The sequence below is a fragment of the Chiloscyllium plagiosum genome, unplaced genomic scaffold (assembly GCF_037043375.1).
Source record: "Chiloscyllium plagiosum isolate Xiang-an unplaced genomic scaffold, Cpla_swu_hap1 HiC_scaffold_19, whole genome shotgun sequence".
In the NCBI taxonomy this organism is placed as follows: domain Eukaryota; kingdom Metazoa; phylum Chordata; class Chondrichthyes; order Orectolobiformes; family Hemiscylliidae; genus Chiloscyllium; species Chiloscyllium plagiosum.
This window is the reverse complement of record NW_028270157.1, coordinates 73,282,398-73,354,486: the sequence shown is the minus strand read 5'-3', so window position 1 is coordinate 73,354,486 and position 72,089 is coordinate 73,282,398. Positions and strand designations below refer to the sequence as shown.

The following is a 72,089-nucleotide window of genomic DNA, read 5'->3' as shown; positions in this document are numbered from 1 at the left end:
GAAGATACCCCCACTGGTCGTAGGACACTACATTCTCTATCTGATTTATAAAGACTATCTAATAACGTAGTCTTCTTCTGTATATAATCTCGAATTTGGAAGTATTGATAGAGGTTTCCATTAGGTAATCTGAATTTCTGACGCAGCTGTTCAAAAGACATCAGGACCCCATCTTTAAATAGATCCCCTAGACATGAGATACCCCTGGATCTCCAGAGTTTAAAAGTGGCATCTGTTAACCCTGGTTGGAATCCCCATGCTCCCACTATCGGTGCATATGGGGATGTTTTATGTGAATTGCCCTCATTTTGCCGCATTATATTCCAAGCCTTGATTGTATTTAGTATTATAGGGTTTTTACAATGATCTGTAATGATTTTCCTCTTGTCTGAGAATAAAAGGTTAATAAGTGGGTATTTTACTTGAGAGGCCTCGATGTCCAACCAGATTGATTGTGGATCAGACAAGACCCAATCAGCTATGTAACTTAATAGGGAACTTAACTGATATTTCCTAAAGTCTGGAAAGTCCAATCCACCCCTTGCCTGTGGAGGCTGTAGCTTCTTCAACTTAATGAGGGGCCGCCTATGATTCCAGATAAAGGAACCCAGCCAGCCATATAATTTACGTAGAGCCGTCCTCGGCAGCATCACCGGAAGCATTCTCATAGGATATAGGAGACGGGGCAGGACATTCATTTTAATTAGTGCTATTCTACCCAACCAGGAAATTGGCAGGTCTCCCCATCGCTGGAGGTCCTGCCTTATCCTCTCCAGTAAATGCACAAAGTTAGCCTTGTATAACTGACCAAATACTGGGGTAATAAAAATGCCTAAATATAAGAAACCCTCCAGGGACCAACAAAAGGGAAAATGGGATCCGTCCGCTAAGCGGGGTATCATAGCAAGGCCACCCATGGCATAGCCTCCGATTTTGATAAATTAATTTTATAGCCTGAGAATGCACTAAATGTATTGATAACTTGGATTAGGCGAGGTATGGACATCAGAGGATTACTGAGGAATAGAAGGACATCATCTGCATAAAGGGTAATTTTATGTTTACCTGTACCAATCCTCGGGGCCGTTATATTAGGATCAGCACGTATAGCTTCTGCTAGTGGTTCAATTATTAGCGTAAATAATAATGGCGAGAGAGGACAGCCCTGACGGCAGCCCCTACCCACACTGAAGCTATCCGAGCCTAATCCATTGGTAACCACAACTGCTTTGGGATCACTATACAATGTTGAGACCCATTTGGTAAACACCTTTCCAACGCCAAACCTTTCCAATATGTAAAACAAATATGACTATTCAACCCTGTCGAATACCTTTTCCGGGGTCTAATGAAACCACTACTCCTGGTATCTTTCCCTGATGACAGGTTTGAATCATATTCAGAGCCCTTCTAATATTATTGGATGATCTACGGCCCTTAATAAACCCCGTCTGATCCTCCTTTATAATATGTAGCAGTACCCTTTCTAGTTTTAGCGCTAACGTTTTAGAAAGGATTTTAAAATCTACATTTACCAAGGATATTGGTCTGTATGATGTACAATCTTCTTGGTCCTTTCCTTTTTTAAGGATAGGAGAGATATTTGCCTCTTTCAGCGAAGGCGGGAGACAGCTCTGACTATATGCATAGTTATACATGTCCATAAGTGGACCAGCCAATATTTCTGTAAATTCTTTATAGAATTCAGCTTGAAAACCATGTGGGCCCGGCGCCTTACCATTCTGAAGTTGCCTAATTGCATCAAGTATTTCTTGGAGTGTAAGAGGAGCATTTAGGACCGATACTTGTTCCGAAGTTAGGCCTGGAAAAGTCAAATTTTCAAAAAATGACTGCATCCTCTTCGTCCTATCTTCACAATCCTGTGATTTATATAACTCCGAATAAAATTCTCTAAAGATCGCATTAATCTTTTTATGATCATGAGTCAAAATACCCGTACTTTCCTTGATAGATGCAATGGTCTGAGGGGCCTTTTTTTTCTTTCCAAGAAATGCTAAGTATCTACCCAGTTTGTCGCCATATTCATATAACCTTTGTTTTGCAAATAATATTTCCCTCTTAGCCGTTTGAGTAAGCGTAGTGTTTAGAGCTGTCCTAAGAGCTGTAATCCTTTGCAATTTAATAATAGAAAGTCTATCAGTATATGCTGTTTCAGCCGCTTTTAAGCGGGCTTCAAGCAGACGCTGTTGTTCTCCCTTTAATTTCTTCTGGGTCGCTGAGTAGGAGATGATCAAGCCTCGCGTGTAAGCTTTGATGGTCTCCCACATCATTGACGGGTTGCTAGCTGTACCTGAATTAATTTCTAAAAAAGTTTTAAATTCTTGAGAGAAGTACTTTACAAATTTACTATCTTTCATTAGGAAGGGGTCCGTACGCCAATGCCGAGGGGATGTCCCATTGTTCCTCGCCTTAGTTTCCATATATACAGCAGCGCGGTCGGAAATTGCTATACTACCTATTTTACAGGATGATATGGAATTTAAAAAAATCGAGGGGGCAAAAAACATATCAATTCTGGTATGACATTTATGTGGATTAGAGTAGAAAGAAAAATCTCTGCCCTGTGGATGAAGACATCTCCATACATCTACTAATCCTAATTCTTTGTTCAGATCCACCAATTGTCTAGATCTGGGAGATACTCCTGCAGTACTCTTGGGAATCCTATCTATTTCCAGATCCATAATACAATTAAAGTCTCCCCCTATAATTGTATGACGGGCACCAAGATCCATCAATTTTGAAAAGGCTTCCATTATAAATTTAAAGGGGTGTGCCGGGGAGCAGTACAAATTTAAAATCCCATATTCCTCTCCATTTATGAGGGCTTTAATCAAAATATATCGTCCAGATTCGTCTTTTATCTGCTTTAGGATTTTGAAAGGGAAATTCTTCCGAATAAGAATAACAACTCCCCTGCTTTTTGAGCTAAAAGAAGAAAAAGAGGCCTGATCAAATCCACCCTGTCATAATTTCAAGTGTTCTTTATCCAACAGGTGTGTCTCCTGTAGGAGAGCTATATCAACTCTTTCCTTCTTAAGATTTGATAATATTTTCTTCCTTTTGACTGGCGAATTACTCCCCTTGACATTCCAGGTGCACCACTTAACCGACTGATCAACCATAATCCTCTGGGCCAATCCGAGACCCCTCGGGAGGGGGAGCCCTATCCAGAACATCCCGAGCGTAGAGCATATAAAATTTACAAAAATAAAACCTCTCTAATTCACTCACAACAATACAATAAAAAACTATTTCTAAATAAAAAAATATAAAACGTATCTAAGTGGAGATTTTCCCCCTTGTTCCCAGGGGGTGTCACTTCCTTTCCAAAAGTCCATCCTATCCTCTCCCAACCAATGCCCCACCCTTGACCCAGGCGCTCCTCAATAAAATGAGGAGAATTCAAATATAATACAAAGCTAGAGTTAACAGTGAGCACCCTACCCCCACCCACACCAACGCCTGGATATATTTGGTAATGTTAATACCATATATAAACATATAACTATAAAATTACCACCTCAACAAATAATTAAATATAATAATACAAAATAACAAGGGGAAAACAACCCCACTCCTAGAGACAGAGGTAAAATTGAATAAGGTAACCATCTCCCCCCACCAACATTAACCAAATCTTATATATATATACACACACACACATACATCCCTCATATATACATAAAATAATAACAGAAAACAACCCCAAGGGGGGGAAAAAATCAAATCCCTCTCCCCACGATAATATTAAACAGTAAGGTAAGAGAAAACAAAAGGGGTGATATAAACCAAAGCGGGGGGGAAAGGCATCCATTGTCTTACAGTTTATCTAAGAGAGTCCAAGAATTCCTTAGCCTTTTCTGGTGATCCGAAGTTATATACGGATCCTTCATGGTTAAAGCGTAACGTCGCTGGGTAGCGTAAGGAGTACTGAATATTTAAGTCCCTTAAACGCTTCTTCGCCTCGTCGAATGCCTTCCAGTTTCGAACCAGAGCCGGGGAAAAGTCCTGAAATATCATGATCTTGGATCCTTTATAGATCATAGCTTGGGGGTCTTTTCCGAGATTTCTAGAGGCTTCTAGGAGTATCTGCCTCTCCTTGTAGCTCTGCAGCCGGAACAGGACCAGGCGGGGACGCTGGTTCAAGCTGGGCCCGCGTATTGCGACCCGGTTGGCCCATTCCACCCTTATCGAGGTCGTCAATATGATTTTCCAAGGTCCGGACTTGCTGCTCGAGAGTCCGGACCTGATCCACGGCCGATTGAGCGGTATTTTCGGAGGTCGCGGCCTTTAACTCCGCCCCTCCGACTCGGCGCTCAATTTCTTGGATTTCTCGGTCGTGCTTCTGCAGCGCGGCCGAGAGCGAGTCCCATCGATTTCTGGATTCTGCAATAAAGGCATCGATCTTCGTGTCCAGCTTGGAAATCATTTCCACAAGGCTTGTTACTGTAGGTAAGTCCCCCGGGGCGGCTGTAGACGCCTCTGCTGCAGCTGGAGAGGGTGGGGGAGGGTGGGGGAGTCATTTTTACTAAAGATTAGATTGTTTAAATGTAATATTATACAACTAATTAAATTACACAACTATTATAAATGATTTGGTGAGCGTGGTAGGGGGTGGGTGACCCACTGTACCCAAGTCTTGGGAGGAGCACTATAGACTCAGTCTTGCTGGGTCGCCGACATCTTGGATTCCCCCCCCATTGGGTATATTTAATTCAACCAAGGTTTTACAAAGTAAACAGTTAAAAAAAAAATCTTAGATTTATATGTTGCTGACGACACCACCATTGTGGGTTGGATCTCAAACAACAATAAGATAGAGCATAGGAAAGAGATTGAGTGGTGGATGGCATGGTACAAAGACAACAATTTCTCCATCAATGTCAGCTGGTCACTGACTTCAGGAAGCAGAGTGGAGGGCACACCCCTGTCAATGGCACGGAGGTGGAGATGCTCCTAGGAGTGATGATTAGATTAGATTAGATTACATTACATTACAGTGTGGAAACAGGCCCTTCGGCCCAACAAGTCCACACCGACCCGCCGAAGCGCAACCCACCCATACCCCTACATTTACCCCTTACCAACACTACGGGCAATTTAGCATGGCCAATTCACCTGACCTGCACATCTTTGGAATGTGGGAGGAAACCGGAGCACCCGGAGGAAACCCACGCAGACACGGGGAGAACGTGCAAACTCCACACAGTCAGTCGCCTGAGGCGGGAATTGAACCCGGGTCTCATGCGCTGTGAGGCAGCAGTGCTAACCACTGTGCCACCGTGTCGCCCAGATTATTGATGATCACCAATAATCTGTCCTGGTCCCACCACCACGACATGATGATCAAGAAAGCGTAACAACATCTCTACTTCCTCAGGAGGATAAGGAAATTCGCATGTCCACAAGGATAGATGCCCCATAGAAAACATCCTATCTGGATACATCACAGTGTGGTACAGCATAACCAGCTCTTCCCAAAACCATGGGAAACTGCAAAGAGTCGTGAACACAGCCCAGCCCATCACGCAAACCAGCCTTCCATCCTCTAAGTCTATCTCTATTTCCTGCTGCCTTGTGAAAGCAACCAAAATAATCAAAGACTGCTCCCACCCCAGTTATACTCTCTTTCACCCAATTCTGCCAGACAGAAGATATAAAAGTTTGAATACATATATGAATAGATTCAAGAACAGCGTCTTCCCTGCTGTTATCAGACTTTTGAACGGACCTGTAAAATGTTAATTCTGATCCCTCATCTCTTCACCGTCTCTGTTGCTATTCTGCACTCTGTTCCACTCCCCTGATACACTTTCTTTGTTACAATCTGCCTGTGTAGCATGTAAAATTTTTCACTGTATCTCGGTACATGTGACAACAACAAATAAAACAATCAATCAATTAATATTGCCTTTCATAATGTCAGTGTATCTCAAAATAAAACTCAGGAGTCAGTCTGCACACAATGAGATCCTATAAACAGTAATAAAAAAAATGACCAGGCCATATATTTTCCTTTAGTAGGTTAAAGGCTAAATATTAGCAAGGACATCAATGAAAACTCCCCATCTATGAAAGAATTTACAGGTGTCAGTACACATGGATTTACTAGATTAATTGTCTAGTTGAATGTTCTGGGCCTGTGCTGGTTATCGGGCCCAATAATGGACTCCAGTCTGACTCAATGTGGTGAAATCATTTTTTTTGCACAGTGCCCGGGAGCTGGAGTTGGAGGATCGGCAGAGCCGGTTACAGCAGGAACTCCGTGAACGTATGGCCATAGATGGTATGTACTCAATCCCCAGCTTATTCTATTCACTAGCTGACAGTCAGATTGGACGGATGAGCTTCAGAGTGTTTCAGTGTGGAGCTTCAGACAAGGCAGACTGAAGCTGGAAGGGGGGAGGATATTGTTCCTGGGTGCAGCCTCCAATTTCTATAAAGAAGCCAACAGCTTCTTGGGAAATGGTTACTCCTAGAGTAGCCAAGACAACGCTTCCAGCAGCCAACTGGAATCAATCTAGCCCCTATCCAAGAGAGTATGTCCAGAAAGTATTCCAGGCTGAGGAATTCCAATGTGATGTCCAATTCCATGAGCACACTTTGTGTACAGGTGTGACACCAGAGCGCTGGAGGATAGCAAACATTTGTTTGAAAAGACACATTTGATATCGTCTTTAAGGATTTTATCAAGTCTCCTGTACAATAAATTAAAGTCCAAATTAAATTAAATCCAAATTAAATTAATTCCAAATTTAAAGCATAGGGCAAAGTGACAAATCCAATCTAAATGGATCAGAGGGGAATGATTAACTGGAAGCTGTTTCCTGTGGGGTTGCACAGGGCTCAGAACTGGCTACCTTTCTGTTTGTGGTATATCAGTGATTTATAACTTTGAGGACAATGCAAGAATTTGGCAGTGTGGTTGATAGGAAGAAAGCCGTAAAGTGCAGGAAGACAGCAATGCAGTACTGCAGGGGGATGTGAGGAAGAACACCTGTATGCAGTGATGGAGAAAGAGCTGGAGCCCAATGCTCACAAGGATTTCAAAAAGAAATTGAATGAAGGAAATAAATTCACTAAAATGCAGTGTGCAAACAGATGGATTAGATGGTGACAATGAACTCACAGTGGAATGTGGCTGATTGGATTGCTCTCCGAAGAGCAGGCATACTCTCAGCTTGAATGACCTTCTCTGTGCCTCCATTCGTAAGGTGGACAGAACAGTGGTCAACGGATTTCAGTCTGCAGAAGTGTGAGAAAACATTTGCGATTGTCTAACATGGCAAAGGAATGCACAATAAATTGAGGGGTACGAGAGATACAGAGGCACACTGGAGCACAGATACACAGATTCACAAAAGAAGCAGGACAGAGAGATGAGATGGTGAGCAAAGTATACAGGCTGCAAAGTATTCCATTATTAGTTATAATATAACAGAGCTGGAGAATTTATGCCGGAGCTGTATGAAACATGATTAGAGAACTCCACAGAGTTCCCACCACCACATTGCAGGAAAGATGTGACTACACCAGACAGCGTGCAAAGAAATTTTACAAGCGTGTTGCCAGGAATGGAGAATTCCTAGCTGAGATAGAAGGGGATGGGTTTTTTAGTTTGGGACAGAGGGTATTTAAAATTCTGAGGAGTGAACAGGAACACACAATTCCCTTTCTAAGAGAGATCAATAACCATTGATTAATGTCGTTGGAGGTGAGTAAGCGTTTTCACCCCAAGGGAAGTGGAGGTGTGGGACTCACTGCTTGAAAGAGTAATCAAGGTAGAAATCTATGCTGCATTTAAAACAACTCAGAGACACACTTGAGGTGCTTGAACCTACAGATTATGGATCACAAGCTGAAGGGGGCGATAGAACGCAAAGCTCTTATAGCAACCACCTAGGGTGAAAGATCTTAAACCTTTTGGGCATCTCTGTTTCTGCTGAGAGAAACATGCAAGATGTATGCTCAAACTGTCAGACCACATACACAAAAACATACACAAACAAAAATGCAAAAACACACAACATGTGCAAATACAAGTATGCATGTGCGAGCACACACCACAAACACACACACTATGCACAGCACACCACATACACTTGTATGCCATACACTTGCACACAAGAACACATGCACACACCACATACACACATGCGCAGACACAAGCATGCTCACACATGTAGGCAGAAACACACACACGTAGGCAGAAACACACACACATGTAGGCAGAAACACATACAAATGCACACCATACACACATTATGTACACATTTTACTCCAACTCTCTCTGTGACAGCCTTAGTTCCTTTCCTCTTAGCCTTAGTGTGGTTTCCAGGGTACCTGTCTTCCCCATAGACCACATACCCTGATATCTCTCCTCACTAGGATATTTGCCCTCTGTTCCCAGGTGAGCATTTGCTCTCGTTTCCTGGGGTATTTGCTCTGTTTTTCTGGGGGATAATTTCTCTCTGTTCTTGGGCAGTTTGAGCCACGATGTTTTTGAGACGAGGAGATTTGTTTTGTGTGTCTGATGTACAGACAATCTGAAGAGCAGTGAGGAGCTGTCAGAGGAGAAGCGGATTCTGAATGAGATGCTGGAGGTGGTCGAGCAGCGAGATTCCCTTGTGGCCCTGCTGGAGGAGCAGAGACTCCGGGAGAAGGAGGAAGACAAGGACCTGGAGGCTGTGATGCTGAGCAAGAGCTACAACCTGAACTGGTCCTAATGCAGCCTGCCCAAGGGGAGTGAAGGGGTGGGTGCAGGGAACGGGGCGGGGGAGAATACTTTGACAGAAACAACGGAGAATGGCAGATGAGAGACTATCCAAACAAAGCCTGAGGAAAGTCCTCATGTAGCACCCAACTGCCTATGGAGTGGCCCTGGCCAATGAGCTGCCAGACGAAAATGGCCTCATTCAAATAGCTGGTGTTGGTAACGACTACTGAGGACAGGCAGGAGGGGAATTCCAGCCAGATGGGTCATGTGAGTAGCCTCAGCCAGACTCCAACAGTGATCAATGGGAGACCAGCTACTCCTTTCAAACATTCAAACCAATTGGGTCACATTTTCTCATTCAGCCAGGGAGTACAAAAAGGAATGTAGGACATGAGGCTGTCCAGTACAGAGATGTTAATGAATTCTTCCAACAGGTAACCTGTTTGAAGTCATGGTGGAAGTGAAAAAAAAAGAGATTACTGCACTCTGCAAGTTAGGCAGAATCCATGGAGGGGAGAACAAACGGAATCTTTGAAATGTATTTTAGAGATCTAGCAGGCAATGTATTTGCTCTGGTGTTTGCGTTGGGCTTTGTTCCTCCTCTTCACTCTTGTTTTCTGCACTCTGGGCAGAGGGTCTTCAGCACACACTGGAACACAGCCAGTGACTCCCAATATCACAGCACCGAGTGTCACAAACCTGCTGGCGCTGCTGTGGAGGCGCTGGGGCGGACAAAGTCAAAAATAACACAACACTGAATCTATTTGAAACGGCAAGCTTTCTTCCTCAGGCAGCTAGTAAAAGACAATACATCAAACACAGAATTTGTAAATAAAAGATCAAAGGGTCGTACAACATATGCAAATGTTTCGATTGACTAATATGTAAATGCCAGAATTTCTTTCAAGTCACTGCTCCAAGATAACTTCAGGTTTTATCAGAATAAGCGTGACACCTCAGGTCAGACAATGCATTTTAGGTGTGAGGCCTTGTTTCAAGTCTGTTTGTATCTCAGCCTGGAGTCAGACTGGTTTTATTTCCAAAGGATGAAATTATAAACTGTTACAAGGCTGACTATCTACAGGATGTGTGGTTTTAGAACAAAATAGAACGTATCTGCAAGTGCAAATTCACGCCGAAGCACGCGAAGGAGTGTGTGCGTGTGTGTGCATGCACACTCTTGAGTGAGTGTGGGTGTGTATATGCCTATTCTTGAGAGGGAGTATAAGTGTGTGAGAGCATGCGTGTGAACGCGTGTGTGCTTGAGAGAGAGTGCACAAGTGTGAGGGAGTATATGCCTGTGAGAGTGTGTGAATGAGAGAGGGTGTGTGTGTGGTGACTTCACCTGTAGTGTGACATGAACCCAAGATCCTGGTTAAGGCCATCCTCATGGCTACCAAACAAGGTTGTCAGTCTCTGTTTGGCAACTCTGGTTTGTTGCATGTCCTGAAGTCTGCTGATATATAGTCAGCCATGTGGCATTTTATAAATTCCTTCTTTGGAATTAATACTTGTCTGACTCCAGGCTGCGACACATGGCCTCACACCTAAAATATGCTCTGATCCAACGTATCACTTTTATTCCAATAAAATGTGAAGATATCTTGGGGCGGTAACTTGAAAGAAATCCAGCTCCTTACATATTAACCAATCAAAATCTGCATCTCCATTCTAACTGATAAAAGATTTAATAGCCATCTAGGTTTGTTCAAGACATTCACATAAATTGTATGACCCTTTGATCTTTTACTAATAAGTTCTGTGTCCAATGTATTCTGTCTCACTAGCTGCCTGAGGAAGGAACGGAGGCTCCAAAAGCTTGAGGTTTCACATAAACCTATTGGGCTCTAACCCAGTGTGTGATTTTTGATTCTGGGACGTGGGTAGTATTGGCCTAACAGGAACTGATACAGAAAGCTGCTAAGCTGTACAAGTTGCAAAATGCGGGACTACAGTATGGAAGGGAAGTACTACAATCAAAATAATTTGGAAAGTTGCAGCAACTTTCCACTTTCTCTCTCACTCACCCATACACACACACACACACACACACACACAGAGTACCCATCCAAACCCCCACTCTCACACAGTGTACTTTATTCCAACTCTTACTCTCACTCTCACACACTACCCCATCCAACTCCCCACTCTCTCACGCGCGCGCGCGCACACACACACACACACACACACACACACACACACACAGAGTATCCCATCCAATTCCCCCCCTCTCACACAAGCGCACACACTGTACCCCATCCAACTCCCCACTCTCTCGCACACGCGCGTGCACGCACACACACAGAGGACCCCATCCAAACCCCCACCCTCTCTCACACATTGTACCATATTCCAACTCCCTACCCTTACTCTCACACACCACCCCATCCAACTCCCCACTCTCTCACGAGCGCGCGCGCGCGCGCACACACACACACACACACACACACACACACACACACACACACACAGAGTATCCCATCCAATTCCCCCCCTCTCACACAAGCGCACACACAGTACCCCATCCAACTCCCCACTCTCTCGCGCACGCGCGCACACATGCACACACACACACACAGTACCCCATCCAACTCCCCACTCTCTCACACACACAACCCCATCCAACTTCCCGCCCCCTCACACAATGTAATTCATCCACCTCAGCTTAGGACCTTGGTTCACACACCAACAAAAAAGCAGAATTCCAGAGGTGAGGTAAAAAAGGAAATCCTTGGGATAAAGGCTGGATTTGTCTGAATGTAGCATCAAGGAACCCTAGAAAAACTGAAATCAATGGTTATCGAGTGGGGAAACTCTCCACTGGTGGAGTCATGCCTGGTACATAGGGAGATAGTTATAACTGTTGGAGGTCAGTCATCTCAGCTCCAGAATATCTCGGCAGGACTTCCTCAGGGTCGTGTCCTTGGCCCAACCATCTTCAGCTGCTTTATCAACAACCTTCCCTCTATTTATAAGGTCAGAAGTGGGGAATGTTCCCGGATGACTGCACAATGTTCATTCACAACGCCTCAGATACTGGTGCAGTTCCTGCTCAAGTGCAGCACATCCCAGCTTGTGTTGACAAGTAGCAACTAACATTTGTGTGGCACAAATGTCAGACAATGACCATCAAGAGAGAATCTAGCCATCACTGAATCCCCCCATATCAAAATCCTGGGAGTTACCATTATCAGAAACTGAACTAGACTCGCCATATAAATACAGTGGCAACAAGAGATCAGAGGCTCGGAATACTGCTGTAAGTAACTCCACTTCCTGACTCCCCAAAGCCATCTACAAGACACTGGTCAGGAGTGTGATGGAGTACTCCTCACTTGCCTGGATGGATGTAGCTCCAACAACACTCAAGAAACCTGACACCATCCAGGACATAGCAGCCCACTTGATTGGCACAACATCCATAAACATCCACAACCTCCCCCACCAATGCTCAGTACCAGCAGTGTGTACTATCTACAAGATGCACATCAGAAATTCACCAAAGATCCTCAGACAGTACCTTCCAAACCCACAGCCACTTCCATCCAGAAGATCAAAGGCAGCAGATACATGGTTCCTCTCTGAGCCACTCGCTATCATGACTTGGAAAAATATCACCATTCCTTCACTGCCACCGGGTCAAAATCCTGAAATTCTCTCTCTAACAATATTGTGGGTCTACCCACAACACATGGACTGCAGCGGTTCAAGAAGGCAGCTCCCCATCACCTTCTCAGGCAATAAATGCTGACCATCCAGCAATGCCCACATCCCATAAATGTCTGTCCCAACTCTCATCCTTTCATACTGCACCTCACACTTCTAAGTGGTAAATTTCTCCACTTCCCTTTGACCCCCCCGCCCCACAAGACTTCCCCAATTTCCCTCCATTCATGCCTCTCTGTTACTCCCTCTTGTCTTCCTCTGAATGTTAATATGTACCACTCAGACTTTGCTGATCAGTCCTGTCTACACCAGAGCTGTTCCTGTGTGTGTTTGCATGTTCAAGTATGTCCTTTTGGTGTAGTGTGAGCAGGTTTCTCTGTCTTGCTGTGACACCTGGATACAGTAGTATTGGATACTGATAATCTGACACAGTGTTATGTATGAGTTTATGTGCGTGTGAGTTAGAGTTAGAAACTATGCGTGTGGGTGAGTTGGGGGGTGCATTAGAATCTGTACCGTGGAGTGCAGAGGTATTTAAGAATGAAATCCTGTGGGTTGGTGAAACCAGTGATGATTCAGGTGAGGATTGGGGATGGAAGTTTGCGTTTGGGTGCATTTACACTCAAACTGGAGTCTAATTCAGATGAAAACTGGGATGTGTCCACAGACTGGGGCAAAGAACCCTTCTAATAGCCAGCTCTCCAGGAGTGGATTTGCAGACTTGGTCTGTGAACCAGATTTGTTCCCAGTGGGAACATTATTTAAATGTGATTGTATAACATGTTTTAAATTAAATTGATGCTCTTTTCACTGCTGTCAACTTGCACAGTGGCTATTGTGTATTAAGATTACCACAGGGAAAGACAGAGTGTCTTCAGTACAGACTCTCGACATAAGGGCTGGTACAGAGCTCACTGGCCTGGAACCATCTTAGACAAACAAACATCTTATAGAGTCAGCTTTACCCCAACAATGCTCAGGAGCAGCCTACACAAAGTCAGCAGCAGAAACACTCACTCACTACTGGAGCAGTTCCTGTGAAAGCAGGAGGCAGCTTTCAGCTCATAGCTCATAGGCACTCCCTCCCTCTCATTCCCTCCAACACACTCCCCGTCCCTCACTTACACACTCCCTGTGTAATACTCTCTCTCCCTTACACTCTCACCCTCTCATTCTCTCTCCATCACACTCTTTCTTCCTCACACTCCCTCCGACGCCCTCTCCCTTTTACATTCTTCCTCGTATTTACTCACACACTCTTGCACTCCCCCATACATTCTCCTTCACACACTTCCTTCGTCTCATTCTCTCCTTCACATTCCCACACTCTCACTCCCGCTATGTCTTTCTTCTTCACTCTCTCACTCATACACTCTGACTCCCAGACTCTATCACTCCCATTCTCTCTCACCGCCACTCCTGCTCTCTAACTCACTCCATCGCTCTCACACTCTCCATCACTTTCACTCTCTCTCACACTCCCTCCTTAATGTTCCCTCATATACTTTCCCACAGAATTGCTATTACGCTGCATTAGGCCATTCAGCCCATCCTGCCTGCACCAGTTCTATTCCCTAGTGCCAATCTGCTGCCTTTCCCCCAGAGCCCCGCAGACTATTTCTGTCCAAAGCCGTTCTTGATTGCGTCCACTGAACCTACCTCTGCCACATTTCTAGGTTATAACAACTCCTTGTCTGAAAAAGGAATTTCGCACATCACTTGTTTTTTTGTAAATTGTTTTGAATCCCATTCTGTTTCTATTATGGTGAGAATAATACTGAGCTCAGCTCAGCTCAGCCCACTCTATCCTCACAACTGAAGTTTCTCATTCCTAGAACCGTTCTTATAAATCACTTCTGCACTCTCTCCAATACGTTCGCACCTTGCCTATAATGTAGCCCCACAACTACTCAAAATACATGTCATACATCACCTCCTTGCTCTTGTACTCTGTCAATATTAATGTATTAACTGCAGCAGTTCAAGGAGGCATCTCACCACCAACTTCTCAAGGGCAACTAGGGCATGCCAGGAATGTCCACATCCCACAATAAACAAAAGAAATGTATACCTGCTGCTGTCTTCACCTCCATTGGTCTGTACACACATACCCACCCAGGTTCCTCTGTTCCTGCCCTCCCTTTCTAATTGTACCCCCTATTTTGTCTTCCAATGATCTTAGAACAAAGTGAATCACTTCACACTTCTCTGTATCGATCCTCACCTGCCACCCATCTGCCCACTCCACCAACTTGTCAATGTCCTTTTAAAGTTTCACACTGTCCTCACAGTTTACAATTCTTCCAGGTTTCATGTCACCTGCAAATTTTGCAATTGTCCCTTGCCCACCAAGATCATTCAGGAAAGGCAGGACCCCAGTACTGACCCTTGGGGGAAGCTTACTCCAGCTCAAGAAATGTTCATTGACCATTTACTCTGTTTCCAATCACACAGTACATTTTGTATCTATGTTGCTACAACACTGAACAGTACAGTGCAGGAACAAGCCCTTTGGTCATCCAAGACTGCATCAATGCCTTTCTAAATTAAAAATCTTTTGCCTCCATGCAGTCCATAACCCTCTGTTTTCTGCCTTTTAAACATTGTGTTTGTATCCGCCTCCACCACCATCTCTGGCAGTGTATTCCAGGCTTACCATAAACAAAAACACCTGTCTCTCATATGTCCTTTAAACTTACCCACCTTTGCCTTTTCCTGAAGAAGGAGCTTATGCCCGAAACGTCGATTCTCCTGCTCCTTGGATGCTGCCTGACCTGCTGCACTTTTCCGGCACCACATTTTTCAGCTCTGATCTCCACCATCTGCAGTCCTCACTTTCTCCACCTTTACCTTAAACCTAGTACAGGTTTCTACTCTAGAAAAAGCATTCTGATTATCCATTCTATCTATGCCTCTCATACTTTTTTAAACTTCTATCAGGTTGTCCCTCATCCTTCGACATTCAAGTGAAAACAAACCAAATTTGTCCAATCCATAGCTAACACAATCCAAACCAGGCAATATCCTGGTACAACCATTTCCTGCATCTTCTCCAAAGCCTCCATATTCTCTGGTCTTGTGGTGACCCGAACTGGATACAATATTCCGAATGTGGCCTAACTAAAGTTTTATACAGCTCCAACATGACTTGCCATTTTTTATACTCTAGGCAAAAGTGAGGACTGCGGATGAAGGAAACCAGAGTCTAGGTTAAAGTGGTGCTGGAAAAGCACAGCAGGTCAGGCAGCATCCGAGGAGCAAGAAAATCGACATTTCGGGCAAAAGCCCTTCATTCACCATTCCTGATGAAGGGCTTTTGCCCGAAACATTGATTTTCGTGCTCCTCAGATTTTTATACTCTGCCCCACCAATAAAGGCAAGCATTCCATATGCCTTCTTGACCACCTTATCCACTTGTGTTGCCATTTTCAAGGAAGTGTGGACCTGTATGCCTGGATCCCTTTACATGTCAATGTTTCACAAAGTTCTGGCATTTACTGTTTGCTTCCTTCCAAAATGCATCACATTACACTTATCCTGATTATATTTCATCTGCCTTTTCAACACCCAAGTCTTCAATCTATATCTCCTGCAATATCTTCTAACAATTCACACTCTCTACAGCTCCGCCAATCTTTGTGTCATCTGCAAACTTACTAATCAGGCCAACCACGTTCTCCTTCAAATCATTTATGTATATTGCAGACAACAGGGGTGCCAGCACTGATCCTTGCAGAACACCACTGGTCTTCAGGCAGAAAAACACCCTTCCACCATTGTTGTCTATCTTCTATGCCAATTCTGTATCCATCTTAACAGCTCACTGCAGATCCCATGTGACTTCATTTTTGTATCAGCCTACCATGAGGGACCTTGTCGAAGGTCTTGCTAAAATCTATATAGACATTTTCCACACTGCTGTTATCAATCATCTTTATTATGAACTCAATCAAGTTTGTGCAACAGGATTCCTCAAAGTTTCCTCAAAAGTCTGTTGTGTGGCACTGTATCAAATGCCATCTGGAAGTCCATGTACACTACAAACAGCATGACTCTCATTGACCCTTTCTGTTATCTCTTCAAAAAAGTTGGAGCAGGTCAATAAAGCATGATTTCCCCTTGAGACATTTGTGCCAACTCTTCTGAATCAAGCCAAAATTTTCAATGTGATTGCTAAATAAATTCCAAATAAGTTGTTTTCCACCACCAAAGTGAACCTGACCAGTCTGTAATCACTGGGATTACCTTACAACCTTTCTTCTCACACTCTTTGTCACAATTCCTCTCTTATAAATATCCTTATCAACTCACTCCCTCTCTCACTCTCTCTCCATCTCACCCTTTTGCACTCTCACACTCCTTTCCTCATGCACTATCACTCTCACATACCCTCCCACTCTCATTCCCTTCACAAACACTGTCTTGGTGCTCTCCAGTGCTGAATTCACTCTGCCTCTGCCTCTGTCACAGGCAGTAACAGATGGGAGTGATTTATTCCTTATTTCTAGCTGTGTGCTGTACCTGAGCAGATTTGTTCTGAAAGACTCCAGTTTGCAATAGTAAAGGGATGACTGTGTAGTTCCTCATTCACAAACTGTAAATATGTCACTGATTATTCTGTATGTTGTGAGCTGTGCAATCACTTGCACTCACTCTGATAATAACTCCATGTCCTCAATATGTGATGGTGAAATTAAAGTTATTTATTAACACTTGTTATGAGACTTTATACATTAAAATAATCCAACTTTTCCTCTGGTCTTCTTATTGGCCTGTGTATTTTTTTAATCCTGCATACTGTGTGTTCTCAGTAGTGTGGGTAGCCGGTCAGTCAGCAGCACAAAGCGAGTGTTTCGCAGTCACTTACACTGTCCCACAACGCAAATCTCCAGCCTGCCTCTGGTGATCTCTAACTCAGTCTCACTCTGTCCCCTCGCTGAGCAGGGTTCTCTGTCTTTCTTCCCTCTCCCTGTTTCTCTTTGGAAAGAAAATTGGGTAAAACCTTAATTCAACTACAGTTGAGTGGGACCATTGAAGTCAACACAAATAGAAAGAGTCCTGTTCCATGTCCTTTAAATCATTGTGTGACTTCACCACAGGAGATCCCAATAATTCACAAACTAGATTTGGCATGGTCCAGAACTCAACTTTACTCATGCTTTTTGAATCCAATCTTTCACAGAGACAAGGTGACCATGGGTAATGATCAAGCAGAGTACAGTACAATGTATCCACCCACTGGCAAACCCTGCAGCACAATGATCTAACAGCTTGAAGCTAGGCATCCATGAGGCGCTTTGGGCCATCTGTTGCAGCAGCAAACTCCAACGCAATCTATAACCTCGGGGCCCAGCATATCCCTCACTCAACACTGATTCAATGGAGAGTGCAGAAGGGCATGCCAGGAGCAGCATCAGGCACATTTAAAAATGAGGTGTCAACCTGGTGAAGCTACCAATCAAGAATACTTATGTGCCAAACAGCATAAGCAGCAAGTAATAGACAAAGCTAAGTGAACCCACAACCAACAAATCAGATATACAGTCTTGCCACATACAGTCATGAATGGTGCTGGACAATTAACCAACTCACTGGAGGAGGCGGCTTCACAAATATCCCCATCCTTGATGATGGAAGAACTTCACAAATATCCCCATCCTCGATGATGGAAGAACTTCACACATAAGTGCAAAAGATAAGACTGAAGCATTTGCAATAATCTTCAGGCAGAAGTGTGAAGGATGATCCATCTTGGTGTCCTCCAGTGGTCCCTAGCATCACTAGCACCAGTCTTCAGCCCCACATGATACCAAGAACTGATCTCTGACAATAGTACTAAAGACTTGTGTTCCAGAATTTGCCATTTCCTTAGCCATGCTGTTCCAATACAATTATAATACTAGCATCTCCCCGACAATGTGGAAAATTACCCATCTACGTCCTGTACACAAAAAGCAGGACAAATCCAACCCAGCCAATTATTGCCCCATCAGTCTGCTCTCAATTATCAGGAAAGTGATGGACGGTGTCAGTAACAGTGCTATCATGCAGCACCTGCTCAGCAATAACCTGCTCAGTGACACCCAGTTTGGGTTTCTCCAAGGCCACTCAGCTCCTGATCTCATTACAGCCTTGGTCCAAACATGGACAAAAGAGCTGAATTCAAGACATTGGTGAGTTTGATAGACCTTGACATCATGAGCCCAAGCAAAAAATGGAATTAGTGGTTGTCAGGGGTCAAATTTGTCACTGTTTAGGGTCATATCCAGCACATAGGAAGATGGTGTAGTTGTTTGAGGTCAGTTGTCTCAGCTCAGGGATATCTCGGCAGGAATTCGTCAGAGTAGTGTCTGAGATCCACCTATCTTCAGCTGCTTCATCAATGACATTCCCTTCATCATAAGGTCAGAAGTGAGGATGTTTGCTGATGATTGCAGAATGTTCAGCACGATTCAAGACACCAGATATTGTATTTGAATATGGACTGCTGCAGTAAGTTCTGAACAATATCCAGGCTTGGGCTGACAAGTGGCAAGTAACATTCACGTCACTGAATACCATCATCGATAAAAAAAGAATCTAACCACAACTTATTGATATTCAATGGTGTTCCCATCACTGAATCCCGCACTATCAACATCCTGAGGGTTACCATTGTCCAGATACTGAACTGGATTCACTACATAAATACAGTGGCTACAAGAGCAGATCAGAAGCGAGCAATTAACTGCAGCAAGTAACTCACCTCCTGATTTCCCCAAAGCCTTCCCACCATCTACAAGGCACAAGTCAGGAATGTGATGGAATGTTCCCCATTTGCCTGAATGAGTTCAGCTTCAAAAACACTTGAGAAGATTGACACCATTCAGGACAAAGCAGCCAACTTGATTGGCGCTACATCCACTCCCTCCACCACCCATGCATGGTAGCAGCAGTGTGTACCATCTACAAGATGCACTTCAAGAATTCTCTAAAGATCCTTGGACAGCACCTTCCAAACCCATGGCCACTTCCATCTAGAAGGGCAAGGGCAGGAGATGCATGGCAACATCACCTGCAAAGTTCCCCTTCAAACCACTCAACATCCTGATTTCACTGTCACTGGGTCAAAATCCTGGAATTCCCTCCCTCCAAGAGCATTGTGGGCCAACCCACTAAAGGTGGACTGCAGCGGTTCAAAGCAACAGTTCACCACCACCTTCTCATGGGCAACTAGGGATGGGCAAGGACAATGACTTTAAAAAGGGCACATTCAGCACAGGTTCAGAGACAGAGTAAAGCTCTCTCTGCACTGACAACATTAGGTCTTGAATAACCGTTTTAATTACCAGCCAGACTGAATGGAATTTGATGTCTGTTAGAAATGTTTTCTTTTCTTTTCTAATCAGATGGAGTCTTGCTTCAGGAGCAATGTCATCAGTTCCATGAGATCAAATGTCGGAAAGTGCATTTATCTCCAACTAGCTGCGCATTCAGTCAAACAAAGAGTTAATTCTAGTACCACATGAAAGTGGGTGAAGTACTTGCACCTATTGAGAGTGAGAGCTGTATCTATGAGGCCCGATCTCAAGTCGGCTTTGCAGGTTAGACAACAACTCCCTGCATTATGCCCCCTGCACTGGGAGGTCTTAGCAAGAAGCCTGGCACCATCAGGTTTTGGGTCTGAGTCTGCCGAGCAAGAACTGGCCAATGAGAATTCTCAGTAAAGTATCTAAGAAAGAACAAAAACTCCTCCTCTGCTTTTGGTTGCACTTCAGTCTCACGGGCACCCAGTACGGAGGAGGGAGGGCAGGTCTGAAGACCTCCTCGTGGGTCTGCTCCTGGGCCTGGCCAAACTGGCCATTAACAGGTCCAGGCAGCGGGCCGTGGAGGGGGTCGTTAGGGCTGACTGCCTGCCCCTCTTCCGCGGTTACGTTAGAGCCCGGGTGTCCTTGGAGAAGGAGCACGCGGTGTCCACCAACACCCTGGAGTTGTTCAGGGAGAGGTGGGCACCGCAGGGAGTGGAGTGCATTATTTCTCCCTCCAACTCTATTTTGATTTAGTCCCTACCCTCCCCTTCACTGTTTTGATCACACAGCGTTGCCCTTTGATGTGAAGGGCAGTGTTTGTCACTGGCCACCCGGGTGTTTTCCTATCTTCCTGGTGGTGGAAATTGAATAAAGATTCGTACACCTTGTGTCTCTCACTGTGTCTCACACCTGCACACACACATGGGTGCTGGGGAAAAAATAAGCACTACTGCAGTTAGGCAGTAGTGGGGGGGTGGGGAAAGAAAGAACAAAGAAAATTTACAGCCCAGGAACAGGCCCTTTGGCCCTCCAAGCCTGAGCCAATTCAAATCCACTGTCTAAACCTATCGCCCAATTCCTAAGCATTTGTATCCCTCTGCTCCCACTACTCATACATGTGTCCAGATGCACCTGAAATGATTCTACTGTGCCTGCCTCTACTACCTCTGCTAGCAACGCGTTCCAGGCACCTACCACCCTCTGTGTAAAGTACTTGCCAAGTATCTCCCCCTTAAACTTTTTACTTCTCACCTTGAAAGTGTGACCTCTCGTTATTGAATCCCTCACCCTGGGAAAAAGCTTATCTCTATCCACCCTGTCTATACCCTTTATGATTTTGTAGACCTCAATCAGGTCCTCCCTCAATCTCCTTTTTTCTAATGAAAACAATCCTAATCTACTCAAATTCTCTTCATAACTAGCACCTTCCATACCAGGCAACATCCTCGTAAACCTTCTCTGCATCCTCTCCAAAGTGTCCACATCCTTTTTGTAATATGGCGACCTGAACTGTACACAGTATTCTAAATGCGGCTGAACCAACATCTTATACAATTTTAACATGACCTGCCAGCTCTTATACTCTAATACCCCGGCTGATGAAGGCAAGCATACTATATGCTTTCTTGACCACTCTATCCACCTGTGCAGCCACCTTCAGGGTACAATAGACCTGAACTCCCAGATGTCTCTGCTCAACTTTTCCCAAGGCTCTTCCATTTACATTATAGTTCGGTCTAGAAGTAGACTTCCCAAAATGCATCACCTCACATTTGCCTGGATTGAAATCCATCTGCCACTTCTCCGTCCAACTCTCCAGTCTATCTATATTCTCCTGTATTCTTTGACAGTCCCTTATGCTTTTTGCTACTCCACCAATCCTCGTGTCATCTGCAAACTTGCTGATCATACCAACAGTGCCTTCTTCCAGATCATTTATGTATATCACAAACAACAGTGGCCCCAGCACTGACTCCTGTGGATCACCACTGGTCACCTTTCTCCATTTCAGGAAACTCCCTTCAACTACTCCTCTCTGTCTCCTGTTGCTCAACCAGTTCTTTATCCACCTCGCTAGAACACCCTGCACACCATGTGACTTCACTTTCTCCATTAGTTTACCATGGGGAACTTTATCGAGTGCCTTACTAAAGTCCATGTATATGACATCTACAATCCTTCCTTCATCTGTCAACTTGGTCACTTCCTCAAAGAACTCTATTAAGTTGGTAAGGCACGATCTCCCCCGCACAAAACCATGTTGCCTGTCACTGATAAGCCCATTCTTTTCCAAATATAAGTAGATTTTATCCCTCAGTACCTTCTCCAGCAACTTTCCCACCACTGACGTCAGGCTCATTGCTCTGTAGTTACCTGGAATATCCCGACTACCCTTCTTGTACAGGGGGACAACATGAGCAACCCTCCAGTCCTCCTGCACTTCATCTGTGTTTAAGGATGCTACAAAGATATCTGTCAGGGCCCCAGCTATTTCCTCTCGCCTCCCTCAGCAACCTGGGATAGATCCCATCCAGTCCTGGGGATTTGTCCACCTCTAGCCTACCCAACACATCTTCCCTTCTTATATCAATGTGATCCAGAGTAAAAAACTTCTATCTCTAATCTCAGCATTCATCACCTCCCATTCCTTAGTGGGGTGGCACAGTGGTTAGCACTGCTGCCTCACAGCACCCTCCTGGGTTCGATTCCAGCCTTGGGTGTCTGACTGTGTGGAGATTGCACATTTTCCCCATTTTTGCGTGGGTTTCCTCCGGGTGCTCCGGTTTCCTCCCACATTCCAAAAATGTGCAGGTCAGGTGAGTTGGCCATGCTAAATTGCCCATAGCGTTAGGATCATTAGTTGGAGGGAAATGGGTCTGGGTGGGTTACTCTTCGGAGGGTCGGTGTGGACTGGTTGGGCAGAAGGGCCTGTTTCCACACCCAATGCAAAGTAATCATTGAGAATTTCACCAATTTTGTCCGGTTTGACACACAACCTTATCCTTTAATGGACCAACCCTTTCTCTGGTTACCTTCTTGCTTCTTATATAAAAGAATAAAAGGCCTTGGGATTCTCCCTAATTCTGCTTGCCAAAGCTATTTCATTACCTCTTTTAGCCCGCTTTATTCCTCATTACGACTTGTCCTACTCTCCCAATATTCCTCCAGGGCCCATGCTGTTCTTAGCTGCCAGGACCTTATATACACTTCCCTTTTCCTCTTGGCTGGTCTCACGATTTCTCTTGTCATCCACAGTTCACAAATCTTGTCTTTCCTATCCCTTGTTTCAAAGGGACGTGCCTATCCTGCACTATCTTTGAAAGCCTCCCACATATCAAATGTGGACTTCCCTTCAAATAGCTGGTCTCAATCCACATTTCCCAGCTCCTGCCTAATTTTGCTATTGATTTTGGCCCAGTTTAGTACTTGTCCCTTAGGACCATTCTCATCTTTATCTACAAGTATTCTAAAACTTACAGAATTGTGGTCACTATTCCCAAAGAAATCCCCCACTGCAACTTCTACCACCTGGCCTGGCTCATTCCCCAACACCAGGTCTAATATGACCCCTTCCCTAGTTGTACTATTGACACACTGCTCTAGAAAACAGCTCCTTACAAATTCTGCCCCATCTAGACCTCTGACACTAAGTGTATCCCAGTCAATGTTGGGAAAATTAAAATCTCCCATCATCACCACCCTGTTGCCTCTACATCTTTCCATAATCTGTTTACCTATTTGTTCTTCTACCTCATACTCACTGTTGGGAGGCCTGTAATACAGCACCAACAATGTAACTGCACCCTTTTTATTTCTCAGCTCCACCCATAATGCCTCACTATTCAAGCCCTCCATAGTGTCCTCCTTTAGCACAGCCGTGATATCATCCCTGACCAGCAATGCAACTCCTCCCCCCTTTTACTTCCCTCCCTGTCCTGTCTGAAGCATTTAGTTGCCAATCATGCCCTTCCTTCAACCAAGTCTCTGTGATTGCAATAACATCATACTCCAGGCACCAGTCCAAGCCCTAATTTCATCTGCCTTACCCACTATACTCCATGCATTAAAAGTATATGCACTTCAGGCCACCAGTTCTTTTGCATTCATCTGCTCTCTGCCTACTCTTCCCCTTATTAATGCTAACTTCATGATACTTACAGTCTTCAGTTTCCACCTCACTGTCTTCTCTTTTGGTTCCCAGCCCCCTGCCACATCAGTTTAAAACCTCTCCAACAGCAGTAGCAAAAACTCCCCCAAGGACATTAGTTCCAGTCTGGTTCACGTGTAGCCCATCCAATTTGTAATAATCCCACCTTCCCCAGAATCAGTCCCAATGTCTCACAAATCTGAACCCCTTCCTCCTCTCAAGCCACATGTTCATCCTGCCTATTTTTTCATTTCTACTCTGGCTAGCATGTGGCACTGGTAGCGATCCAGAGATCACTACCTTTGAGGTCCTCCTCTTTAACATCTCACCTAGCTCCATGAATTCTGCTTTCAGGACCTCATCTCATTTTTACTTCTGTCGTTGGTGCCTATATGCACCAAGAGAACTAGCTGTCTGCCCTCCCCTTTCAGAATGCTCTGCAGCCGATCGGTGACATCTCTGACCCGAATACCTGGGAAGCAATGTACCATCCAAGAAGTCTCAATTTCGGCCACAGAAACCCCCGAAGAGAATGCCCCATGACTATGCCCCTCCAAGTCTTTTTACCGCCCTTCTGAACAGCAGTGCCCACCACGGTGCCATGATCCTGGCAACTGCTGCCCTCCCCTGGTGAGCCATCACCCCCAACAGTATCCAAAACGGTATACCGGTTTTGGAGGGAGATGACCGCAAGGGACACCTGCACTGCCTTCCTACGCTTTCTCTGCCTTTTGGTCACTCATTCACTGTCTCCCTGAGCAATTCTAACCTACGGTGTGACCAGTTCACTAAATGTGCTATCCACAACCTCCTCAGCATCGCGGATGCTCCACAGTGAGTATATCCGCAGCTCCAGAGCTGTCATGTGGTCAAACAAGAGCTGCAGCTGGACACACTTCTTGGAAGTGTAAGAGTCAAAGACATCAGCCACGTCGCTGAGCTTCCACATCAGGCAAGGGGCAGATGCCATGGTCCCCTGCCATTGTAAGTCTTAGCTTTATATCAACTAACTAAAACCAAACAATGCACTTAAGTATATGAAAGAAAAGAAAACGACAAAATAAAAACCTTACCTTACAGAGTCCTTTTTCTTCTGGTTAGAGGAGGAGGGATGGGAGGGAGATATGACATGTGCAGTATCTCGGGTTTAGCCGCAGCCCAAATTTATCCGAAGTCCTTACCTTCTCAGCACCCTCCTTGCCCCCAAGTCACCTCTGTTCTGTCTCCTGCTGCTCCCACTCTCAAACATGTAGCGAAAAACTCAAAACTATTAGACAATCGTGACAATTCAGATATCATTTCACCACTGAATAATGTAACATAAGATGGTCCCCTTTCTGAATGCTCCTCCTTCATCAGTCTATGGTAATGTTGCATTTCGTCAGAGAGGATTTGAGAAGGTTTTTGACAGGTTTCCTCTGTCTTCCTAGTTACCACTTGCCATGATGGAGCTGGAAGTGGTGAGCTTGGTTTCTGCGCAAAAAGACAAGTTGTGAGTTAAGTTCATGTTTGCATATACTTTAAAACACTTCCTGCTTGTTCCGGATAGTTGCTCATGCAGGTCAGCAGGTAGTCATGGGAAATGGCCCCTTTCACCTACAGAGAATTCTGGGGAAACCTATTGAACTCAGTACGGCATGATGCTGTACAATCAGTGCACACTAATAGAAGACCTCGGTCTTCCAGATATTTGGTCTCAGGACCATTCCCGCTCACACTTCAGTGAACCTCATTACAAGCTGGACAGGTTCCACCAGGGCAGATGTCCCAGGCCTGTGTGGTTGGGGTGGGTTTGATCAAATTGGAAACAACAAATTCACAGAGTGCATTAGAGGTAGTTTCCCACAACATACGTCATAAAGCCACACTGGTTGTCAGAAGAATTTCTTTAGAGACTGGGCGAGGAATCAGGCAATGATTTTCCCAGGGCTGGAGAGTCAGGAGATTCCAACAATCTAAACTGATTTACTGGCCTTCAATATCAGGTACCAGTCCCTTTTATCTAAGTGAGTAAAAAAAGAACATTTTAATGCAGAGATCATACATTGAAAATATACCAAATGTTGGACAGCGTTTAGTTCTCAACCCTAAAACATACAAGAAAGGAAGGCTTTTTTTAAATTCTTCTGGCTGCCATTCAACCCCAGCTTCCTGATCAATGGTCCTGTGTGTGTGGAAATGGGAGTACACAGGTCAGGTGAATTGGCTATGCTAAATTGCCCGTAGTGTTAGGTAAGGGGTAAATGTAGGGGTATGGGTGGGTTGCGCTTCGGCGGGTCGGTGTGGACATGTTGGGCCGAAGGGCCTGTTTCCACACTGTAATGTAATCTAATCTAAAAAAGACCTCCTGGGCCCTGGCCAAGATGACCATCATCAGGTCAAAGCACTGGGCCTTGGATGGGATCACATCTTACCCTCTCCCTGTGGCTACATCTGCTCTCAGGTATCTACAGGAAGTCCACCAGCACAACAGGTCTTCATGATCAATGGGATTGAGGTACATCCTCAAACTCTGGTGATGTTTTAAGTTTGATAAGTCTGCATTGAGCTTTTGTTTTAAGTTTGATCGTTGGATCAGATGTGAGAGAGAAACTGGTGGCTAGCAGCTAACATTGACCATAGAGGAAAGCACATCAGAGTCTGTTGGAAACACATTAGGGTACTGATAATTACTGTAGGCATTATATACATGGGGCTTTCAGATTAGTGTGTGGAATGACAGGGTGGATATTAAACTAGATTGAGGATTGGCTAACAAGGAGTGTGTATGTCAAGGTGCATGGCAATGGCTCACGATATCCCACAACTTTGAGTTCAGTGGTCACCTCTGCTAACTGTGTACAATGGGTGCCTTAAAGATCAGGCTAGATTCAGTAATGTTCCCATTTACAGACACCACAACAAATGAAGACCACGTTTCTCAGAGCAAAGGAAGCTCAAAGGAAAATGTGCAAGACCAAGGCAATAAAACCGGATGTGATAAAACTTGCATTAAAAAAAAATCCTACTTTGAATTTGGATAAAGTTAAAAATCACACAACACCAGGTTATCGACCAACAGGTTTATTTGGAAGCACTAGCTTTTGGAGCGCTGCTCCGAAGAAGAGGTTGATAAGCATCAAAGAAAGATTATATAAAGAAGAATTCATGGAAAACTCATTTCCTAGTCAGTTATCCAGAGCATAAAGGTCATGTCTTGTCACAAATCTCTTGTGAGGTCACTGTTAGGAGTTCAGGCTCAGTCCAAGAGGGAGGATGTGAATACAGCAGAGCCTGGGATGGAGGCTCAGAAAACATGACAGATATTTTCTTTAAAGGATGTTGATGAAGCTGTTTAATTCACAAGGGGGCTGGGTAGGGAGTGTTCTCAGAAAAAGTGTCAACATAGGATCTACAGGAACAGTTCAAGCAGTCACAACCTAACAATGATGCTTCACGTGAACTCCCTGCCACTAGAGGATGGTGTGGTGACAGTGTCACTGGACTAGTTAACTAGGTATCCAGGCTGATGCCCTGGCAATAGGGCTCAGGGAACCAAAATCTGGAATTGTAAGCCAAACCTCAGTTTGATCAAATTATTGAATGTTGTAAAAAACCTATTCAGTTCTCTAATTTCCTTTAGGGAAGAATTTGACCATCCTTATCTGGTCTAGCTCACATGTAATTCTGGATGTACATCAGTGTGGTTACTGTGGAGTCTGGATGGGATGCTGTTCAGAGGGTTGCTGTGGACTTGGTAGCCTACCTCACACTAGACAGATTCGATGAAGTGCTACATGAAATGGCCAAGCATGGAACATAAAGTAGTACAGCACAGAAATGGACACAGTTCTGAGTTCCCTTCTCAGTTCAGGAAGACAAAGAGATGGACAATAAATGATGGCCTGGCCAGTGATACCCAAATCCCCAAAAATAACTCCTCTCAGCCCATTAATACGTGACAGGAAATCACAGATTTGTTATAGTGCTGGTGCACGCCATTCAGCCCATTGGCACTGGGAAATGCACAATTTGCTACTTTTCCCTAGGTCACAGGACAGATGAATCTTTATAAAACACTGACTCAACCTCAGCTTTAGGAACAATTGCTAAACATTGAAGAGCAGGCAGAAGACATTTGCCAGGGACTGTGTCAAAGGTGAGTGACATTAATTAAGTACAAAAACTGGGAGAAACAATGCCTGTCCTCCTCAGAGCAGGCAGAATGGGAGGGGGTAAAATTTTGAACAGTCTGATTAGATTACTTACAGTGTGGAAACAGGCCCTTCGGCCCAACAAGTCCACACCGACCCGCCGAAGCACAACCCACCCAGACCCATTCCCCTACACCTAACACTACGGGCAATTTAGCATGGCCAATTCACCTAACCTGCACATCTTTGGACTGTAGGAGAAAACCGGAGCACCTGGAGGAAACCCACGCAGACACGGGGAGAATGTGCAACCTGAGGCGGGAATTGAACCCGGGTCTCTGGCGCAGTGAGGCAGCAGTGCTAACCACTGTGCCACCGTGTCTGGATAGAGTAAATCAAAAAAAACTGCTTTCTCTCAGTAAACTGAGTTTACAGATACGAAACAGGAGAGAAAACCAGTGTGTGAAAACTGTGCAGGACATGATATCCCACAACTTTGAGTTCAGTGGTCACCTCTGCTAACTGTGTACAATGGGTGCCTTAAAGATCAGGCTAGATTCAGTAATGTTCCCATTTACAGACACCACAACAAATGAAGACCACGTTTCTCAGAGCAAAGGAAGCTCAAAGGAAAAGTGCAAGATCAAGGCAATAAAACCTGATGTGATAAACTTGCATATAAAAAAAAATCCTACTTTGAATTTGAATAAAGTTAAAAATCACACACCAGTCCTTCCTGGACTGGCTGCAGAAGTCAATTCAATCAATAACTTTCAAAACAGAGTTGCATCAATGCATAAACAGGTTATAATTATTGGGAGTGGGAGTCAAATTGCATGCACAATTATGAAGGGCCAAATGGCTTCCTCATGCTGTAAAATTCACAGATTCTTGTTATTGTAGTGCAACCTCAAAATAAACTTTCAGCTGAAGAGTTATTGAAGCAGGAGGAGTTGTAACATTAAAGAATTGGTCAGTTATTGAAGAAACAGATCTGGGAAACAGCTGCCCGAGAGATGAGCAGAAACACAAAGACAGGGCTGAGTCACCAAACTCTTTCGCAATTGTAATCCCTGTGCAAAACCACCAATACACCGAGATGGTGATGACTACTTGCTAGAGGATGAAACAGTTGTCTTTCATTAACAGAAAGCTACACAGTAATGTGATTTACCAAGCCAGCTGAGATAGATCACTCAGGGATATCCAATCATTCTCATTTTAATTCCAGATGTAGCATTGTTTAAAAAGAATCATTACAAAGTGTGTTTTCTAGTAAGAAATGTAGATCCTCAGTATGAGCTCAAAAGAGAGACAGAGACTCAACTTGTGCAGTTTTTTTTTTTTAAAAATCACTACAAATTCAAGTTTATGATCATGAAGGGTAAATAGTGCGATGGTCAGCAGGGCGCTGAGTAGAGTGACACAGAGTAATATAGGTCCAGCTCCACACTGGCAACCTGCCATAGTTCCTGTTTTGAGGAAGTTGATGTGGTTCACAAAGCCCGGCATTATTTAAAGGCCTGCAATGAGGTGGCAGCAACAGAGTAGGTTCCAGACTGATACTGCGCTTGCCCTCACTCTTTCCCAATTGTTTGTCCAGTAGAAGGCTGAGAGCGATCACATTGTGAAGCAGCAGATGGAGGGGAGATACAGCGATTCACTGGACAGCAGTTTGGGTCTCAGTCTGCAGCATCCTCTTACACACTGGCACTGCCAGCCTGACAGCTGCTATAGCCTGGCACATCCTCCACATCTGGTGATGTCCCATAGTCAGAGCACTCAGCATTCCTCGTCCTGGTACAGAGGCTCCTCCATTTCCTGGCACTCGAGGTGTTCAAGGCGATCAGACCGACTGTTCACAATCTCATCCGGAGTTTTCATGAACCTGACAAATGGCAACGGGGAAAGCAGCATGTTTCAGGCAGGATGTAGCAGCCTTATGTACCCCCAAGTCGGCCCCTCACTGCAACCCCCCCAGTCCCTATCTGCCCTCATTCCACAATCTCTCTGCCTCCTCCTGTCAGTCCCTCCCCTCTCCATATCTGCCTCCTCCCCAGGACCTCAATCTGCATCTGCCCTGTTCCCCATGACTCCCAACTATCTGCCCCCCAATGCCCCAATCCCAGCCTCCCCATGCTCTGTGTAACCCATCCCCAGAACCCCTAATCTGTATATGCCTCCTATTCCAAATCCCCGTTCACCCAAGCAGCAATACCCCACTGCACCTCTGAATACACCCACCCCAGGGACCCATCCCAGATTCCTGCTGCTACTCCACCCCTCATTACCTGAACAGGAGTCTCTGGCCAGGCTCCTTCTTAATGATGTTGAGTTTGTAGTAATGGCGGAGAGCTCGCGACATTTTCTCATACGTCATGTTTGTTCGGTTCTGTTGCAGACAGAGGCTCAGATCAGTAACTGACACCAGTACCGTGTAAACATGAAGCAGAAAACCCCACCGCAGTCCCTTGTTGCAGGGGAACCTTGAACACTCCATTTCCACTCAGGTGTTGGGTGTTCATTGCGGCCAATAGCTTAGGAACATCCCAGTGACCCTGTGACTCCGTCATCCTCACCATCCCCTTTAATGACAGTATCCTCACCATCCCCTTTAATGACACCATCCCCATTCTTATCACTGATTGGTGTGAAAATGTGATGTGGCCCACTTTGGTACAATGAATAGAAAATCAGTTCAGCCCTTAATAAGCCAAGTCCACAAACACAGAGACCCAGGTGTCCTTATCGACAAAATCACAATATCACAAAATATTAGCAGTCAGATACAGCAAGTATTTGGGAAGCAAATAGAATGTAAGAATATGGGCCTTTATTGCAAGATGGATGGAGTATTAAACAACAGGAGTTTTGCTACAGCTGAATGGAGCACTAGTGAGACCACATGCTGTGCATTTCTTTAGCCTCCTTACCTGGGGAGAGATATGTTTTAGTGGAACATGAGACAAAGGGACAAAGGCAGATATGTTCTGAAGAAACATTGAGGAAGTTTTAGCTATACTCACTGAAGTTCGTAAGAATGAGAGGCAATCTTATTGAAATATACAAGATCCTGAGAGAGCTTAATGGGGTGAATGGGAAATGATGTTTCCCCCTTGCAGAGGTCACATTTAAAAAATAAAGGGGCCAAAGAAGAAGAGAACTTGCTCTCTCAGTGGGATGTCAGTGTTTGAACTTCTCTTCCACAGTGACATAGGAGTTTGTTTTGTATTATCTCATCTACCTTCTCTGGCTTGAGAAGGAGACAGTGCCTTCAACATGGTTTCCCCCTCAAACCACCTCACCCGTGTTCTCACTCACTTGAACATTATCAGTGAGGCACCATGCACTGCATTCTTCTGGTCGAGTCAAGAAATTAAACTGCAATGGAGAATTTGAAGACCTGGCCAGTTATTTACTGCACAGAAAAGGGCCCACCGAGTCTGTGCCAGTTAAAAACAACCGCCTAACTAATCTAATCCCATTTTCCTGCACTTGGTCCATGGTCTTTTATGCTTTGGCATCACAAATGCATATCAAAGACAAAGAGGTTTCTGCCTTGACCACCCTCACGGACAGTAGGCTCCAGACTCCCACCACCCTCTGGGTGAAAGGTTTTTCCTTATAGCTCCCCAAAACCTTCTGCCCCTGACCTAAAAGCTATACCTCTGGTCATTACAAAGGGAAACATTTCTTCCAGTCTACAACCCTCAGTTGTATACATCTCAATCACATCCCATAACAATCTGCTATGCTCCAAGAAAAACAACCCCAGTTTGGCCATACGCTCTTCATAACTGAAACTCTCCAGCCCGAGCACTTCCTGGTAAATCTCCTCTGCACCTTCTCCAGTGCTGTCACATGCCTCTGAAAATGTGGATTCCAGAACTGCACACAGCTGTGGCTTAATCAACATTTTATACAGTTCCAGCATAACCTCCCTGTTCTTAATCTTTGAATCTCCAAGCCTTGATCTACCTTCTCCACCTGTCCTGATACTTTAAGGGACCAGTGTACATGCACACAAAGGTCCATCTGATCCTCAAGTGTTTCCCAGGATTCTAACATTCGTCATCTATTCCTTTGCCTTGTTGGTGCTAACCAAGTGCATCACCTCACATTTAACCCAATTGAATTCCATTCGCTACTGACTAGCCCGTTTATACCCTTTTGTAGTCTAAGGCTATCCTACTCACTGTTTGCCAGCCTTCCAGTTTTTGGATCATCTGTGAACTTGGGTTGTACTGCGAAAAGCAAATTTCAACATAGAAAGGTTGCTGAAGACTGATACAGTAAAAAACAGAATGAATAATGACCCAGAAGGTGAGTCAAAGGGCTTAAAAACAGAAAAGATTCTAAATATCTGTTCAGGAATGGGAGTGTTGCTGGCCAACCAGCATTTATTGCCCGTCCCATTTGCTCCGAAGGTGGTGGCGAGATGCCTTCTTGAAGCACTGTAGTCCGTGGGATGTAGCTAGACCCACAATGCTATCAAGAAGGGAGCACCAGAAAGTTTGAAGACCATTTTTCAAGCAGGGGAATTTGGAATGGACAATAAATGCTGGGCTAGCCAACTGAATGTTAAAGGGAGTGCAAAAACAAGACAAATGGGGACTCCTGTGTGCAAAGTCAACAGAAGGTTTGGATTTAGCTTTTCATGGTCACTCATTAGCAATGGGAGCCTCAAGGAACTGCCTGAGTCGAGGAGTCGAATGAGCTTCCTCATCAAGTCAACGCTTCAAACAATGTGACAAGGAACTGACTTCATTAGAACAGGCAAAGGACGCAATCCCAACCAGCAAAAAAATTCTGGGGATGCCAGAAATCTGAATCTAAACAGAAAATGCTGGAGAATCTCAACACGTCTGCCATCATCTGGACAGAGAGAAACAGAGTTAATGTTTCAAGTTGAGAGCCTCCCTCAGAACTGGAAAAAGTTGGGGATGTAAGAAAGCAAGTGAAAGAGGGAGCACGGAGAGCAATCAATAATGGGAAGTTGTGGGCTGTAAGACAGGAAAGGTTAAATGACAAAAGGACAGAGCAGCATGGTGGCTCAGTGGTTAGCACTGCTGCCTCACAGCGAAAGGAGCCCAGGTTCAATTCCACCCAGTGACTGTGTGTGGAGTTAGCACATTCTCTCTGCGTCTGCGTAGGTTTCCTCTGAGTGCTTCTATTTTCTTCCACAGTCCAAAGGATGTGCAGGTCAGGTGGATTGGCCATGCTAAATTGATCTGGGATGTGCAGGCTAGGTGGGTTAGCCATAAGAAATGCAGGGTTACAGGGATAGGATAGGGATTGGTGGGATGTTGATATGCCGAATGGTCTGCTTTCACGTTGTTGGGATTCTATGATCCTATGATCCATGGTGAGATTGAGTAAAGAAACAAAGAAAGAAGTCTCAATGATGTGTGAATGGCAGAATAGCAGCTGCCCAAATACAAAGTGAAAAAATCAAGAGAAGGGGAGAGAGTGAAAACAGATCGAATCAGCAAAAATAAACTCAGACAAAAAAAAAAAACCAGCAGAGATTACATTTGGAAATTATTGAATATTGAGTCCCAAAGGCCATAGAGGGCACAGTCAAAGATGAAATGTTATTCTTCCATTCGAAGGCTGGGGGGGTCAGACTAGAAACAAGGTGAAGGAAAATGACCAGACACTTAGGTTCATCCTGGTCACTGTCATAAAACATTACAGCGCAGTACAGGCCCTTCGGCCCTCGATGTTGCGCTGACCTGTCATACGAATCTGAAGCCCATCAAACCTACACTATTCCATGTACATCCATACATTTGTCCAATGACGACCTAAATGCACATAAAGTTGGCGAATCTACTACCATTGCAGGCAAAGCATTCCATGCCCCTATTACTCTGAGTAAAGAAACTACCTCTGGCATCTGTCCTATAGCTATCACCCCTCAATTTAAAGTTATGCCCCCTCATGCTCACCGTCACCATACTTGGAAAAAGGCTCACCTGCCCACCCTATCTAACCCTCTGATTATCTTATATCTTATATGTCTCTATTAAGTCACCTCTCAACCTTCTTCTCTCTAACGAAAACAGCCTCAGGTCCCTCAGCCTTTCTTCGTAAGACCTTCCCTCCAGACCAGGCAACATCCGAGTAAATCTCCTCTGCACACTTTCCAAAGCTTCCACATCCTTCTTATAATGTGGTGACCAGAACTGTACACAATACCCCAAGTGCGGCCACATCAGAGTTTTGTACAGCTGTAGCATAACCTCATGGTTCCGGAACTCGATCCGTCTATTAATAAAAGCTAAAACACTGTATGCCTTCTTAACAACCCTGGTTAAAACAATGACTGCAGATGCTGGAAACCAGATTCTGGATCAATGGTGCTGGAAGAGCATAGCAGTTCAGGCAGCATCCGAGGAGCTTCAGCAAAATCGACGTTTCGGGCAAAAGCCCTTCATCAGGAATAAAGGCAGAGAGCCTGAAGCGTGGAGAGATAAGCTAGAGGAGGGTGGGGGTGGGGAGAGAGTAGCATAGAGTACAATAGGTCAGTGGGGGAGGAGATGAAGGTGATAGGTCAGGGAGGAGAGGGTGGAGTGGAAAGGTGGAAAAGGAGCTAGGCAGGTCGGACAAGTCCGGACAAGACATGGGGACAGTGCTGTGCTGGAAGTTTGAAACTAGGATGAGGTGGGGGAAGGGGAAATGAGGAAGCATCCTGTCAACCTGGACACAGATCTCTCTGCTCATCTACACTACCAAGAATCTTACCATTAGCCCAGTACTTTGCATTCTGGTTACTCCAACCAAAGTGAATCACCTCACACTTGTCCGCATTAAACTCCCGTTTGCCACCTCTCAGCCCAGCTCTGCAGCTTATCGATGTCTCGCTGTAACCTACAACATCCTTCGTCACTACCCATAACTCCACCGACCTTAGTGTCATCTGCAAATTTACCAACACATCCTTCTACACCCTCATCCAGGTCATTTATAAAAATTATGAACAGTAGTGCACCCAACACCGACCCTTGCGGTACACCACTGGTAACTGGATTCTAGGATGAACATTACCCTCTGTCTTCTTTCAGCAAGCCAATTACTGATCCAAACTGCTATATCTCCCACAATCCCATTCCTCCGCATTTTGTACAATAGCCTATTGTGGGGAACCTTATCGAATACCTTGCTGAAATCCATATACATCGCATCAATCGGTTTACTCTCATCTACCTGTTGGTCACCTTCTCAAAGAACTCAATAAGGTTTGTGAGGCACGACCTACCCTTCACAAAACCATGCTGACGATCCCTAATCAAATTATTCTTTTCTAGATGATTATAAATCCTATCTCTTATAACCTTTTCCAGCACTTTACCAACAACTGAAGTAAGGCTCTATAATTACCAGAGTTGTCTCTACTCCCCTTCTTGAACAGGGGGACCACATTTGCTATCCTCCAGTCTTCTGGCACTATTCTTGTGGACAATGACGATTTAAAGATCAATGTCAAAGGCTCGGCAATCTCCTCCCTGGCTTCCCAGAGGATCCTAGGATAAATCCCATCTGGCCCAGGGGACTTATCTATTTTCACGCTCTGCAGGATTTCTAATACCTCCTCCTTGTGAACCTCAATCCCACCTAGTCTAGTAGGCTGTATCTCAGTATTCTCCTCGACAACATTGTCATTTTCTAGAGCGAATACTGTTGAAAAATATTCATTTAGCGCTTCCCCTATCTCCTCTGACTCCACACACAACTTCCCACTACTATCCTTGATTGGCCCTAATCTTATTCTCGTCATTCTTTTATTCCTTAAATAACTATAGAAAGCCTTAGGGTTTACCCTGATCCTATCTGCCAACAACTTCTCATATCTCCTCCTGGCTCTTCTGAGCTCTCTCTTTAGGTCTTTCCTGGCTACCTTGTAATCCTCAAGTGCCCTAACTGAGCCTTCACATCTCATCCTAACATAAGCCTTCTTCTTCCTCTTGAACAGAGATTCCACTTCCTTCATAAACCACGGCTCCCGCGGTCTACAGCTTCCTCCCTGCCTGACAGGTACATACTTATCTAGGACACTCAGGAGCTTTTCCTTGAATAAGCTCCACATTTCTAATGTGCCCATCCCCTGCAGTTTCCTTTGCTTCCTAAATCTTGCCTAATCGCATCGTAATTGCCTTTCCCCCAGCTGTAACTCTTGCCCAGTGGTATACACCTATCCCTTTCTATCACTAAAGTAAACATAACAGAATTGTGATCGCTATCACCAAAGTGCTCACCCACTTCCAAGTCTAACACCTGGCCGGGCTCATTACCTAGTACCAAGTCTAATGTGGCTTCATAGTCTCACAGCCTGTGTTAGATCTCCCCAGTGTACAGTAGATCACAGTCTCTCAGCCTGTGTTAGATCTCCCCAGTGTACAGTAGATCACAGTCTCTCAGCCTGTGTTAGATCTCCCCAGTTTAGAAATCACAATCGCTCAGCCTGTCTTAGATCTCCAAAGTAAAAAGTAGATCTCAGCACTATCTACTTTAGACTCCCAATGTTCAGCAGACCACAATCCCAGACTGTGTTAGATCTCCTTAGTGTAGAGTAGATCACAGTCTCAGCCTGTGGTAGGTCTGCCCAGTGTACAAGTGGATTGCAATCCCAGACCGTGGCAGACCTCCCTAATGTAGACTGAGTCAATATAGACATCTTGGACAATGAATGCAGTCAACCTGATCACTAATTGGCCTGGAAGGAGGGGTTGGGATTTGGGTAGGAATGAGGGGAGATGGAGGGACAAGTTCTACTTCCGTGCTGGTATGGGAAGGTGCCACAGACAATGAAGGGCCGGGGGGGTGGGGGGGGGAAAACCAGGCTGTTGCTGAAGGAATGACAAAGGCCTTAAGAAATGTGATGGGGCCAGCAATGACAGAGGCTCATGTACTGGATCCAGAGGCCGTTAGGCCAGAGGGGGAGAATGAGAGGAACATTCCGATAGCTCTGGGAGAAAAAGGAAGTGAACGAAAGGCAGCACACACAGTTAAGCTCCTTCTCAATCACGACAGGGCAGTCTTCATTTGAGGAGAAAGGAAAATTATCCGAATGGAGAATGGAATGGAGTCTTTACAGGAAGCAGAATGTGAGGAATGGTACTCCAGGGGCTCTGACAGTTTGGCATGGATACACTATCCCCAGAAATGGAAACAAAGATGTCAAGGAGGAGAAAGAATGAGCCCGAGATGAAGGCAAAGAAGAGAGAAGGATGGAAGTTGGAGGCAAAGCTAGTGACATTTGCCATTTCTGAAAAAGTACTGGAAAATGAGAGCAGGGAGGATCTGTGATTAGGGGATGTTCTACATAGCACCCATTCCCCCTCTGCACTACCTCCAAAAGAACAGCAATGGTTAACCCCTGGCAGAAACACCTGCAGTTTGAGAGAGAGAATTTACTCAGATTAGGAATGTGCAGGTAGTGATGGAGAAGGTAAAAGGGAGGAGGGGGCAACTCCACAGTGACTGCCTTGGAAGCAATCCTTGATGTTTTATGGTGGGAGATGTCACAGGCAGTGTTGGAAAGGCAGTCTGTCAGTTCCCAGTCACAGCCCTTCAAGATCAAACTCCCAGCTCGCTGTGCCTCCCCTTGCCTCCCTGTCTTCCCATCAGACGGTTTCAAACATTGTTCAGTTTTATCCTGAAGCCTCCCTGAAGAGCCCAGTTGGTTCGATTCATGAACTGTTGGGGTACATTCAGGCTCAGGTTGTCATCGGGGGAGGCGGGGTGGAGCTGATGACAGTAGGGCCCACTCCTCCCTGGATCTGTCCCAAAAGAGCACAAAGCAACGCCCTTACCTTGTGGTTACCCCACAACCGGGCCAGGCCATTCGGATCCACAATTCGGAAAACTTTGGACTCATGGTCCTCCCATCGGATGAAAGCTTCATACCTGCTGTCTGAAAGCAACTGGTAAACGTAGTCCCAGAGGAGCCGGCAGTCTAAGGGGACAGCCAGAGAAATATTACTGACCTGTAACATTTAACCAATCAGCTTCCAGAATCTCACAGGGCATCACCTCCTGACTGAGCTGGGGCAGAGTGGTTAGCATGCCCTGTTCAGAACTGGAACAGTATGTTCATACCCCCCAACTCAGACAGGATACCAAACTTAATCCCTAGGTCTGCTCCCCAGACAAGCATAGGGTCTCACGGACACCGTGGGGGGGGGGGCACCCCAGTGGACGTCACAGACACAGGGGCACCCCACTGTCCTGCCTGCCGATCACATCTGAGAGGGATAATCTTCACCCTGTGGGATTTTGCTATGTGAAAAGCAACATGGAGGAGCAGGAAGAGACAGAACACAGAGGGAACATCGCCACTCTCTGCAGGAGGATAGTCTGATGGGACTCAGCTCCTTCTGTGTCACTGGCAGCAGAATAGCCGAAGATTTCACAGCAAAATCTGCAGAGAGATCCTCAAAGTGCCAGGGAACATTGTTTCTGCTGCCAGTATTTTGGGGAGGAATGAGGTGTGAACTCACTGCCCACCCTCCCAGCCCCACGTTTGGGGGCTGAATTCTCAGACTTTGGTTCGCGGTAGGATGGCAGGGTGAAAACCCCCACTCTGTTGCCAGGGTTGAATTCTGGTGGGTAAAGCTCAGGAGTACAATCTCCCCCTCCTCCCTCCCTCTTTCCCTTCAGCGACTGTCCTCAGCTGGTTAGAGAGCAGCTGTGTGGCATCCTACCTGCAATTCTGCCTATGGGTGTGGTCACAGGCTCCTCTGGGGCTGATATGGGCACCATCACATGGTTACGGTATAACAGCTCTTCCCGGGATAAGTTCAGAGGCCGCTCCTTGAGAGAGTTCCGGTTGGCCATCCTCGAGGTGATATCTGTGGGCTGTCGGCTGGAGACCATTGCCGGGTTCATCATGGAGTTGGAGATTAACTGGATAACTCGGGAGGTGTCCATAGCAGGTGAATGATTTCTCCTGGGAGCTGGCAGCATGTTGTCATTGCCCGATGGGCAGTGGTTCTCATCCACAGGTGAGATGGACAGTCTTTGCTCAATGTCTGGCGAGGAGCTGTGCGTATTCTCTGCCTGCGAGTTGGGGCTCGGGTTCCTCTCACATGCTGGAGCAAGGCTCTGCGGGATTTCCAGCTCTGCTTCTGGGGAAGAGTGTCGCTGGGCACCAGCTGGAGACCGGACCAATCTCTGGAGTGGCGCCAGTGAAGGCAGATTCCGATGGCTCGCCAGCTCCGAGGGCCGGGCATTTCTGTGCAGTAAGTCTGTGGCAGGAAAGAGATGGTCAACATTGGCATGGGGCAAGAGGCACACCTGGTTATAGCCCAAGAACCCCAACCCAGCTCTGCCAACAATCCCTGGAGAGCATCATAACCCACAAGAGGAGAGAGGCTAGGCGAGGGTTTGGAGATACTCAGGGAAAAGGGTAGGTGCGAGAATGAGGGAGGGGGATGATGAATGGCTAGGGCTCAAGGGAGGGACCTAGAGGAGATGAGGGAAGAGTGGGATTTATGATTGATGGGTATGGACAATATTAGCCTAAGGACAAGAGGGTTGGTGGGTAAGGAGGGGCTGGCGAGGTGCAGATGGGAGGGGGCAGCAAGGGAATGGGGTGGTGAGGTGGTGGTGAAGGGAAGGAGGGCTAGCAAGAGAGTAAAGGGGAGGGGGCAGTGAGGGCACGGGGTGGGGGGGGGAGGGGGGGGGAGGTGGGGGGGAAAGAGAAGAGAGCCTGGGTGTAGATAGAGGTGTGTGTGTGCGCACGCGTGTGGGTGAGGTGAGTGAGGCGAGGGAGTGAGTGAGTGAGTGAGGCGAGGGAGTGAGTGAGTGAGTGAGGCGAGGGAGTGAGTGAGTGAGTGAGTGAGTGAGTGAGTGAGTGAGTGAGTGAGTGAGTGAGTGAGTGAGTGAGTGAGTGAGTGAGTGAGTGAGTGAGTGAGTGAGTGAGTGAGTGAGTGAGTGAGTGAGTGAGTGAGTGAGTGAGTGAGAGTGAGTGAGTGGGCGAGGGAGTGAGGCGAGTGAGTGAGTGAGTGAGTGTGAGTGTGAGTGTGAGTGTGAGTGAGTGTGAGTGAGTGTGAGTGAGTGTGAGTGAGTGTGAGTGAGTGAGAGTGAGAGTGAGTGTGAGTGAGAGTGAGTGAGAGTGAGAGTGAGAGTGAGTGAGTGAGAGTGAGAGTGAGTGAGTGAGAGTGAGTGAGAGTGAGTGAGAGTGAGTGAGAGTGAGTGAGAGTGAGTGAGAGTGAGTGAGAGTGAGTGAGAGTGAGTGAGAGTGAGTGAGAGTGAGTGAGAGTGAGTGAGAGTGAGTGAGAGTGAGTGAGAGTGAGTGAGAGTGAGTGAGAGTGAGAGTGATGATATATAAACGTTAATAGAGCAATGTTCCCTTGCTTCAGTACGAAACAAGCCCAAGACTGAACAAAACTGCAGAGAGTTAATTGGGTGCCTAGTTTGACCGGATTCCCTAAGCTACAGTGATGGACTCAGCTCACTGGAATTTGACTAGATAAAAGTGAGGACTGCAGATGCTGGAAATCAGAGTCCAGACTGAGCTAGTGTTCAGAGATGCACAAAGCAATTGACACAAAGGAAGCAGCTCAAGACCACGAGGGCCTTTTCAAAAAGGTGTTGTCTGAAGTAGGAAGCAGAGACAGGGAGGTATGACAGCTTCACCTCAAAGGCAGTGAGTTTCAGTTTGTTTCCCCTCCAGATTGTGGCAGCACTTGAACTGGAACTGGGGAGATATTAGCATTATATAAAATGTATCTAACAAACTATTTAACTCGCTCACAGAACTCCAGTATTATACATTTATTCATTCATTCGTGGGATGTGGCCGTCACTGGTAGGCCTGTATTCATTCCCCATCTCTAAATGGCCTTGAAGGTGCTGGTTAATTGCCTTATGCCAGGAGTATGCCATTCAGTCCATCGAGCCTATTCTTCCATTCATCTGGATCATAACTGATCAGTTCCTCAATGCCACTTTCCCATAATATCTCTAAATCCTTTTCACATCATTAATTTCCAGAAACCTGTCAATGTCTATCTGGAAGTTATTCAATGATTCGAGTTTCCACAACTTTAAGATAAAAAAATTGCATATTCCAAGGACTCCTCACCTTTTGAATGAAGAAAGTACTCTTCATCTTCATCTGAAATGGCCTATCCCTTATCCTCAGACTGCTCCCCCTAGTTTTCCCCCATTTGAACCACTGCAGCCCACCTGCTATAGGTAGATGTGCTTAGGACGGCAATTCCAGGATTTTGACCCAGCAACAGTGAAGGAATGGTGATATATTTCCAAATGTGGATGGTGAGTAGCTTGGAGGAAAATTTGAGGATGGTGGTGTTCCCATGCATCTGCTACTCTTGCCCTTCTTGATGGAAGTGGTCATCGATTTGTAAGGTGCTGTCAAAGGATCTTTGGTGAATCTCTGTAGTACATCTTGTGGATAGTATGGAGGGAGTTAATGCTTATGGGCAAAGTGCCAATCAAGTGAGCTGCTTCATCTTGGATGATATCACACTTCAGGAGAACTGTTGGAGTATTCCATCACATGCCTATGGTCAGGGTCAGGGATGTGACTGTAAGAGAGGTAAGCATCAGGGTTGAGAGAACAACAACAGAAAGCTGATGCAATATCCAGTAAGGTTCAACGATCTTGCAGGAGGGGTGGATAGGAGCAGGAGTGCAGGGGGAAGATGAGCAAACTGATCACAGCACCATCGTGCAGGGGCAACTCAAGCTAAGAGAGCTGAAAGAAGTCTAGTGGAAGGGAACAATAAAATTTGAGGTTCATTCCTGCAGAGTGCAGGCCCTGGAAGTTGTCTGATTAAAGACAGCTCCTCCACAGTGGAGGGGAATAGACAGGGTCCAAGTGGGGCACCAACACCATCGACAAGACCAGGAAAGAGGTTCTGTTGTGAGACTACTAGCAGTTTCAGGCTAAGTTAGAAAGTTGAACCATAGAGTAATAATCTCTGGATTACTACTAGAGGCACAAACAAACTAACATTGCATAAATAAGATCAGTAGTTTGGTATGGAGAAATGTGTTTTGATTAATAGGGAACTGGCACCAGTACTGGGGAAAGAGGAAGCTTTTCTCTCTGTCATACACTTACTCTTACCTTTACAAGTCACCTCATGCCAGAGTTTAATTTCTCTCTATAAATTCTACTCATTCAGCATTCCTTGTGGGAATGTGTCTAGTTTTTAATCGGAATCCTGTACTCTTTGAACCTTCCCCACTGTATGTCTTGTTCATTTTTCCCCGAGTTAGTCTGAGTTAGCTTTAATTTTATCTGATTGAAACAAGCCCTTTCTCATGGGTCTGCATGGGACTTGAACCTTTCCTCCTGCTTTACAATGAGAACAATTTTACAGAGCATGTTGGCCCCTGGATGTTCTGCTACCCCTCCATTTTCCAAATCTCCCTGATCATTTCCTGGAATTAGATTCTCCCCCCACCTCGGATTTAAATACATACCAAGCCAGAAAATCTGTCTTTAAAATTCCTATAGTGAATAATTATGCCTTTATTCCTGCTGTTCTCTCTCTCACCGACATATCCCTCCCTCCTTCCCATCATGTAATCTCAACATATAAACTCACCAGATTTCTTTTTTTTTGCCTCTTCTTTCTCATTCCTGCCTTCTTTGATCAGTCCTGTCTTTTTCCTTCCTCCATTTCGGATTACAAATGAGAGACATTCAGCTCCTGTGCTGATTTTTTTCTTTATTATACTTGCCCATTCCATCAGGAGAAATGGTGCCTCTATCACAACAAGCCTTCATCACAATCTCTTGCTCCTTTCTACTCTTTCATTAAACTGGAAGTAAACAGAATGTAAAGTTCTCTCGACCCCGTTCCCATCAAACGCTCCCAGGACACGGACAGCATGGGGTGTCTACACTGCTTGGTTCAAACCTGCCTGTTTGCCATCTCACTCAATGCAATTCCTTATCTCTGTATCCCTGACATTTTACCTCAGGGACAGGGAGATCAGGAAGAGGGCAATCAGGAAGTTACATGAAGGGATCCAGAGCAATCTGACAAAATTGGCTCAGCCACTGGAAGCAGAGGACGATGTGCGATGGGAGTGTGACTGGGAATGGCACAGCAAGAAGTCACGCAGTCAGTCATCTCCCTGGCGACTCAAGCACCTCATCTCCCTCCCTCACATGTTTCCATAATCCAACAATATCTTTTCTCTGCACATAATCATTGCAATTGACCCTGCCTCCAGCTCTCACTCAGCAGCACCTTCCTGACACTAAGTACTCACAGAGAGAACGCTTATCCCTACGTTCATCTTTAATCAGTGCTCTCGGGTTCTCAATCCTGTCACTCCAATCTAATCTGACCAAACCCCTGGTGGTTTGATTGCCTCTAAAACAAATAACACGATTGTTTCCTATTGGTGCCACAGGTCTTCCTACAAAGTCCCTTGCAGTTCGGGGTTTATATCAGTGACTGGGACTTGAATGTAGGAGGAACATTGAGGTTGTTTCAAGTGATACAAAGATTGACAGTGTGGCTAATAATGAAGGAGAAAGCGATCAGATGGACAGAACAGCAGCAACATGGAGTCCAGGCTGGAAGAGAGAGTGAGGAAATGCATTTGGGGGAAGGGTAACAAGGCAAGGAAATGGGGAATAAATAGGAGGGTACTGGGAGGTACAGGGGAACAAATGTGACTTTGGATTTCATGTTGACAAAGCCCTGAAGGTGGATGGGCAGCTGAATAGAGTGGTTAAGCAAGCAGCTGGGCTAATTGTCTTGATTAGTCAATACAGTGTATAAAAGGATGGGGAAGTTGTGCTAGATCACAGTTAGGGCACAGCTAGAAAAATGCACACTGTACTGGTGCCCACTCGAGAAGAAAAATGTGATTGCATTAAAGAGGTCTTTTACAAGGATGCTGGGGAAACTGGAGAATTTAGGAAAGATGGAAGATTGCATAAGCTCAGGCAGTTTACCTCAGATCAGAGAAGACTGAAGAGAGATTTAATTGAAGTGAAATAAATTATGAGAAATACAAACAGAGCAGATTGGAAGGATCTATCCTCGCCCAAAGGGCCCATAATCAGAGGGCAAGAGGTAAAGGTTCAATGGGGTTCAAGGCTTTCAGCCAGATAGTAACAAGGATCTGGAACTCATTGAATTAGAGGCAGACACCCTCATCACTTTGAGGAAGTGCTTCTGGATTTATAGTTTTGTAAGTCAGGTGCTGATCCAAACCTATAAACCAGGACCCGAAAAATACAATTAGGTGGAATTGTTTGTTGTCAGATAGCATGGAGCTAAATAGCCTCCTCCCATACTCCACAGAGAATAAGGAATTTAAATCAACAAGAGTAGCCCAGGGCCGCTTAAAATCTAACAATAGGATCGTGGCCAATAACACAGAAATATGGAAGGCAAGTGCAGGAATAGGCCATTTAACCTCCAGTTCCGCTTTCTCTCCATACCCCTTGACCCCTTTAGCCACAAAGTCTAGTTCAGCTCCCTCTTGAATATATCTAACAAACCGACCCCAACAGCTTCCTGTGTTCACAAGTTCACAACTGAGTGAAGAAATTCGTCCTCATCTCAGTCCTGAATGGCTTACCCAAAGAACAAAGAAAATTACAGCACAGGAGCAGGCCCAAGCCTACACCGATCCAGATCCTCCATCTAAATGTCGCCTATTTTCTAAGGATCTGTATCCCTCTGCTCCCTGCCCATTCACAAATCTGTCTAGATACATCTGAAATCACACTATTGTTCTCACCCCTACCACCTCCACTGGCAACGCAATCCAGGCACTCACCACCCACTTTCCACACATATCTCCCTGAAACTTTTCCCCTCTCACCTTGAACCCATGACCCCCTAGTAATGGAGTCCCATTAGGAGTCCTAGGACACTATTCAAAAGGGCCACAACACACTGCAGTACACCAGAACTGCAAAAAGAAGAGGAACACCTATACAAGGTATTCGACAAAAACAGATATCCGCGCAACTTCATCAACAGATGTCTAAGAGAAAGACCACGGAACGAGGACATACCACAACCAAAAGGACTAGCCACATTACCATACATCAGGAGCATCTCAGAACTGACAGCCAGACTACTGCGACCCTTAGGACTTATAACAGCACACAAACCAACAGCCACGCTCAGACAACAACTCACCAGAACGAAGGACCCGATACCCAACATGAGCAAAAGTAATGTAGTGTACAAAATACCATGCAAGGACTGCACAAAACACTATATAGGACAAACAGGAAGGCAGCTAACAATCCGCATACATGAACATCAACTAGCCACGAAACAACACGACCAGCTATCCTTAGTAGCCACACACGCAGACAACAAGCAACATGAATTCGACTGGGACAACACTACTATCATAGGGCTAGCCAGACAGAGAACATCCAGGGAATTCCTAGAGGCATGGCACTCATCCACAAACTCCATCAACAAACACATCGACCTGGACCCAATATACCAACCACTACAGCGGACAGCTGAAACTGACAACCGGAAGTGACAGGGACAGACCACTATAAACACCGGAGGAAACATCAAAGAAGCAATTCGCAGGAGGCTCCCAAGCACTGATGATGTCGCCTAGCCAGGGGACGAAACGTTTGCAACAAAAACTTCCAGCTCGGCAAACAGAACCACAGCAATGAGCACCAAATCTTCGCACAAACTTAGACTGCCTAGCCTAGTTCTGGAACTCCCCAACATCAGGAACATTCTTTCCACATCTATCCTGTCCAGTCACTTTAGGATTTTCTGAGACCCCCTCCCCTCAGTCTTTAAATTCCAGTGAGTGCAAGCCCAATTGATACAGCCCAAGCCCCATCAGAAAATGGCGGACATGTTGAACTCTATACAGTACAGAAAGAATGTGGCATGTTAAACTGAGGCAAGAACTCACCGAATTTGACTAAAACAAAGTTACAGTAAAGGGAGGAATAAATAGCAAGATTCTGTGATAAATCCCACAGTTGAAATGAAGTGGGGGGAAAACATTCTAGATGCGCTATTTTACCAAGGTCAAGAACCATTCCTATAGTCTGAGAGAAGAAAGGTTATCGTATAATTTTTATTATTTGGAACTTGGATTTAAAAGTGGAGGAAAATTGGATTTCAGTTTTCAGTTCTGTGAAAGTGACTTTTTTTGTTTAAAGAAAAGATCAGAAAGTCATTTGGGACAGTGAACCAAAGTCAGTCATTTCTTAAAGAAAAAAAAGTGCATCTTAAGTTACCTGGGGAGTTAGTTCCTGAATATTTACAAAGTTGAGTTTTATGATCCACAGACATGATCAATGCCACTAGCCGGTTGTGTTCAGCAGAACAGACAACAAATCAGCATCAGTATGGGGAATCTAGTTTGCAGAACTCTTCAGGCTGTCAGAGTTGGAAAGGTGTCTCAGCAGTAAAAAGGACTTCTCCTTCAGAAAGAGTTTGTGAGTAAATCTGTATTTCAGAGTATTTGGGGTGGACAGAGAAAACTAACTTGGTGATTGTGCAGAAACTTAATTGAGCAAGAAGTTGTAAAATGAAAGTACTCTTCTGGAGCTGAATGTCTTCAAACGATATTGTTGGAAAACACTTCTTTTTGGATGTTTACGTTAAGTTGTTATACACATGAATAGCATTTTATATAATTAATGTTCTTTAATTTAAAAATATATTGGCAGCATCATATGACTATTTTCAGTGACAGACCATCATGTTAACCAGATTACAAAAATTAACTTTATAAATGATACAGAATCTGGGATCTGATCTGTCCAATGTTACCATCAGTTGGATCATGACAATTTTTAGAATCCCTACACAGTGTTGATACAGGCTATTCAGCCAATTCAGTCTGTACTGACCCACTGAATATTCCCATAATTCCATACTTACCATAGTTAACCCACCTAGCCTACACATCCCTGAACACCACAGGGCAACTTCACATGGCCAATCCACCTAACCCATCTTTGGACAATTGCTCGTCACTTCACCAATATCAGCAATGTGACAGACGGAAACCAGGATTGTCAGCCTCTGACACTGCCCATCAGAAAAGATGTTATGTGACAGAGCAACTCGAAATGTTCAGCAAGCCAGAGAGAACCAGCATGGAGGAAAGCAGGTTGTGCCTGACAAATGCAACAGAATTTTTCAAAGGGCTGGCTTTGAGAATATCCATGGAATATTTATAAACGTTCAGATTTGTAGATGGTACTTGACAAAAATCCCTCCATAGAACATGTTAACGATGCAGTTTATAAATTAATGAACTGGTTAGGAAACTAACTACACAGCAGAGTGCAGAGTAAAGCTGATAGTCAGCTGTTCTAACCAGTTAGTGGTGCACCTCAAGGACCTGTGCTGGGGTCTCAATTATTCATTGCCTTTCCTAACAACTTAAGTAGGATGGGAAGTCGGATTTATACATTTGGTGGTGAGACGTTGTAAAAGGGTGGAAAAGATAGTGTCAAATGACAAAGATATCACATGTATGAACACAACCATGGCAAACAGATTTTAATGCAGGCACACGTATGATCACTCACTGGGCTAAAACAGAACAGGGCACTTTTGAAATGATAGCTAGAAACAAGGGCACCTTCAAAAAAATACTTGGAGCTTCAGGTAAAATTAAAAAATATCACAAACAAACACTGAAACAAATCAAAAAAGGTTAGTGGTTGCTGGTCTTTATAGCTAGACAACAAGAATGCAAGGTATGCTTTATTAATTCAATATTCTGGGAGCAAGTCTAAGCCTCACAGGAAGACGTGCAGCACAGAATTATTGTAATCATAATTGGAACTCAAAGTTAAAATTACATAAAGAGTAATCACACACTGGGCTTCTACTAAAAATATCACTGAGACCTGTCAAATTCTAACAGGACTAGACAGAATAAATGCCGGCTGTCCCCAATGACATAGAATCTGGAACCAAGGGTCACTCTCTAACAGTAATAGGATAGACCACTAAGGACTGAGATGAGAAATTTCTTCACCCCACAGTGTGGTGAACCTGTGGAATTTTCTGCTACAGAAAGTGGTTGAGGCCAAATTATTCAATATTTTCAAGGTGTTACAGTTGATAGAGTTCTTAGGGCTAAGGGAATAAGCAGGAATAGAGAATACAGTTGAATAATTAACCGGGATCATACTGAATGGCAGAGCAGGCTCAAGTGTAGAATGCCTCCTCCTGTTCATATATTCACTTCTTTGCAGTTGTTTCCTCATGTTTTTTATCCCTCCTCGCCTCTGCCTCACCGGCTCCCTGCATTAGTCACTCTCCCTCAAACACAATTGTCTCAGTTCATTCACATTCTCCCCAGGCTGGGCCAACGAACCATTCCCTCTCTCTCTCGCCTGCCCCACCGAGTGAGGGTTCCTGAGAATCTATCCTGGAGATAATAACTGAGCTCCTAGGCTGTAAATCCATTTCTTCCTGATTCCTGGTTTCCATGTGATTGTTGACAGCTCTCCTGTTGCTGGGAGAATAAAGTTAAGAGTGAGGCTAGGCCCTGTTTCAAAATGGTTGTCAGACTCCAGTCACCCAGCTAGGGCCAGCCATTCAGCCTGAACCTTGGAGTGACTGGAGGCAGCAAGCACTCACCTTCCAGGGGATTGTGCAGCATGATGTCAGCTGGGTTGTGTGTAGTACTGGCCGGCTGCAGGAACGGGGGGTACCAGACCGGGGACTCCCTCTGCTTCAGAATGTGGTGCAGTAGCTCGTAGAGGACATCTCCTGAGAAGGCAGCAAGAAAGCATCAAAAACAACCCGAATTTAATTTGCAGCCTTAAAATAGCAACATCACGAGAACATCATAAAATAAGACACAGAGCCATTTGATATTACAGCAGAGAAGAGGGAGAGGACACCATATGGTAAGTGATTTGGGAAACCAAGGAGGAGTTGGACGGGATTGGAGGGGAGAGAAGGTGAGGGACAGAGTCCAGCAACCCTTGACCACATCAAGCAAGTCCCAGCTGAATTCTGGATTTAGCCTAAGTAGGGAGTGGCCAATGAGATACTGAATGCACTGGTTTTCATGTGCCAAAACTTCCCAAATCCTGGAAAGGTCCCAGCAAGTTGGAAGTTTTCTCATGCGACACCAATATTCAAGGAGAGAGAGAGAGAGGGGGCAGGAAACTACAATCCACCTCTGTCAGAGGGAAAACACTACAATCCATTCTTCATGAGGTAATAACAGAACATCTCAAAAGTTATAACAACTTTCAAACATTATAGTGGAGTCAACATGTTTGGGATAAAGGGAAATCATGCTTGACTGATTTATTAAGAGTCCTTTCAGGACGTCAGCAGCAAGGAGAACATGAATGCGATGAATTTGGCTTTGGACAAAATGACTGCACCTTGAGAGCTCAGAATGTACAAGACAAATGTCAACACGAGTAGTCTTTGGCTCACAGCAAACTGACAATACAGCTAATTCTCCTATAACATGTGCTTATTAAGTGCAATTTGTCTGTAATGTGACTTGTGAATTGACAACTTTTTAAATTAAGCGAACTCTTGTTCACTGTTACACAATTCTCATCCTGGCGCTGGGTGTGAGTGTGCACAGAAGACTGGACTCAGCCTCAGTATCACATCATCAGTCAGTGTGTGCACTTTCTCATGAAGATCTTCGTGAAAGATATTGTGAAATGTTTGTGCTAGTTGACTTGGAAAGCATCGTTAAAATATATCTACAGCCAGCGGACAAGAAGCAGGGAGCAATATGTTAATTTAAAAACTTAAAAAAAAAGAGTTGAGATTGGAGTGACATTTCACTGGAATTGACTAATAGTAAAAGGACAGTGTTCAGGAGCGGTTTGAAACTTGGCTTTGTTGTTTGTGTTAGAAGTTTTTTTTGTCTTTATTTTAAAAATATGTTTAGATGTTAAAGAATATCTGTGGACTCCTGTGGATCTGTTTCAGTGACTAATCACTATGGTAACCAACTGCAAAGTAGAGGGGCTTGGGCTTGGTCAGTCAGCTGCTCAGGATGGTCAGAGCCAGGGAATTCTGCGGGAGAGAAAGATAGGGGTCACACTTACTTCTGGTGCAAGTGTGGAGTTGCCCTGAGAGGGGTGATTAGGGTGTGCAGAAGACATTAAGGGTTATTCAGGTTCAGATGTTAGTGAGGATGAATATGAGTGGGGAAGATGTTGGAGGGAATAGTGGGTACAGCAGACATAGAGTGAGTGTGAGGTATCAATGAGAAGATGGTGGCACTTTCACTGGCAGAGTGGAGAAGGTCATTGATCTTCTTCCTACATTCTGTGCATTCCTTCAGATGGAAGAGATTGCACTGGCCTGGATGGTAACCCTGTTCCAGATTGGTGTGGTTCCAGTAGAATGGCGTCCTCTGTTGGCCTGGGAGAATAGGACATCCGCATCTGGATGGGTATATGAATAGGAAGGGTTTGGAGGGATATGGGCCAGGTTTTGGCAGGTGGGACTAGTTTGGGTTGGGATATCTGGCCGGCATGGACGGGTTGGACCGAAGGGTCTGTTTCCAAGCTGTACATCTCTATGACTATGACTCTATCTTGCCTCTGCCTCACCCCATCCCAATCAGCAGTATCTCCATGTCACTGCCCACAAAGGCAGGTACCAATTTTCCATTGTCTGCCACGTCCAGGGCCAACGTTAGGAACCATGCAGGGCACCTCCAGACTGACTGTCTGGGTGCACAGTATCATTTTAAAGATGATGCTGCACCATGGATGTTGGTCAATTTGGGATATCCAGGAAGTGGTGAGTTGTTTTGGAAATAGCACTTGGTATGATGGAGCTAGAATGAGAGAGAGGGACACTGCAGTGGGAGGGGTAATAAATCAGGCAGTGTTTGTAAAATAAGGCGATAGATGTTTCGGGCATGAGCCCTTCTTCAGGAGGCTCTGATCTCCAGCATCTGCAGTCCTCACCTTCTCCTCCAAGGCGATAAATGTCCCAAGCATCACAATGTTAAACCCTCTGAGAAATTTGACAATTTCTTTCGCTAAGTGTTAGTTTTAAGATTTCTTGATCTATCAAGGCAGATTCATTCTGGGACCTGTCTTGTGCAGTGTTACCATCGGACGACAGCCAGCAAGGATAGGTCCCAATCAAGAGTAATCAGTTGAAGGTTCTGATGAATTGCACAAAATGTTACCATACAACAAGTCAACATTCCCTGAGACTGTGGTATAGTTTGTGTTAGGCTAACTACTATTTTGGTTTCAATTTTTACTCGTATCTTTGGTGTTTCTCCTAACGCTGTTTTTCCAATAGGCCCCATTATTTCTGTTGCATGATTTTCTGTAACACATCGTTGCAAAGGAATGCAACTGCGGCATTATAGGAGAACTACTAGGAGGTACAAAGGGAGCATTTTCAGGTTGGCAAGAAGTGCATAGGGATCATGGTGCTCACTGACCATTCCAAACTACGCACACAGGTTCCAGGGGGACATGGCCTGGGGTACGGAAAAAGGATTGGGATGAGTGGACACATCAGGATCCAGGTGAGGACTTAAGGGCAATGGCTGAATGGGGGGGGGGGGGGGGGGGGGGGGAGGAGGAGGACATGGAGGTGGAGACATCCAGGAGGTGGAGGGCGGAAGGGAGAGAGAGGAGGAGACAGCCTCTCAGGTAACACCCCCAGCTTCTGGGCCCTCTTCCTTCTCACTCCCCCTCCCATCCCCTCTCCCCATCAGTGAAACTCAGCTCAGAATTGTGGGTGCTTCCTTGCTGTTGTGTAGTAATGCATTTGGGTACACTGTCACATGCGAGGTCAAAGTGACGATGTCAATGCTTGGAACTGTGCATTCCCCGATGAGCACACGTTGCCAATATCAGCAACACTGCCTTACAGTTTATTTCAGTGACTTGGAGGAAGAGAATAAGGATATAGTTACTAAAGTTGCTAAGGACCCACAAATTGAAACTAGTTGCTGAGAGAACATAAGGAGTTTGTAACGGGATATAGACAGATTAGAAGAATGGGCAAAATACATGGCTGCTGAAAGGATGGTTTCCCTTGTGGGAGAGATGAGAATGAGGGGTACACTTTCAAAAGTAGGGATCTCTAATTTCAGATGGAGATGTGGGCAGATATTTCACATGAGGCTCTGCACCCAAACAAACATCCGCCCTCCCACTCTCTCCACCTCAGGCTCCCAGATAAAGGTTAGTCCCTATCCCTCACCACTGTCTCTACTAGGCCCCTTCCACAACACAATGGGCTTTTCAATTTCCCCAAACTCTGTTCCCCAAACGTGTTACCTGAGTGCGGGCACCGATATCGAAAATCCTCTTTAGTCAGCAGGCACAGAGCCTTCCCGTTCATCTCAAACATCTCACTCTCCATTGGCCGCAGAGAATATTCCTGCTCTGCCCATTTCAGCCACTGAGCCACGTCCAACCGACTCCAGAACATAGGCTGCAGGCCTGGTCAAAACACAGACAGCCTTCAGAGCCACAATCTCAACACCTCATAAGCTACCTTCAGAAAGAGGCAGCATCCTATAACCCACCTTCAGCCACTCCCAGAATCCCAACATCCCATAACTCACCTTCAGAAAGAGACTGCACCCTGACTACCCATAAGCCATCCCACAGCCCACCTACAGAAACATGCCATGACCCTCACATCCCATAATCCATCAAACTCTTCACCATTTCTCACACACAGACCCGCGATGGACAGACAGAGGGTAGGGGAACATGATGCTGAGGGTCAGAGAGGACATGGTGATGACAGCTGAGACCTAAAGTAGTGCTGCCCAGGGTCAGAATACCGGCAATGAGTCAAATGGCTGCTGCCCCCATGGGTCAAAGTGGTGGCACCCCAACTGTCACGACGGGACTGGGGATGCACGGGTCAGAGAGGGCAGGGACGAATGTCAGTCAGAGGTAGGTGGGGGGGGGAGAGAAGGGGCGCGAATTGGGGGCAGGGTCAGGAGAGGATACAGGTTCAGCAGTGCAAGGCTGGTGGCAGTGAGGGCCGGGGGGACAAGAGTGAGAGGATGTGCTGTTCAGGTTGGAGCGAGGGATTAAGAAGGCAGAGAGTAGTGAGAGAGGACAAGAGCCAGCATCTTGCTTGTAATATCTCCAGTCTAAGCCTGGAACATGCAAGCTTCATGCACTGGCATGGTCCTGTCTCTGGGGCCAGGGGTGGGGGGAGTGCAGAAGCGGGAGGGTAACTGATGGACTGTAGTGTCAGGCTGTACGAGGTGGTTTTGTGATCTTTTGAAGATGAAAGGAAGGATTATCTCTCAACACCACTCTCCAGGTCAGGATCGACCAAGAGATTACGGTCTCCAAAGCAAAGGTTACTTACGGAGGTGATTGGGTAGGGCATAGGTTCCATCCTCCATGCGTCTGCCCTGAGACACACTCCCGTGAACGGTGCTGCTGAACGCTGGCACTGGGCTGACTGGGGGGGTGTAGGCGTTTCTCTCCTGCTGTAAGGAAACAGACACAACCCGACACCATCAATCAACTGGGGGCCTTTGCCCCTCATTCTCTGCCTGACAACATCAACTGTGCCCACCTAGCCCTCCCTCTCTGCCTTTTGCCAGATTGGTCACACCAACCCATTACACACCACTCCAATTCCAAATCCCATCACCATCAGAACATCAACTCCAGTCAATACATCAACCACCCTACACACTTACCCACTGCTCACCAGCTCCTCTTCCGCCACCCCCACCCACGCAAAACAATGAAACAAGTCCCAACAGTCCCCAGACTACCAGGACAAAACAGGTTAAGAATAGATTAATCACCCTGCAGAAGGGCCCAACAGCCATGCCATCACACACAACATGCACACGGAGTTATACATTTCCCAAATATTCATGTGAAAAGCAGTACTTGTGCAGACAGGTCTGTCACTGTATCACACTGGGGTACAGTACCGGCGGGGACAGGTCTGTCCCTGTATAACACTGGGGTACAGTACCGGTGGGGACAGGTCTGTCAGTGTATCACACTGGGGTACAGTACCGGTGGGGACAGGTCTGTCACTGTATAACACTGGGGTACAGTACCGGTGGGGACAGGTCTGTCCGTGTATAACACTGGGGTACAGTACCGGTGGGGACAGGTCTGTCACTGTATCACACTGGGGTACAGTACCGGTGGGGGACAGGTCTGTCACTGTATAACACTGGGGTACAGTACCGGTGGGGACAGGTCTGTCTCTGTATAACACTGGGGTACAGTACCGGTGGGGACAGGTCTGTCTCTGTATAACACTGGGGTACAGTACCGGTGGGGACAGGTCTGTCTCTGTATAACACTGGGGTACAGTACCGGTGGGGACAGGTCTGTCACTGTATCACACTGGGGTACAGTACCGGTGGGGACAGGTCTGTCCCTGTATAACACTGGGGTACAGTACCGGTGGGGACAGGTCTGTCACTGTATAACACTGGGGTACAGTACCGGTGGGGGACAGGTCTGTCACTGTATAACACTGGGGTACAGTACCGGTGGGGACAGGTCTGTCCCTGTATAACACTGGGGTACAGTACCGGTGGGGACAGGTCTGTCAGTGTATCACACTGGGGTACAGTACCGGTGGGGACAGGTCTGTCACTGTATAACACTGGGGTACAGTACCGGTGGGGACAGGTCTGTCCCTGCATAACACTGGGGTACAGTACCGGTGGGGACAGGTCTGTCACTGTATAACACTGGGGTACAGTACCGGTGGGGACAGGTCTGTCACTGTATAACACTGGGGTACAGTACCGGTGGGGACAGGTCTGTCACTGTATCACACTGGGGTACAGTACCGGTGGGGACAGGTCTGTCACTGTATAACACTGGGGTACAGTACCGGTGGGGGACAGGTCTGTCACTGTATAACACTGGGGTACAGTACCGGTGGGGACAGGTCTGTCTCTGTATAACACTGGGGTACAGTACTGGTGGGGACAGGTCTGTCACTGTATCACACTGGGGTACAGTACCGGTGGGGACAGGTCTGTCACTGTATCACACTGGGGTACAGTACCGGTGGGGACAGGTCTGTCACTGTATCACACTGGGGTACAGTACCGGTGGGGACAGGTCTGTCACTGTATCACACTGGGGTACAGTACCGGTGGGGACAGGTCTGTCACTGTATCACACTGGGGTACAGTACCGGTGGGGACAGGTCTGTCACTGTATCACACTGGGGTACAGTACCGGTGGGGACAGGTCTGTCACTGTATCACACTGGGGTACAGTACCGGTGGGGACAGGTCCGTCACTGTATCACACTGGGGTACAGTACCGGTGGGGACAGGTCTGTCAGTGTATAACACTGGGGTACAGTACCAGTGGGGACAGGTCTGTCCCTGTATAACACTGGGGTACAGTACCAGTGGGGACAGGTCTGTCAGTGTATAACACTGGGGTACAGTACCAGTGGGGACAGGTCTGTCCCTGTATAACACTGGGGTACAGTACCGGTGGGGACAGGTCTGTCACTGTATAACACTGGGGTACAGTACCGGTGGGGACAGGTCTGTCCCTGTATAACACTGGGGAACTGTACCGGTGGGGACAGGTCTGTCAGTGTATCACACTGGGGTACAGTACCGGTGGGGACAGGTCTGTCAGTGTATCACACTGGGGCACAGTACCGGTGGGGACAGGTCTGTCTCTGTATAACACTGGGGTACAGTACCGGGGGGGACAGGTCTGTCACTGTATAACACTGGGGTACAGTACCAGTGGGGACAGGTCTGTCACTGTATCACACTGGGGTACAGTACCAGTGGGGAGAGGTCTGTCACTGTATCACACTGGGGTACAGTATAGGCGGGGACATGTCTGTCACTGTATAACACTGGGGTACAGTATAGGCGGGGACAGGTCTGTCACTGTATAACACTGGGGTACAGTACTGGTGGGGACAGGTCTGTCCCTGTATAACACTGGGGTACAGTACTGGTGTGGACAGGTCTGTCCCTGTATAACACTGGGGTACAGTACAGGCGGGGACCTGTATAACACTGGGGTACAGTACAGGCGGGGACAGGTCTGTCCATGTATAACACTGGGGTACAGTACTGGTGTGGGCAGGTCTGTCCCTGTATAACACTGGGGTACAGGTCGGTCTCTGTATAACACTGGGGTACAGTACCGTTGAGGACAGGTCGTCACTGTATAACACTGTGGTACACTACTGGTGGGGACAGGTCTGTCCTCCCAACACCCCAAGAAAATTTCCCTTGTTTGAACTGTAAGCTAAACCGAGATGGAGCAACCAATGTTGAGTGTCCAGGAAACAGAGCAGCTGTCGGTGGCAGATTTTGCATGGTGGAGCTGAGTTTTGACTAGGGTGTCACATGCGTTTGCATTTGCGTTTGCATTGAGCTGAGCGCTGGGCTGACAGATGCTGGGTGTATAGAGGCGCTGTCTTTTACAGGGTCTGAACCATGAACTGCTCCCACCAACCCATACTCACAGAGCTTCATCAACCCACACTTCACGGCAAACCCACTGTCACCTGTCTGCCCTCGCCATCCATGTGATACATGTATATATTAAGCAGCTTAAATGACAATCCAAAATGATCATTCATTACTGATTTACAGTAAATATAGATTGACCACATCCTGTATTATGGGGGTGACTGGGCAAGTTGGTGGCTGAAGATTGATGTCTCCCTTGCCTCAATCTACCGGCCAAAAACACAAAGGTGAAACAAGAACTCAGTCCAGAGCAGCTTTACTATCTCACACTGTGCCAGTTCACTCCTCATTGCCTTTGTGCCATTTCTCCAGTACTCTCAACAACTGTCCCCAGTGCTGCCTATTCCGCACAAGTAGTGCATCATCATTTACCCTCCAGTCAGGAGTCCTGATTAACTAGACCTCCCAAATTCCCACAGCACTTTTCCCTTGATCTATCTCTCCAATGTAATTCTGAAGTTGACAGTTTCAGATTCAACCATTAACCCTAGGAGAAAGAGAGGACTGCAGATGCTGGAGATCAGAGCTGAAAATGCATTGCTGGAAAAACACAGCAGGTCAGGCAGCATCAAAGGAGCAGGAGAATCAACGTTTTGGGCATGAGCCCTTCTTCAGTCAATAAAAAAAATTCCTGAAGAAGGGCTCATGCCCGAAACGCCGATTCTCCTGCTCCTTGGATGCTGCGTGACCTGCTGCGTTTTTCCAGCAACACATTTTCAACCATTAACCCACTAACTGTAACCCTCATTTCCCTGCTGATCAAGATTCTCAGAAATCTGTGTCCACAGCTCTGTGTAGCAGGAAGTCCCAAAGACACACAATCCTCAAAAAAAATTTCTTATCTCAGTCTTAAATTGCCACCCTTTATTCTGAGGATGGTGCCTCTGGTCCTGGAGTCCAGTGAGGGGAAGCAACCTCTCGAGTTGGTGTCAATTAGTTAGGTGAGCCCACATAGCGGATCCGAAAACCAGCTTAAAACAAGAAAAATACTGCAGATGTAGGGCATCACAAGTCAAAACAGAAAATGCTGGAAATACTCACCAGGTCAGGCAGCTTCTGTAGAGAAGTGGGGGGGGGGAGTTATTTTCTAAGTCAGTGAGTATTCCCAGCATTGTCAGTTCACTGGTGTGAAGAATATAAACATGAAGGGAGTTGGGGAAGAATTGGTTATTTATTACATATAAATAATATTGGGAGTGTTGAAAATGATTAAAGAGCCAAGACAGATTCAAAAACAGTCGATTCACAGTAGACAAGAATAATGAGTTATGTCCAAATGTGCTTTGGTTCACATTTTAAATATCACAACCTCTAAACAGATCCAGGGAATAACTTACAGGAGATGAAGGCTGGTCACTTCTTTCACTTTTCCATTCTACATCTCCTGCGATAAACTATTTATAACCCCTTCTTTGCAAGGACGAACTTTTATGGAGTCAGATGTACAGCAGGGAAACAGACCCTTCGGTCCAACCTGTTCAGATATCCCAAACCAATCTCGTCCCACCTGCCAGCACCCGGCCCATATCCCTCCAAACCCTTCCTATTCATATACCCATCCAAATGGGACAATTGTAGCAATTGTACCAGCCTCCACCACTTCCTCTGGCAGTTCATTCAGTGTGTCACCAATAATCACTGCTGGCCTTCTCTCCAAACCCATCACATCGCACTCGCTGAGACCAATTTGTACTGGACACAGGTTTACATTTCAATGGCACCCTTTCCGGTTCAATATCAAAAACGTTAAGTAATCTGCAGTGATGAGAGGTGAGCCCAGCGGGACCCTATAAATTTCCAACCACTTGGAATAACTATCTCATCTCCTATTGTCCGTATCAATCCACCCCTCTCCCCCACCAACTAATGTCACAAAGTGCTTTAATCGCTCCATTATCATAGAATGGCCCAAACTCTATGTCTACAACATATCTTCACGTGTAAACAAAGATTTGTCAAGCACAATCATCTTGTTGAATTCATTTGTGGACCTGGGATTGTGAGCTAAATGTGGGTTTTTTCCCCATTGGTTCAGCCTATATTGACCTCTTGTGCCAAGTCACACTGGCATTAGTGAAGGCAAATGGAATGTTGGCTTTTATTTCAAAGGGAATGGAGCATAACAGTAGGAATGTTTTACTAAACCTATACAAGGCACGAGTCAGATCACAGCTGGAATAGGGTGAACAGTTTTGGGCACCTTATCTAAGGAAGGATATACTGGTTTTGGAGGTTCACGGGGTTAATCCCAGGTATGGAGACGATGTTGAGTACTTTCAAATGTAGAGGGTTTCAAATGTAGAGGGATGAGAGGTGACCTTTTTGAAACACCGAAGATCCTTAGTGGCCTGGTCAGGGTAGATGCAGAAAGGTTGTTGTTTCTTGAGGAACAGTCTCGGACCACAGGGCTCAACCTTAGAATAAAGGGTCACCCACTGAAGGCAGGAGGAATTCCTCCACGGAGTATCGTGAATGGATGGCATTCTGGATCGCAGAGCGATGTCGAAGCTGGGTCATTACGTACGTACAGGGATTTTAATCAATAATGGAGATCAAAGATCATAGTGAACTGACAGGAAAGTGGAGTTGAGGATGATCAGATCAGCCATCGAGTTGAGGAGCAGGTTGGCACACACTGCCTGACCTCCGGGCTGGCCTGGAAACAAATAACCAGATGCAGCGAAACCCTCCCTCAGCACAACAACAGAATTGGCTGCTCGGTTCAGAAGCTCCGTGTGCAGCAGAGGCCCGGATCTGGGTCTGGGGAAGCCCCCATCTCTCACACACACACACACTCTTAAAAAGTGCCTGAGTAACAGCACAAGTAAACAAAGAGTTGAGAGAGCTTGTCCTTCCACCCTCTCCCCCGGTTGAGACTTTGCCTGAGGCCTGTCAGAGACCGGGGACGTGCTTCAGAATTAGATCAGCGAGCTCTCGCGGAAGTGGAGGGGAGTGGGGGTGCAGCTCTGCCGCCGCGGCCAGCAAGTTCCTGTATTCCCGAGCTCCGCACAACCGGGCTCCCGGCTCTCCATTGTTACAGTCACACTCGGGGAGCGACGCCGAGGAATCTCCCGACAATTTGCAGCGGGGTCAGCGCAGCCCGGTGGGGGGGGGGGGGGGGGGGGGGGAGAAAGAGAGAGAGAGGGACTCACACCACCGCTCCGGGGGCCCTGAAACTCACACCCAGGTGGGGGAATTTCACAACACACCGCGGTGGAACTGGCAAAAAAAAAACTTAAGTGAAAATCTGCAACAACAAGAAAAAAAAATGAGGAGGCGAGGCTCCCACACTTTGCAGGTTGCAAGAGGGAAGTGGATTAAAAGTCTGGGCGCACTTCAACTTCTCCCTGCGCAGCATTAAACTTTCTGCTTACCTTGATGTGTCTCTGAGTGAGAGCTTCAGACATGTCTGACAAGGTCCGCAGATTCACCTCTCCCTGCTCTCCACCCTCTCTCCCTCTCTCTATCCTTGTGTGTGTGTCTCTCTCCCTCCTCCCCCTTTCCCAGGGAAAGGGAGGCGGCAGAGCCTGGGAGCTGGGCGAGGCTCTGGGCAGGATGGGTCAGTATCGAGCCGGGGGGAAGGCTGTTCCGAGCGGCTGCCGGCTGCCGGGCTCCTCCGCCTGTGAATCACATCCCGAACCGAGACTCCTCCTTCCGGGAAGGGAAAGCGAAACGCTCCTCGATCTCATGGTTGGTCACAAATCTCCAGGCGACCTTTGACGTGGGTTCCCAGCAGCGACAAGCCGAGGAAAGAAGGGCCGGGTGGTACAGGGGGGGGGTGGGGGGAAGACAGGCTCTTAAAGGGGAACTGCAACCCGGAAAGGCGGCTGCAGCATCCAGGGACACTGCACCGCTTTAACACAGGCCGGCAGGACATCCAGAGGAAGCTGGCTCCTCAGCACCTACACACAGGAAGGCCTTCCCTTCACTCTCACAAAGGGGCAAACAAACACAACAATCTCGCCTCGTATCCGCCACGGCACAACCAGCTTTTACACGGCAGCTCACAAACCCGGAGGAACGGGGAATAGAGACGCAGTTTGCGAAATGAGGGACAGACCCTTTCAGCAACACCCTCCCTCCCAAAGACACCCCGTAGGTCGATCCGTAAACCCCTTCCTAGTACTCCAGTTAATTACCCTAAACCCCTTCCTGATATTGCAGTAAATTACCCTAAACCCCATTCATGGTATTCTAGTTAATTATCCTAAACTCCTGAACCCCCTTCCTGGTACCCCATTTAATTGTCCTAAACCCAGTTCCTGTTACTCCAGTTAATGGCCCTAAACCCCTTCCTGTTATTCCAGTTAATTCCCTAATCCACTTCCTGGTTTTCCAATTAATTACCCTAAACCGCCTTCCTGGTACTCTAGTTAATTATCCTAAGCCCCCTTCTTGCTATAGTTAATTACCCTAAAACCCCTTCCTGGTACTCCAGTTAATTCCCCTAAACCCCCATCCTGGTACTCCCATTAATTTCCCTAAACCCCTTCCTGGTACTCCAGTTAATTCCCCTAAACCCCCATCCTGGTACTCCCATTAATTTCCCTAAACCCCTTCCTGGTACTCCAGTTAATTCCCCTAAACCCCCTTCCTGGTACTCCCATTAATTCCCCTAAACCCCCTTCCAGGTACTCCCGTTAATTCCCCTAAACCCACTTCCTGGTACTCCCATTAATTCCCCTAAACCCCCTTCCTGGTACTCTAGTTAATTCCCCTAAACCCCCTTCCTGGTATCCCTGTTAATTCCCCTAAACCCCCTTCCTGGTACTCCTGCTAATTTTCCTAAACCCCCTTCCTGGTACTCCAGTTAAATACTCTAAACCCCCTTCCTGGTACTCCAGGTAATTCCCCTAAAACCCCTCCTTGTACTCCCGTTAATTCCCCTAAACCCCCATCCTGGTATTCCAGTTAATTTCCCTAAACCCCCTTCCTGGTACTTCCGTTAATTCTCCTAAACCCCCTTCCTGGTATTCCAGTTAATTTCCCTAAACCCCCTTCCTGGTACTTCCGTTAATTCTCCTAAACCCCCTTCCTGGTATTCCAGTTAATTTCCCTAAACCCCCTTCCTGGTTCTCCAAGTAATTCCCCAAACCCCTCCCTGGTACTCCAGTTAAATATCCCAAAACCCCTTCCTGGTACCTCCAGTTAATTATCCTAAACCCCCTTCCTGGTACTCCAGTTAATTTCCCAAAACCCACCTCCTGGTACACCAGTTACTTAACCTAAAACCCTTCCTGGTACTCCAGTTAATTACCCGAATCCCCTTCCTGCTTTTCCAGTTAAATGCCCGTACCCCCTTTCTGCTATTTCAGTTAATTCCCCAAAACCCACTTCCTGGTACTCCAGTTAATTACCCTAAACCCCACTTCCCGGTACTCCAGGTAATTACCCTGAATCCCACTTCCTGGTACTCCAGTTTATTACCCTAAACCCCACTTCCTGGTACTCCAGGTAATTACCCTGAATCCCACTTCCTGGTACTCCAGTTTATTATCCTAAACCCCCATTCCTGGTACTCCAGTTAATTACCCTAGATCCCGTTCCTGGTATTCCCGTTAATTAATGTAAACCCCTTCCTGGTATTCCAGTTAATTGCCCAAAATCCCTTCCTGGTGTTTCAGTTAATTACCCTGTACCTCCTTCCTGGTACTCCAGTTAAATACTGTAAACCCCCTTCCTGATACTCCAGTTAATTGCCCTAAACCCCCTTACTGGTACCCCCATTAATTATCCTGAACCCCCTTCCTGGTTCTCCAGTTAATTACCCCAAACCCCATTCCAGGTTCTCCAGTTAATTACCCTAAACCCCCTTCCTAGTACTCCAGGTAATTCCCTAGACCTCCTTCCTGGTATTCCAGATAATTCCCTAGACCCCCTTCCTGTTACTCCAGTTAATTACCCTAAACCCCCCTCCTAGTTTTTCAAGTTAATTACACTGAAACTCCTTCCTAGTATTCCAGGTAATTCCCCCGACCCCCTTCCTGTTACTCCAGTTAATTACCCTGAACCCCATTCCTGTTACTCCAGTTAATTACCCTAAACCCACGTCCTGGTACTCCAGGTAATTCCTCTAAAACCCCGTCTTGTACTCCCGTTAATTCCCCTAAGCCCCCTTCCTGGTACCCTAGACAATAGACAATAGGTGCAGGAGTAGGCCATTCAGCCCTTCGAGCTTGCACCGCCATTCAATATAATCATGGCTGATCATTCCTAATCAGTATCCTGTTCCTGCCTTATCTCCATAACCCTTGATTCCACTATCTTTGAGAGCTCTATCCAACTCCTTCTTAAATGAATCCAGAGAGTGGGCCTCCACTGCCCCCTGTGGCAGAGCATTCCACACAGCCACCACTCTCTGGGTGAAGAAGTTTCTCCTGAGCTCTGCCCTAAATGGTCTACCCTGTATTTTTAAGCTGTGTCCTCCGTTTCGGCACTCACCCATCAGTGGAAACATGTTTCCTACTGCCAGAGTGTCCAATCCTTTCATAATCTTCTACGTCTCAATCAGATCCCCTCTCAATCTTCTAAACTCAAGGGTATACAAGCCCAGTCGCTTCAGTCTTTCAATGTAAGGTAATCCTGCCATTCCAGGAATTGACCTCGTGAACCTACGCTGCACTCCGTCAATAGCCAGAATGTCTTTTCTCAACTTTGGAGACCAGAACTGCACACAGTACTCCAGGTGCGGTCTCACCAGGGCCCTGTACAGCTGCAGAAGCACCTCTTTGCTTCTATACTCAATCCCTCTTGTTATGAAGGCCAGCATGCTATTAGCCTTCTTCACTACCTGCTGTACCTGCATGCTTACCTTCATTGACTGGTGTACAAGAACACCCAGATCTCTCTGTACTGCCCCTTTACATAAATTGATTCCATTGAGGTAGTAGTCTGCCTTCCTGTTCTTGCTACCAAAGTGGATAACCATACATTTATCCACATTAAACTGCATCTGCCATGCATCTGCCCACTCACCTAACTTGTCCAGGTCACCCTATAATCTCTTAACATCCTCATCACTTTTCACCCTGCCACCCAGCTTTGTATCATCAGCAAATTTGCTAATGTTATTGCTGATACCATCTTCTTTATCATTAATATATATTGTAAAAAGCTGTGGTCCCAACACGGATCCCTGCGGTACCCCACTGGTCATTGCCTGCCATTCCGAAATGGAGCCGTTTATCACTACCCTTTGTTTTCTATTAGCCAACCAATTTTCAATCCAATCTAGTACTTTGCCCCCAATACCATGCACCCTAATTTTACTCACTAACCTCCTGTGTGGGACTTTATCAAAAGCTTTCTGAAAGTCCAGGTACACTACATCTACTGGATTTCCCTCGTCCAACTTCACAGTTACATCCTCAAAAAATTCAAGAAGATTAGTCAAGCATGATTTCCCTTTCATAAATCCATGCTGACTCTGTCCTATCCTGTTACTACTATCCAGATGTGTCGTAATTTTATCCTTTATAATAGACTCCAGCATATTTCCCACCACTGAGGTCAGACTTACTGGTCTATAATTACCTGCTTTCTCTCGCCCACCTTTCTTAAAAAGTGGTATAACATTTGCCACCCTCCAATCCTCAGGAACCGACCCCGAATCTATTGAACTCTGGAAAATAATCACCAACGCATCCACGATTTCCCGAGCCACCTCCTTCAGTACCCTGGGATGCAGACCATCAGGCCCTGGTGACTTATCAACCTTCAGACCTAACAGCTTCTCCAACACCAAATCCTGGCAAATATAAATTCCCTTAAGTTCAGGTCCTTCAGCCCCTGTTACCTCAGGGAGATTGCTTGTGTCTTCCCAAGTGAACACAGATCTGAAGTACCCATTTAATTCCTCTGCCATTTCTTTGTTCCTAGTAATATATTCCCCTGTTTCTGTCTTCAAGGGCCCAATTTTTGTCCTAACCATTTTTTTGCCTTGCACATACCTAAAAAAGCTTTTACTATCCTCCTTAATATTCTTGGCCAGTTTACCTTCGTACCTCATTTTTCCTCTGCGTATTTCCTTCTTAGTAATCCTCTGTTGCTCTTTAAAAGCTTCCCAGTCCTCAGTTTTCCCACTTATCTTAGCTATGTTATACTTTTTCTCTTTTAACTTTATATGTTTCTTAACTTCCCTCGTCAGCCACGGCCGCCCATGCCTCCTCCTGGGATCTTTCTTCCTTTTAGGAATGAACTGATCCTGCAACTTCTGCATTATACACAGAAATATACGCCATTGTTCCTCCACGGTCATCCCTGCTAAGGTATTGCACCATTGAACTTTGGCCAGCTCCTCCCTCATAGCTCCATAATCCCCTTTATTCAACAGAAGTACTGTCACTTCCGACTGTACTCTCTCCCTCTCAAATTGCAGATTGAAGCTTATTGTATTATGGTCACTACTTCCCAATGGCTCCTTCACTTCGAGGTCTCTGACCAATTCTGGTTCGTTACACAATACCAGATCCAGAATTGCCTTCTCCCTAGTCGGCTCCAGCACCAGCTGTTCTAAGAATCCATCTCTGAGGCACTCCACAAAGTCTCTTTCTTGTGGCCCAATACCATCCTGATTCTCCCAGTCTACCTGCATGTTAAAATCCCCCATAACAACTGTAGTGACATCTTTGCGACAGGCCAATTTCAGCTCCTGATTTAACTTACATCCGATATCCAGACTACTGTTTGGGGGCCTGTAGATGACTCCCAAGAGGGTCTTTTTACCCTTGGTATTTCGAAGCTCTATCCACACTGACTCTACATCTCCTGACTCTAGGTCCCCCCGCGCAAGGGACTGAATATCATCCCTTACTAACAAGGCCACCCCACCCCCTCTGCCCGTCAGTCTGTCCTTACGATAGCACGTGTATCCTTGAATATTCATTTCCCAGGCCCTGTCCACTTGAAGCCACGTCTCAGTTATCCCCACAATATCGTATCTGCCAATTTCCAAAACAGCCTCAAGCTCATCCATCTTATTTCTAATGCTTCGTGCATTCATGTATAGTATTTTTAATTTGTTACTGCTCTCACCCTTCCCATCAACCCTTATTTCACTCAACCTTCCAGCATGATGCCTTTCCGAGTTTTCTGCCTCATTAATACAGTTGTCTTTCTTGACTTCTCTTGTTCTAACTTTCCCTTCAATTTCCTTTTTAAACATCCAGCTTGTCCCCTCCCCCCCGCTACTTAGTTTAAATCTAGCGGTGTTGCAGTAGAAAACCTGCCTGCCAGAATACTGGTCCCTAACCTATTTAGGTGCAAGCCGTCTCTCTTGTAGAATTTATGTTTACCACAAAATATACCCCAGTGATCCAAGAACTTGAATCCTTGCTTCCTGCACCAGTTCCCCAACCATACATTCAAGTCCATTATCTCCCTGTTTCTGGCCACACTAGCCCGAGGAACTGGAAGCAAACCGGAGATAACCACCTTGGACGTCCTGCTTTTCAGCCTTCTTCCTAGTTCTCCGAAGTCTCGCTGTAGTATGTTCCTCCTCTTCTTCCCGACATCATTTGTGCCGACATGTACCACCACCTCTGGCTCTTCACCCTCATCCTTGAGGATTTCCTGCACTCTGTCCGCGATGTCTTTCACTCTAGCACCAGGAAAGCAACACACCATCCTTAAATCCCGTCTGCTGCCACAAAATCCCCGGTCAGTTCCTCTCACGATGGAGTCCCCTATTACCACGGCTCTGTGCAATGTCCGACTCTTCCGCTCTGCCTCTGCGCCTTGCGAACTGGCAGTGTCATCAGTCTCTGCTTCCAAAAGCTTCAACTTGTTCCTGACAGGTACTTCTCCCGGGGTCTCTTGCACCTGTCTCCTCTCTGCCTTCCTCATCATTTGCTCTCTTCTGCTCTCTTCTGGCATGATTGGTGTAATAACATCGCTGAAGGTCTTGTCCAGAAAGATCTCGTTCTCTCGGATGAGCCTGTCTTCGAGTTCTTTCGTCAGCGCTGCAATATGCTCGGTCAATTGCTGAATGTGCACACACTTTCCACACATATACGAGCCAGACACACCAGAGTTAATTTCCTTAAACCCCCTTCCTGGTACTCCATTTAATTACCCTAAACCTCCTTCCTGGTACTCCAAGTAATTCCCCAAACCCCTCTCTGGTACTGCAGTTAATTATCCTAGACCACCTTCCTGGTACTCCAGTTAATTACCCTAAACACACTTCCTGGTAAACCAAGTAATTCCCTAAACCCCCTTCCTGGTACTCCAGTTAATTCCATAAACCCCCTTCCTGGTGCTCCAGTGAATTATCCTAAACCCCCATTCCTGGTACTCCAGTTAATTGCCCTAAACCCCCTTTCTGGTACTCCAGTTAATTTCCCTAGACCCCGTTCCTGGTATTCCAGTTAATTGCCCAAAACCGCTTCCTGGTGTTTCAGTTAATTACCCTGAACCTCCTTCCTGGTACTCCAGCTAAATACTCTAAACGCCCTTCCTGGTACTCCAGGTAATTACCCTAAATCCCCTTCCTGGTTCTCCTGTTAATTGCCCTAATCCCACTACCTGGCCGTAAATGCCACTAAATGCCCGTACCCCCTTCCTGCTATTTCAGTTAATTACCCTAAACCCACTTCCTGGTTCTCCAGTTAATTACCCTGAACCCCACTTCCTGGTACACCAGTTAATTACCCGAAATCCCCTTGCTGGTTCTCCAGTTAATTACCCTAAACCCCCTTCCTGGTACTCTAGTTAATTACCGTATACCCCCTTCCTGGTAGTCCAGTTAATTTCCCTAAACCCCCTTCCTGGTACTCCAGTTAATTCGTTAAACCCCCTTCCTGGTACTTCAGTTAATTACCCTGAACCCCCTTTCTGGTGCTCCAGTTAATTACCCTGAACCCCCTTCCTGGTGCTCCAGTTAATTAGAGCGCTAGTTATAGGAGACTCTATAGTTAGAGGGACAGACAGTCGGTCCTGTGGACATGGGCGAGACTCTCGGTTGGTTTGTTGCCTCCCGGGTGCCAGGGTCCGAGACGTCTCAGACTGTGTCTTCAGAATCCTTAAGGGGGAGGGTGTGCAGCCAGACGTCGTGGTGCACATTGGCACCAACGACATAGGTAGGAAGAGGGGTGGGGAGGTCATTCAGGACCTCAGGGAGTTAGGCTGGAAGCTAAAAGCTAGGACGGACAGAGTCGTCATCTTTGAGTTGTTGCCGGTGCCACGTGACAGTGAGGCAAGGAATAGGGAGACAGTGCAGTTGAACACATGGCTGCAAGGATGGTGTAGGAGGGAGAGCTTCAGGTATTTGGACAATTGGACTGCATTCTGGGGAAGGTGGGACCTGTACAAGCAGGATGGGTTGCACCTGAACCAGAAGGGCACCAATATCCTGGGAGGTAAGTTTGCTAGCAATCTTCGGGGGGGGTTTAAACTAATTTGGCAGGGGGATGGGATCCGGACTTGTAGTCTAGCAAGTAGGCTAGCTGTTTTTCAGGATGTCCAAGAATATAGGGAGGCTGTGGAGAAGGTAGCACTGACAGGGAATACTTGCGGACACAGAGATGGGTTCAAGTGTGTATACTTCAACGCAAGGAGTATCAGAAATAAGGTGGGTGAACTTTAGGCGTGGATTGGTACTTGGGACTACGATGTTGTGGCCATCACGGAAACGTGCATTGAAGAGGGACAGGAATGGTTGTTGGAGGTTCCTGGTTACAGATGTTTCAGTAAGATTAGGGAGGGTGGTAAAAAAGGAGCGTTGCTAATTAGAAATGGTATAATGGCTGCAGAAAGGCAGTTCGAGGGGGATCTGCCTTTGGAGGTAGTATGGGCTGAAGTCAGAAATAGGAAAGGTGCAGTCACCTTGTTGGGTGTTTACTATAGGCCCCCCAATAGCAGCAGAGATGTGGAGAAACAGATTGGGAAACAGATTTTGGAAAGGTGCAGAAGCCACAGGGTAGTAGTCATGGGCGATTTCAACTTCCCAAATATTGATTGGAAGCTCTTTAGATCAAGTAGATTGGATGGGGCAGTGTTTGTGCAGTGTGTCCAGGAAGCTTTTCTAACGCAGTATGTAGATTGTCCGACCAGAGGGGAGGCTGTTTTGGATTTGGTACTTGGTAATGAACCGGGACAAGTGATGGGCTTGTTAGTGGGCGAGCGTTTTGGTGATGGTGACCACAATTCTGTGACTTTCACCTTGGTTATGGAGAGAGATAGGTGCATGCAACAGGGTAGGTTTTACAATTGGGGGAAGGGTAAATACGATGCTGCAAGACAGGATCTGAGGAGCATAAGTTGGGAGCATAGGATGTCAGGGAAGGATGTCATTGAAATGTGGAACTTTTTCAAGGAACAGATGCAATGTGTCCTTGATATGTATGTACCTGTCAGGCAGGAAAGAGATGGTCGTGTGAGGGAACCTTGGTTGAACGAGGGAGGTTGAATGTCTTGTAAAGAGGAAGAAGGAGGCTTACATAAGGCTGAGGAAACAAGGTTCAGACAGAGCATTGGTGGGATACAGGATAGCCAGGAGGGAGCTGAAGAAAGGGATTAGGAGAGCTAAGAGAGGGCATGAAAAATCTTTGGCGGATAGGATCAAGGATAACCCCAAGGCCTTTTTGGCGTATGTGAGAAACATGAGAATGACGAGAATGAGGGTAGGTCCGATCAAGGACAGTAGTGGGAGACTGTGTATTGAGTCGGACGAGATAGGAGAGGTCTTGAGTGAGTACTTTTCTTCAGTATTTACAAATGAGAGGGACCGTATTGTTGAAGAGGAGAGTGTGAAATGGACTGGTAAGCTAGAGGAGATACTTGTTAGGAAGGAAGATGTGTTGGGCATTTTGAAAAACTTGAGGATAGACAAGTCCCCCGGGCCTGACAGGATATATCCTAGGATTATGTGGGAAGCAAGAGAGGAAATTGCAGAGCCATTGGCAATGATCTTTTCATCTTCACTGTCAACGGGGGTGGTACCAGGGGACTGGAGAGTAGCGAATGTTGTGCCCCTGTTCAAAAAAGGGAATAAGGATAACCCCGGGAATTACAGGCCAGTTAGTCTTACTTCGGTGGTAGGCAAAGTAATGGAAAGGGTACTGAGGGATAGGATTTATGAGTATCTGGAAAGACACTGCTTGATTAGGGACAGCCAGCATGGATTTGTGAGGGGTAGGTCTTGCCTTACAAGTCTTATTGAATTCTTTGAGGAGGTGACCAAGCATGTGGATGAGGGTAGAGCAGTGGATGTAGTGTACATGGATTTTAGTAAGGCATTTGATAAGGTTCCCCATGGTAGGTTTATGTGGAAAGTCAGGAGGCATTGGATAGTGGGAAATTTGGCCAGTTGGATAGAGAACTGGCTAACCGGTCGAAGTCAGAGAGTAGTGGTAGATGGTAAATATTCAGCCTGGAGCCCAGTTACAAGTGGAGTTCTGCAGGGATCAGTTCTTGGTCCTCTGCGGTTTGTAACTTTTTTTAATGACTTGGAAGAGGGAGTCGAAGGGTGGGTCAGTAAATTTGCAGACGATACGAAGATTGGTGAAGTTGTGGATAGTGAGGAGGGCTGTTGTCAGCTGCAAAGGGACTTAGATATGATGCAGAGCTGGGCTGAGGAGTGGCAGATGGAGTTCAACCCTGTCAAGTGTAAGGTTGTCCATTTTGGAAGGACAAATAAGAATGCGGAATACAGGGTTAACGGTAGGGTTCTTAGTAAGGTGGAGGAGCAGAGGGATCTTGGGGTCTATGTTCATAGCTCTTTGAAAGTTGCCACTCAGGTGGATAGAGCTTGTAAGAAGGCCTATGGTGTATTAGCGTTCATTAGCAGAGGGATTGAATTCAAGAGTCGTGAAGTGATGTTACAGTTGTACAGGACCTTGGTAAGGCCACATTTGGAGTACTGTGTGCAGTCCTGGTCGCCTCACTTTAGGAAAGATGTGGAAGCTTTGGAGAGGGTGCAGAGGAGATTTACCAGGATGTTGCCTGGAATGGAGAATAGGTCGTACGAGGATAGGTTGAGAGTGCTCGGCCTTTTCTCATTGGAACGGCGAAGGATGAGGGGTGACTTGATAGAGGTTTATAAGATGATCAGGGGAATAGATAGACAGTCAGAGACTTTTTCCCCAGGTACAACAGAGTGTTACAAGGGGACATAAATTTAAGGTGAAGGGTGGAAGGTATAGGGGGGATGTCAGGGGTAGGTTCTTTACCCAGAGAGTGGTGGGGCATGGAATGCGCTGCCTGTGGGAGTGGCAGAGTCAGAATCATTGGTGACCTTTAAGCGGCAATTGGATAGGTACATGGATATGTGCTTAAGCTAGGACAAATGTTCGGCACAACATCGTGGGCCGAAGGGCCTGTTCTGTGCTGTATTGTTCTATGTTCTAAACCCCCCTTCCGGGTATTCCAGTTAATTACCCTAAACCCCTTCCTGGTACTCCAGGTAATTCCCCTAAAATCCCTCCTTGTACTCCCGTTAATTCCCCTAAACCCCCTTTCTGGTACTCCAGTTAATTCCCTAAACCCCCTTCCTAGTACTCCAGTTAATTGTCCTAAACCTCTTCCTGGTACTCCAGTTAATTCCCGAAATCCCTTCCTGGTAATCCAGTTAATTTCCCTAAACCCCTTCCTGGTACTACAGGTAATTCCCCTAAACCCACTTCCTGGTACTCCAGGTAATTATCCTAAACCCCCTTCCTGGTTCTCCAGTTAATTTCCCTAAACCCCCTTCCTGGTACTCCAGTTCATTACCCTAAACCCCTTCCTGGTTCTCCAGTTAATTATCCTAAACCCACTTCCTGGTAGTCCAGTTAATTACCCTAAACCCCCTTCCTGGTACTCCATTGAATTCTCCTAAACCCACTTCCTGGTACTCCAGGTAATTCCCCTAAAACCTCTCCTTGTACTCCCGTTAATTACCCTAAACCCCATTCCTGGTACTCCAGTTAATTACCCTAAACCCCCTTCCTGGTACTCCAGTTAATTACCCGAACCTCCGTTCCTGGTACTCCAGTAAATTACCCTAAACCCCTTCCTGCTTTTCCAGTTAAATGCCCGTACCCCCTTCCTGCTATTCCAGTTAATTAATTATCCTAAACCCCCTTCCTGGTACTGCCATTAATTACCCTAAACCACCTTCCTGGTACTCCAGCTATTAACATAAACCCGCTTCCTGGTTCTCCTGTTAATTGCACTAATCCCACTACCTGGCAATCCAGTTAATTACCCTAAACCCCCTTCCTGGTACCCCCGTTAATTACCCTAAACCCCCTTGCTGGTTCTCCAGTTAATTACCCTGAACCCCCCTTCCTGGTACACCAGTTAATTATCCTAAACCCCCCTTCCTGGTACACCAGTTAATTATCCTAAACCCCCCTTCCTGGTACACCAGTTAATTATCCTAAACCCCCCTTCCTGGTACACCAGTTAATTATCCTAAACCCCCCTTCCTGGTACACCAGTTAATTATCCTAAACCCCCCTTCCTGGTACACCAGTTAATTATCCTAAACCCCCATTCCTGGTACACCAGTTAATTACCCGAAACCCCCTTGCTGGTTCTCCAGTTAATTACCCTGAACCCCACTTCCTGGTACACCAGTTAATTACCCGAAACCCCATTGCTGGTTCTCTAGTTAATTACCCTAAAACCCCCTTCCTGGTACACGAGTTAATTATCCTAAACCCCCATTCCTG

The 72,089-nt window shown here is 46.1% G+C and overlaps 2 protein-coding genes across 8 annotated transcripts in view; one reads left to right on the top strand and one right to left on the bottom strand.

Annotated features, from left to right (window-relative positions):
* LOC122562959 (F-actin-monooxygenase MICAL3-like) overlaps positions 1 to 8,756 on the top strand; it is a 587,087-nt gene extending 578,331 nt beyond the window's left edge. For all 6 annotated transcript variants that reach the window (XM_087997541.1, XM_087997540.1, XM_087997538.1 and 3 more), the window contains 2 exons: positions 6,237 to 6,310; positions 8,566 to 8,756. In XM_087997541.1, the coding sequence (XP_087853667.1) occupies positions 6,237 to 6,310; positions 8,566 to 8,750 (259 nt within the window). In that variant the 3' untranslated portion in view covers positions 8,751 to 8,756. The remainder of the gene's footprint in view (positions 1 to 6,236; positions 6,311 to 8,565) is intronic.
* A 20,424-nt stretch (positions 8,757 to 29,180) lies between these two features.
* Positions 29,181 to 60,193, bottom strand: etv6 (ETS variant transcription factor 6). Of its 2 annotated transcripts, none has more exons than XM_087997533.1 (8): positions 59,811 to 60,193; positions 53,301 to 53,424; positions 52,244 to 52,408; positions 48,585 to 48,716; positions 38,682 to 39,224; positions 37,791 to 37,933; positions 30,267 to 30,367; positions 29,181 to 29,863 (listed from the first exon to the last, which is right to left on the bottom strand). In XM_087997533.1, the coding sequence occupies exons 1-8, from the start codon at positions 59,841 to 59,843 to the stop codon at positions 29,758 to 29,760; spliced, it is 1,347 nt and encodes a 448-aa protein (XP_087853659.1). In that variant the 5' UTR covers positions 59,844 to 60,193; the 3' UTR covers positions 29,181 to 29,757. The 2 variants fall into 2 exon arrangements, with proteins under 2 accessions (XP_087853659.1, XP_087853660.1); XM_087997534.1 differs by having other exon boundaries at positions 53,301 to 53,421.
* Positions 60,194 to 72,089: the final 11,896 nt, after the last annotated feature.

Bases quoted from the DNA above. Each gene is read 5' to 3' on its own strand.
- etv6 (XM_087997533.1), bottom strand. From the start codon at position 59,843: ATGTCTGAAGCTCTCACTCAGAGACACATCAAG. The intron at 48,717-52,243 runs GTAACACGTTTG...CTGCCTTCTCAG, and splicing joins ATATCGGTGCCCGCACTCAG to GAGATGTCCTCTACGAGCTA. The intron at 30,368-37,790 runs GTAAGGGCGTTG...TGTCTGCAACAG, and splicing joins GGTTGTGGGGTAACCACAAG to AACCGAACAAACATGACGTA.